At 42.9% G+C, this 51335-nt stretch overlaps 1 protein-coding gene across 2 annotated transcripts; it reads left to right on the forward strand.

Moving 5' to 3' along the window:
- The first annotated feature begins 29480 nt into the window (after positions 1–29480).
- CLDN18 (claudin 18) lies at positions 29481–49068 on the forward strand. Of its 2 annotated transcripts, none has more exons than XM_081864543.1 (5): positions 29481–29758; positions 43906–44070; positions 45152–45263; positions 46815–46925; positions 47822–49068. In XM_081864543.1, the coding sequence occupies exons 1-5, from the start codon at positions 29539–29541 to the stop codon at positions 47961–47963; spliced, it is 750 nt and encodes a 249-aa protein (XP_081720669.1). In that variant the 5' UTR covers positions 29481–29538; the 3' UTR covers positions 47964–49068. The 2 variants fall into 2 exon arrangements, with proteins under 2 accessions (XP_081720669.1, XP_081720670.1); XM_081864544.1 differs by lacking the exon at positions 29481–29758 and adding an exon at positions 40302–40575.
- The last annotated feature ends 2267 nt before the right edge of the window (positions 49069–51335 follow it).

Here is a 51335-nt window from a genome sequence, read left to right on the forward strand (position 1 = left end):
AGCAGGATATGCTGTGGTCACCAATGAGGAAGTTGTGGAAGCTGAGGCTTTGCCTGCTGGCACCTCAGCACAAAAGGCTGAACTTATAGGTTTAACTAGAGCTCTGCAATTGGCAGCCGGATGTAAGGCAAACATCTATACTGATTCTAAATATGCCTTCTTAACCCTGCATGCACATGGAGCTCTATGGAAAGAAAGAGGTCTAATCGGAGCCCACGGGAAGGCTTTGAAATATGGACCTGAAGTAGAAATCCTGTTAGAAGCAGTATGGGCTCCAGAACAGATTGCTGTAATGCACTGCAAAGGTCATGGACGAGGAAGGGATCCAATAACCAGAGGAAATCATGCTGCTGACAAAGCAGCCCGAGAGGCAGCCCAAAAGCCTGTGGGAGGATTTATAGCAGCCCTCATACCAGAGGTAGTTCCAGAAGATGTTAAACCTCACTATACCCCAGAAGAGAGGAAGTGGGCTGAACAGGAAGGAGCAGTTGTGAAGGACGGTTGGATGATCCTGCCGGACAATAGGATTTTATGTACCTCATCATCTGGCAGGCACAATTGTAAGAAATTATCATGAATCTACTCACCTTGGCGGTACTGCAACTAGAGAGAGTCTCAGTCGGAAGTTGTATATTATTAATCTATCACAATTAGCAACTTGCATTTCACAGAAATGTGTTCTTTGTGCTAAAAACAATCCCAGGCAGGGACCGGTACAACCTCCTGGAATTCAGCATGTGGGATACGTCCCCATGGAAAGCCTAATTGTGGACTTCACAGAGCTGGTCCCTTCTAAGGGATTCAAGTATCTCCTTGTGTTTGTAGATACTCTTACCGGATGGGTTGAAGCTTTTCCCACCCGAACTGAAAAGGCACGAGAGGTAACTAAAAGACTCCTCACTGAATTGATCCCAAGGTTTGGATTACCTAGATGCATTGGAAGTGATAATGGGCCAGCGTTCATTGATCAAGTAGTACAAGAAGTATGTCGAGTCCTACAAGTAAAATGGAGACTGCATACAGCATATAGGCCTCAGAGTTCAGGGAAAACTGAAAGAATGAATCGGACTCTGAAAACCCAATTGGCAAAATTAACCCAGGAAACGGGATTGGGATGGGTAGATGTGTTACCCATAACACTGTTTCGTGTTCGGTGTGCACCCACAAAAAGACTTAAGTTGTCACCTTTTGAGCTCCTGTATGGGAGACCGCCCTCCTTTGTTCAGGATATTCCAGCTGACCTTAAACAAATAGGAGATCATGTGACACAGGGACAAGTGCAATCTCTCTCCCGTGTTTTTGTTTCTCTTAACAGGTGGGCCCTCGAGCGCACGCCGTGCAGCATTGCCGAGCCGATTCATCAGTTCCAGGCTGGCGATAGCGTATGGGTGAAAGAGTGGAAACGTGATCCACTTGCACCTAAGTGGCGTGGACCTTACACCGTCTTGCTCTCTACTCCAACAGCGGTGAAGGTAGCTGAGGTGACCCCCTGGATTCATCACTCTCGTTTGAAGAAGTCTGAAGGCAGTTGGACGTGCAAAGGTGACCCCTCTAATCCTTTAAAACTAACTCTCTCCAAAAACCCCTGTATCTAGCCCTACCGGGAACGGGCTAGGTCACGGGCAACATTTGACGACCGGCCTGCTGCAGCCACAACCTGGAAGCTGGCTGACCTGCGCACGCCTGAAGCTTGAGGAGCGTCTGAACCAGCGACTGTGAACGGAAAGATTCTCTAATACAATTGATTGACTGCCCCCCCTTGTGGAACAATTATCAGAGATATTACTCATTGGGGATCCTCGGGATATATGTTTTGGTCTTGGTGGTTCCCCATTTCTGTCACTGGGGGAATTATATTGGGGCTAATAATTATTTGCTATCACAATAAGGTAATCTTTTGTGGAAGGAATGCATATACTAGACATCAACATGATTTTATTATTAATCCTGATCCCTTGGGAAGGGGAAGGGTCCTTGAATCTGACCAAATTGGCTAAATATGGATTCAGCCATGACCACAATATGTGGGTAGGTTTAGCTGAAATGGTAGCTAATGTTGCAAATAGGACCAATTGCCTTGTTTGCTCTCTTGGGCCAGATGATTCAGAGGGAGGTATGCCCTTATTACCGATACCATTAGATGCTATTGGTATGGTAAGCGAAATGCCACACCAAACTGAAATACAGAATTTCCCCGGATGGAACTCAACTAAACCATTACGAGTTATACCTGTACAAGGGGAATTCTGTGTACATAAATCATCAGATGCAGCTGATTCTCCCATGATAGGCTCTTCTCATTGTCACTATACTTGGGATTATAAGAAGAATAGTCATACCTGGGCACACGGTACTACCTATCGAACTCGGAATACCTTGCCCTGTGCACCTCCTTTTATTCATGCATGGAAAGTGGTGTGGAACATAACTGTGACAGAGAAAGGCAATCTAACATACTGCACTGTAAACTCTCTACCCCTTTTGGTATTTCGCCTTCTGTATTCCCCGTACCAAAAACCTCAGACCCGATGGTTGTGGTGGATATGTGGAGAATGGGCGTACAAGAAACTCCCTTCCAAATGGAGTGGGACTTGTTTCTTGGGTTGGGTATTACCACCAATGTGGATTATGCCCACTAGTTCGGCCAGGCGAACACGAAGGAATGCTGATATTTCTCATATAGTAGGAGGAAGTACCCAAAGTTGGAGCGGTACTGATGATTGGCCGCCAGAGCGCATTATAGCCTATTATGATCCTGCCTCCTGGAATCCTGGTGAGCTCATACAAGGGGCACGGGATCCTATTTATAATCTAAACAGAATAATTCGATTGCAAGCAGTAGTGGAACTTGTAACCAATGCAACGGCCCAGAGTTTGAGACTTATTGCACAACAGTTGGATGAAAGTAGAGCCGCCATTTTGCAGCTGAAAATGGGAATGGATTATGTACTTGCCAGGCAGGGAGGCCTATGTGGAGTCTTGAACTTGACAGGGAATGCCTGTTGCTTTAACATTTCTGATAATGGTGAGGCAATCCGTGTGTTGGCCACAAAGATGGAGAATATAGCACATGTCCCAGTACAAACATGGGAAGGATGGGATATGGGATGGCTCACCAATTGGTTACCTAATGTCACAGGACTCAAAGGGATACTATTGTCTTGCTTGTTTTTCTTGACAGTAGTAGTATTGGTTTTATGTATGATGCCATGTATCATTTCATGTTTTAGAAGTACAATTAGCAAGATGGTTTCAAATGAAACTCTACCTCATATCATGGCCCTATACAGAGCTTTACCTCAGGAATATGATGAAGGTCAAGCTATCAAGGACACTTGGGATGAAGGTCCTTGAGCTTGAAAGGGGGGAATGAGGCACCTAACCATAAGCCTGCATTTTTATCAAAGCTTCTATATATTTCAATCAAGGCTTGTATTTAAAAATGAGCTTAAAAAAGGATTTTCAAATGTTTCATGCCAGGCAGAGAAAACCTTGGCCATTCTCCTAAGACAAGAGGGCCCCATTGATTTATAGTAGAAAAACAATTCTCAAAGTCATAAAAAGGGAGAATTACATATGCTGCCCCAAGGCTGAAAAAACACTGGGTAAGATAATACTAATGTGCCTCCCAGTAAAATGAGCCAGATCTTCTTTCTAAGGTTCAAAGGCCAGGAGCAAATGGAAAAAAAAACATTTAGCTAGAAGAAAGAGAGCATTTTTGGGGAAGTCTTTTTCTAAAGCCATTCTTTCTTAAACTGAAGAGGCTTCTTTTAAAAGCTGTTTTACTGAGTTTCTTCCTTTTTACTTTGAAAAGCTTTATTCTTTTAAGAGGCTACCTATGATAAATGTATGAAATATATTAGCTTAAATATATTGGCTTAAATGTAATTATGCAAAGGATTTAAGGAATGCTAGATTCTTATTTCATAGAGTCATATTGCAATAGGAGACCAGAGGGGCAAATGAGCCTAGCCCCCCCCCCTGCCAGACAGAAGACGCCATCCAAGCAGTCTTGATATATAGTTGTCAGGCATTTGTTTAGAAACATTAAATGAAGGAAATCTTTCAATGTTGATGTGAAACTCAAGATCCTTGACATCTGTTGAACATAAAAATGTAAGATTAAACATTTGTTTTAGAAGGCAATAGGGCAAGAAGGGCAAGAGGTGAGCTGGTAATTAAGATTCCATGTAAGATATATTATTACTTATATGTCATATATATAGCTCTTTGTCTCCCTTATAAGGGCAAGGAAATGGGTGTATCTTTTGTGGGTGTATTTTTTGTGATTGGTTCTAGCAAACAGCCAATAGGAATTTCAACCAGGCTGATTGGACAGAGGCAGCCACAGGAGGAGCAAAGGGGGCTGGATTAAGGGAATATAAGTGCTGGCCAGAATGGCAGGAGGCCAGGCCAGAGCTTGGTAACCATGTACCACTGTGCCTCTTATTTATTTGTCTGACAAATAAATTACTATTTTAATTTCTCTATTGCTGCGTTGAATATTTCATTCCAGCTAAGCGTTAACCACAAGCAGGGTGCTACAAAAGTGCTTGGGTTTGCTAGCTGTTTTCCTGCTCTTTCCATGCCATTTTTGCAGTTTTCCTGCTGTTTTGGGGTCATTTTTTTGGCCCCTTTTTGCAGTTTAAAATGATTTAATTATTTCCCAGCACCTTGCATGTACAAGGTCATGCATGAGCCGCATGTCCCTAAGTGGGGAGACGCCTGTATCTTTTCAAGACAAGAGAAAGAGCCTCTTCTTGCCAGACAGTGTAAATATGTCAAATATGTTCTGAAGAATTAGAATCCCAAGCTCATCTTCTCTCAATGAGTGTAAGGCTGGGTTCAAGCATGCAGTGTGCATAGGTGTGATCTGGCTTCAGACAGAAGCATTAATGAGTATGCCTGGATTGATCTGAGGTGATTCAACATTGTCCAAGGTGTGTAATATGTGAAGGCTCCTAACTGCCAAATCATCAGCTGTTGCCGTGATTGAATGATGAACATGCTTTTGTGAATTCACACTCATTTATCCTGTGGAAATATGGGAGGGAGCTTGCACTTTTTACATAAAAATTATCAAAGCTAGTTCTTGTCATGCATTAAGAAGGTATTTACAGGTGACTAGCATGACAAAGTGAAAGGGGAAATGCATTTGAATGCATTGAATGAAATGCACTGTAGACAGAAGGCATCCATGTTTGGGTGTGCGCTTGCCTTTTGAAGGAAGGGCAGGATAGAAATTCAGTAATAATGTGCATTTCATTGCTCATTGATTTAGACCCACTGTACGTCATCCAGCAAGGGATATGTGTACGGAAGCTTGCTTCTATATGCATATCTCATTTGCTGAATTATGTAAAATGTGCCTTCCCATGCTGCCCACGGTCCCACCTGATATGGGTTACTGGCATACCTTTTCCTAAGTACCCAGTTTAAGAGATGTCTTAATTCAGTAATCTGCATTCCTTATTAAGTAACTAGAATTTGCCAGTGTATTACTGGAACATAAGCTAGTAAAATGGAAGCAGTGTTATGCCAAAAGTGAAATGAGGTGATAAGAAGCTTACGAAATACTTCAGTGCTTAGAAGTTAGAACATGTTATGTTAATTTCCCCCCAGTTAAAAAGTGTATGAATAAAGAAACACATTGAAACCATGAAAATCATAGAAGCCATTAGATGCGTAAAGAAGCAAGTGGCAAAATTGCTTGATATATTGTATTTATTAATTGCAGTAAGCTGTTTTGTGAAGGGTTTATCTTAACAAGGTGGACTATAAATACATTTGTTCATTCCATCAATCAATCAATCAATCAATCAATCAGTCAGTCAAAACCAGGCTTTGAGACTCCTCCCATCACTTTCCTCTCAATTGGCCACTTTGGAGCTGAGAATCACAGAAAAAGCAGAGTGTCCAATGGATTGCAGAAGGTGCGAATTGTTATTTCGGTTGGGTCATTATTTTCACTCTGGGGCTACAACCATATTGCCTAGCAGCCTCTGTCTGATTTGAACTGGAAAGCCCTCTGGCGTGCGTTTGCAGACCTGAGCATCTCTGTTCAAATAGCCATGCCATATCTGATTTGGCTCTTAATGGATTTCTTTTCCTACTTCCCTGAGAATCAGACACAAGGGTCAGAAATCAAGGGTCAGGACCACCAAGTCTTTATATTGAAACATTTGCTACTGTCAACCTATCTATTAATTATTAGGCTGTTTGGATTTGGATGGACATTTGTCAAAGATTCTCACCTCCATCAGAGAGCCAGTGTGGTGTAGTGGTTAAGCGTGGTAGTCTCGTAATCTGGGGAACCGGGTTCGCGTCTCCGCTCCTCCACATGCAGCTGCTGGGTGATCTTGGGCCACTCACACTTCTTTGAAATCTCTCAGCCCCACTCACCTCACAGAGTGTTTGTTGTGGGGGAGGAAGGGAAAGGAGAATGTTAGCCGCTTTGAGACTCATTCGGGTAGTGATAAAGCAGGATATCAAATCCAAACTCTTCTTCTTCTTCTTCTTCTTCTCTTCTTCTTTGGCTGGACCCACAGACATGATGGGGCAGCTTGGGTGAAATGATGATGTGCTGCAAAATAGTAGTATCCATTTTGGAATTTCAGTTGTGGATAAGATAAACAAAGAAACTCTTCAGGGAGAAGTAGGCATGTGGTTTTTATTCCTTGTGCAAAGAATTCAAAATTTATGTTAATTCCAAAGGCACCATTTACCTTTCATACTACCTGGAGTATAGCTCATTTATTACTATTTTCTATTTATTTTCTTTCTCTGTATGGACTGCATTGCAATTCTTATCACAGCTACCCTCACTACAATCCAATTAAGTAAGTGTATACACCCACACACCCACACACCAAGTCCAGGCCACTATCCACTGCAGCGCATTGGCTCGGAAGGAAAGTGATGGAGTATGCCACAAGCTTGGAGCAGAAAATTACATTAACAGCATCTACCTAGAATACACTGCAATGGAGAACATCCACCAAGTGATAAATTCAAATCTCACAGTCTTTAAGAGTCTCACTGGCGTCCTTTGTAGATAAGCTCGGCAGGTAGCTCGTTGATCTTCTTTAATCCACAGAACACCAAGTTCATGACACAATGCTCTCCAAAAGGAACAATTTTCTGGGCTTTCTTTGTACAAACTGCAGCAAACAATTAAAATACTTAAAACCTGACACAAAATACTTAACTTTAAAATGGTTAGTTTAACTGACCCCCTTTTCTTTCTCCAAAGTATAGCAATGATCCTTTCACCTACTGAGAGCAATGAAGTGTACACAGATTCTGTTCTTTTGTGCTTGTGCATTTGTCAATTTGCCTGCTTTGTTGATTGGCTCTAGGGTTGGAACTACCGGTAACTAAAGTTGCTCTGTCCTGCAGAATGGCTTGGAATCCCTTTCTGCACAAGCATGTCCGATAGGTAGCAGTCTTCTTAAGAAACTAGTATCCTTCTTCAGCCTGGAAGGTAAAATATTTATTTGGGTTCTAATTCAACACTCCCTTTGTGTGAACAGAACAGACTCCCATTTCTGCAAGGGGATTTTCCCTTTCCCTCATCCTTCCTGCAGTTCCTCTCACACTCTCAAAAACTATCCCAGATGGTTAGGAGACCCTCTGGGAGAAATTTTGGGGCCTCACAGTGGCTTCAGGTGGGAGAAGGGGATGCTGAAGTTGTGATGTACAAGCAGAAGTCCTCCTGTACAGCTTGGGATTCTGGCCTTAAATTCTTCAGTTCCCCTTCAGTTTTTAAATTCTACTTAGTTTGAATTACAGGGAGAAAAGATATGGAAAGAAACAAATCTTGAAAATAATATAATATAATATAATAATATAATAATAATACTGTTTTGTATTCTTAACAGTATATAACTTGTTCCAATAAATAATAAATGGCTGCCTTTGTTCCAAACATGGCAGGTGTCAATTTCTTACATTTTCCAATAATAGATATACTAAATATGTAGTTTTAGGCATTATTATTAGCTTCTCCTTATCTATTCTTCTTCAGACAGAAGCTTTGTCTTTTTCAAGTATTTTGTAGCGAATATCCATGTAGCCGCTAATGCATTTCTAACTAGCTTTTGATGCCACCCCCCTTGCTGTGTTATTAATGTCTTCCAGCCAAAGAAAAGTTTGCTATCTAAAAGAGAGGCCATCACCACATCTTATACCAAATAATTCCATAAGTTTCCAGGAGCTACACATTCAGTATTGTGGATCTAATTTTATGGAACACCCTGTTGAAGTCAGCCAGACCCTCTTCCTATTGATAATCCAGCACCTATTGAATACCATTATTATTACCATTATTATTACCATTATTATTACCATTATTATTATTATTATTATTATTATTATTATTATTATTATAGTAGGCATTTGAACTGAATTTTGCTTTTATTATTTTAACTGGGTTAAAAAATCATTCCATTGAATTCTTTGTATGCTGTTTAGAGACGATTGCAATTAAGCAGTACATTAATTTACAAAACAAAAAACAAATACGTTAATTGTCTGTAGAAGCTCTTTCTTTTATTTTTCTTCCCTAATCAATTTAATTTGATCTTCCTCAGTTCTAACATTCAGAGAGAAAGAGAGAGAGAGAGATAGGACTTCTCTTTATTTTCATTCTTTACAGCATGCAAATTTTTATAAATTCTTTATTATATCCCTTTAGCTATCTCTTTTTTTTCTAAACTAAAATGTCCCAATGTTACCATTTCCTGACAGGGAAGGTGCTCCAATTTCCTAATCATTTTGGGTGCCATTTTCTGCATGTGGTTTAGCTTTATGACAGCTTTTTTGAGATGCAGTTACTGGAACTGTAACCAGTAGTCCACATATAGATTACCATAAATTAAATTCATTTCACATTTAAAATGAATATACCTACTTCACACTTTCTGAAACCATGTTTGAATTGAAGCATAGCCGCCCTCTGAAATTTGAGCTTCCTCTTTTTGCATTGCAAAAGGTGCATTTTAGGAAGAATTACATACAAAGATGTTTATATTAGAAGAAATCTGCACTAAAGTGCTGCTGAATTTTCACCAAGATTTTTGTGTGTGTGTTTTAAACAGCAAACCTGATATAGAAATGTGGAGAACTGAATTTAAGACTGGAAAAACAAGAAACTGCATGGGGGGGGGGAATGACAGATCTCTAGTTCATTACGGATTTATATAGAGGACTTGCAATTGCTGTATTGATCCCTTTCCTAATAAAATCTAGCATGGAATTTGCCTTTTCTCTGCCACTGCTAACTGCATTGGTGTTTGTATTGATCTATCAACTATACTCTCAAGATCTCTTTACTAGTTAATCACTGCCAGTTCAGTATAGCTGAAATTTTTGCTCCAATATTCATTTCAATTGCTGTTAGTCCTTATTTGCCATTTTATTACTTATTCATAGTTTGGAGAGATCCTTCTGGAACTCTTAATAGTTCACTTGGGTTTTCATAATCTTAAATAATTTGGTGTCATCTACAAATATCGTGACCTCACTACTCAACCTAGCCTGCATCTTTGGAAAGCCCCACTTTTGATGTGCCTCCATTGTGAGAACTGTCCACATACTCAATCTCCTTTGATTTTTGTTGTTTAACTGGTTTCTCATCAATAACTTAACCTGCTCCCTTATCCTGATAAGTTTATTCAGGAGCATTTGGCGAGGGTCTCTGGTGAGAGCTTTTTTGAAGTCCAAACATATAACATCTACTGGATCCATTTCTGCCTATATGCTTCTTCACAGAAGAGACCATGTGGATCCTCTCTCAGCAATGCTTTTCTTCTATGTGTGAAATGATTCTGTTGTGTATTGAGTCAAAGGATTTTATATCTGTATTATTATTGTCTGTATTTGCATTAGGGTAAAGTAACTGCCTTTTGGTTCCAGAGGGTACAGCTACTATTGGTTCATTTAAGCTGCTGTATTTGGATCCTCTGTCTTATTGGTTGCCTCCAAAAGGCAGGACTGTGATTGCCTGATATTGTTCCCTCCAAAATGTATCCTTTCTAGCTAGTTCCCTGTCCCTATAAATGTAGCTCTCCCCTCCTCAAGTTTCAGTCTTGTTGCTTAAATAAAGAAGTGTTACTAGAGAACTGTCTCCAGCATATTATGTCAAGAGAGCTGAAATCACAAACCCCACGTCACAACAACTGGCGACGAGGATGGGATCTGGAATGCTGAGGAGCGGTTAAACGCAGCCCTGCCTCAGAGTCCGGATTGTAGCTAAGAACAAGACTCACTGGCCAGCTGAGAAGACGACCCTGCCCACAGGACAATGGAGAGTCCAAGGGTATTGGAGCCCTTCCAGCCATCAGAGCCCCACACGTGGGAAGACTACGTCGAACGCTTCGAGTTCTTTGCAGTGGCTCAAGGGATCACCGATGCCAGCAAAAGAAGGGCCACATTCCTGAGCTACTGTGGGCCTGAGACCTTCAAGCTGGCCAAGGCATTGCTTGCCCCAGCGAAGCTAAGTGAGACATCTCTCAAAGATATTCTTGCCTGCCTAACAAGCCATTTAGCGCCTACTGAGACCAAGATGGCCCGGCGGATGGAGTTTCATAAGAGGCAGCAGCGTGCTGGGGAGTCTGTATCTGCATTTCTAGCTGAACTGCGGAAGCTCGCTCAGCACTGCGACTTCCAAGATCTGGAAGAGACTCTCCTGGATCGGTTTGTCGGTGGTCTGAGCAGCAAGAAAGCCAGAAGACGCATCGTGGCTAAAGAAGAGGTTACCCTTGCTTCAGCCTTGAAGGAGGCCACCGCCACGGAGAATTATGAAAGAGAGGAGCTTGGTGCCAGTGGCAGGGTCCCTAAGCCACAGATAGAAGTTGCGCATGCCATGGACGAGCTAGAGGCTACTCCGAGCCAGAGCCCAGTCCGTGGGGTCGAGTCAGTGCGTCAGGCCTGCACAGTGCACAAAGATCACCGAGGCAGGTGCCCTGGTTGTGGCGGAAACCATGAGCGGAAGAGTTGTCGTTTCCGGGATGCTATGTGCCGGACGTGCGGAAAGACAGGTCACATCGCCAGGGTCTGTAGATCGGCGGCGTTGGGAGCGACAGGAGCACCTAGACTGGAGCATCGCAGATCGGCCACAGCGAACCATGTTCTAAAGGACTGCCACTACGTGATGGAGATCAACGGGAGGGTCGTGCAGTTTCCAGCGCAAGGCAAGGCACACGTCAAGGTGAAGATTGAGGGTCAGTTGTGCGACATGGAGGTGGGCTCCGGATCTGGATTCACTATTGTGTCGGACTAGACCGCGAGGACATTCTTCCCCAGGGGTAAGTTGCCCCCTCTGGAGCCCTTCCCGGCAACTTTGCAGTCATACTCAGCGGGCTGCATCCATGTCATGGGAATGTGTGCCGTGAGAGTACAGTTCCGGGGCAAACAGGCGGTACTCAAACTGGTGATTGCGAAGGGCAGTCGCCCCAGTCTCCTGGGTACTGACTGGTTTCCCGCCCTGGGACTAAGTATATCAGGGCTTAATTCAATCCAAACCTGCCCTGAGATGAGCGAGGCATTATGCAAAGAATTTGCTGGTCTCTTTAATGGAAAACTGGGTTGTTATAAAGGGCCCCCAGTTGACTTCGAATTGGACCCTGGGGTGGCCCCAATCCGACTCAAACCAAGGCGAGTGCCATTTGCACTGCAACCCAAGATCGAAGCAGAGCTGGATAAATTGGTCAAGCAGGGAGTTCTCTCACCCGTGGACTCCGCTAAGTGGGAAACTCCAATCGTCACGCCCCTTAAAGCAAATGGGGAAGTCAGGATCTGTGCTGATTACAAATGTACTATCAATAAGGCACTCAGGGGAAACTCATACCCCATTCCAGTCGTATCACATCTGTTGGCTAAACTGGCTGGGGGCAAGGTGTTCGCCAAACTTGACCTGGCACAAGCTTACCAACAGCTGCCAGTAACCCCACAATCAGTGGAAGCACAGACTATTGTCACACATAAAGGGGCGTTCAGAGTTAACAGATTACAATTTGGAGTTTGTGTGGCCCCAGGGATTTTTCAAGGGTTCATGGAACGCCTGTTAAGAGGTCTGCCAGGGGTCTTGCCATTTTTTAATGACGTTTTGATTGCTGGAAAAGACCCACAGGAACTGGTTGCGCGTGTCCGTGCAGTGTTGCTCAAGCTCAAGGAGGTGGGGTTGCAACTAAAAAAGGAAAAATGCAGTTTTGGGGTGCCAACTGTGGAATTCTTGGGGTTTAAAATTGATGCATCAGGCATCCACCCCACAGATGCTAAGGTTAAGGCCATCATCGAGGCACCACGACCACAGAACAAGACGGAGTTGCAGTCATTCCTGGGACTTATTAACTTTTATCATTCGTTCTTACCCCAGAAAGCTTCGGTAGCTGAACCATTACATAGACTGTTGCAGAAAAGGAATGTGTGGCGATGGGGGCAGGAGCAGCAGAAGGCTTTTGACTCCTTGCGAGGAATGCTGAGTAGCAAGAGCGTCCTTGCTCATTATGATGAATCGAAGCCGCTGGTCCTGGCATGTGATGCCTCTCAATACGGCCTGGGGGCGGTGCTGAGTCATAGGGAACCGGATGGGTCGGAAAAGCCCATCTCTTTCTATTCCTGTACGTTGTCGCCCACGGAGCGCAACTATGCTCAAATTGACAAAGAGGCACTTGCAATTGTGGCAGGAATCAAAAAGTTCCATGATTATGTGTACGGTCGCCATTTCTCCATTGAAACGGACCACAAACCACTGTTGGGGTTGTTCAACCCGAACAAACAAACGCCACAAATTCTCTCCCCCAGAATGTTGCGTTGGTCTATATTCCTGAACGGGTTCCAGTACACCTTGACCCATGTGCCGGGGAAACGGTTGTGCCACGCTGATGTGCTGAGTCGATTGCCTCTTCCTGGCGGGAGCAATGAGGATCCTGCTCCAGCGGAGCACATAATGATGCTGGAAACACTTCCGGGGGCTCCTGTAACGGCTACTGATATTGCTGAGAAAACGAGGAAAGATGCTGTTCTCTCCCGTGTGCTCACTTGGGTGGGGAGGGGGTGGCCAGGTGGTCCGCATGAAGACAAATTCAGGCCTTATGCGACAAGGCAGCACGAGTTATCTATGCATAAGGGTTGTCTCCTGTGGGGAGATAGGGTGATCATCCCAGCACCACTGAGAAACAGGGTTCTTGAGACGCTTCACATGGGACACCCGGGAATGGTCAGGATGAAGTCGCTAGCCCGATGTTATGTGTGGTGGCCTGGAATGGACCAGAACATAGAACAATGGGTACGAACATGCAAGGCATGCCAAGAGGTGCGGCCAGAAGTGGCCAGAGCACCAGTTCACTGGTGGGAGCAGTCCAGATCTCCCTGGAGCCGGCTGCACTTAGATTTTGCTGGGCCATTCCAGGGGAAGGTCTTTTTGGTTATCGTCGATGCATATTCCAAATGGTTAGAAGTGGCGATGGTCCCTAGCATGGCATCAGCTGCCGTAATCAAGGTGTTGAGGCAGCTGTTTGCAACCCACGGGTTACCTGAGACCATTGTATCAGATAATGGGGCAGCTTTTGTATCCCAAGAATTCAGGGCATTCTTGGCTGATAACTTCATAAGAGGGGTCACATCCGCGCCCTTTCACCCATCCTCCAATGGGCAGGCGGAGCGCATGGTAAGAACAGCCAAAGAATCCATTGCACGCTTAATGGAGGGTAACTGGTCAGCTCGCATCACGCGAATGTTATTTTTGCAGCATGCGACGCCGTGTACTGCGACGGGCAAGTCGCCAGCTGAGCTGCTCTTGGGTAGAAGATTGGTAACGGTGTTGGATTATGTCCACCCGGATAAAATGCCAAACCGTAATTCAAGAGCAAACCCCCAGGCTGAGACTGACACAACAAGGTATTTCGCCCCTGAAGATCTGGTCTGGGTGAGGAACTATTCACGAGGACCTGTGTCCTATTATGTGACCTTGGAAAATGGGCAAGTTTGGAAGAGACATATAGATCAGCTGAGGCGCCGGGCGCTCAGCAGGGAGGAGTCTGATAATTCATCCCTGGCTAACGACGCAGAGCTGCAAGACCAGAGTGAAAATGGCCCAGAGGTGCAATCACCAGGGGCTTCAGCAAATGAACCAGGGTCTGCTAGTCCTCAGGATGACGAGGTACAGGTAGGGGACCCTGAGATGTCTGGGACTCCATCTGTTCCTGACGAAACCCCTATAGCAGCCCCCCTACCACAGGTGACACCCAATCCAGAACCGGCAACACCTGTTGTCAGGAGATCAAGTAGAAGTTGTAGGACCCCACAGTACCTGAGAGATTACGTCTGCTGTGCTCACTAGGGGGGGAGGGGTGTTGTGTACAACAGATTCTGCCTTCAATAACGATTTCTCCCAAACTACCCAGAGCAATTATTATAGATCAGGTAATCTAACACCTATCTGAGGTAAATTAATGTGAAGCATTACAAAAATTAGAGTGATAAGAGCCCTGGTTCTCCCCTGGATCCCTTAAAAATGGTATTATGTTAACTGCTTCCCAGTCTATAGTTGCAGACCTAGTTTGGATCACATGGTCAGGCAATTAGCAATTTTGCATACGAGTTCTTTAATAACTCTGGGTAGATGCCCCCTGGATCCAGTGGTGTGCTGATTTGTAACTTTGTCATTTAGCTCTAGAACTTGGTTACCTTTATTTGACTCTGTTCTTCAGTTTCCATGCCTAGAAAAAATGGTTTAGGTGTACCTGTTCTGCTAAGGATACTAATGCAAATAATTAATTCATTTCCCCCCTAAAATCTTCCTATTCTCTTTTAATACTCCATTTGCTTGTTTCACATCTTACCATCCCAGGGCCATTCCAAAACATTTTGCTGCCTGAGGCAGAAAATGAGTTGTGCCTCTGGCAGCTACTTCTAGCTAGACAAATGTTTAGTACTCATGACTGATTTGTACTTAAGCCAGAAAATCCCAGAAGCACCTCTGCCTCTGCTATGATAATAAAAGTGTTAACGTTGTTGTTGTTGTTGTTGTTGTTGTTGTTGTTGTTGTTGTTGTTGTTATAGCAATTAACAATGTCTGATCTTTCAAGACATTAAAAATCTGTTGCCTGTACAGGCTGCCTAATAGTAGGGCCAGGCCACCCAACCGTCTCTGTGATTGGTTTCCTGCCTCTGTTGAGTTTCTAGTAATTTTTTTTATATCAGTCAGTTTCTTTGAAAATAATTTCAGTATGTTTGCATGGTAACCAAAATGCTTAAAATCTGCTTCTGCTTGGTTATACCTCTAACACCCACCTTTTCAGGCTCCTGGGCACACCTGAAAATGAGCGAAACTATGAAGGGCACCACACACTTACTGCAACCAAACACACACAACAAAATACCTGTTTCAAACCTAATTTCAGTGTGGGGAGGGGCTGAGGAGTGAACCCTCTCTGCAGGTACATGCAGTGTGTGTGTGTGTGTGTGTGTGTGTGTGTGTGTGTGTGTAAACCTGCAGAATAGATTATAAACATTATCCTTTGAATTAAAAAATGAAATAATTCTTATAGCACATAGATATACAATAGACTATTGTTCCTTTGAAAATAAAAATCTATTTCTCATTGTTCTTTGTGCTGTTATTTGTAGACTATGAGTCTTATGCAACACCTTCTGATAAATAGGAGATATTTGTCGGGTTTTGTACCCCACTCCCCATCACAAAAAAATGTGCCACTGAGCAGAAGAAATTAGAGAGTTCCCTATCTCTTTGTAACTGGTCCCTAACTCAAGGATAGTGGGGGTGGGGAAATTGCTTTACACTTTTTTTTTTATCGTTCTTGCCTTTGAAAGTAGCAAAACCCTGTGCGGAAGGTCACTTCTATTCTACAAATAGAAAGCAGAGAGGCTTACTCAAGGCCACACAATGAAAAAGCTCAAGAGGATTATTGTAGGGTTCCAATTCAAAACCCATTGGGCGACCTGGATATAAGGATTGGTAGGAATATTTGTAGATTCATAGTCTTTAAGGGCGTGGGGGAAAAGCCCATTGAGACCATCTCATGAAGCACCTGAAAAATCTGTTTGACAAAAGCTAAGATAAATCTCAGGGTTGTTGACTTGAGCTATTGTTGCTTCTCTTTTTGTTCACCTGCAACCATCCAGGTGTCAGTGTTCTAACTATCGGTCATTCTACCTTTTAAGTGGCGGGGGGGGGGGGGGGAATGTATTTTTCTTCAAATATACTGTAGTGTAGTAATAGTTATAGAATTATGGTTCCATTTGTGAGCCTCACAAAAAAATACTTAGAATGGGTTGATATTTGTAAGGTGTGTAGTGTGTGTGCATTGTTGTGTTTGACGTTGTCTCAGGATCATAGCTAGGCTGTGGTGCAGAAAAGAATCCTCTCATTTATTCAGCTGCCTATACAAGTTATAGCTACCGTGTCTCTTTTACATTAATACACAATTCTTCAGTCACATCAACCCAGTGAGGTACATTTTGGGGGGGGGGGTGCATCTGTTCCATTGGTGAGCCAAATAACAAGGTCAATAGGGGTTCTCCAGTGGCCTCCCCTCCCCCAATTCAAAATGCAATGTCAATACATGCCCTCCATCAGATCAAGGCCCCCATAAAACCTCATGCCACTGTGGTTCTGAATTTTTCCATACTGATAACACTGTATTTCCTATGTTATATCTATGTTTATCTAGCTCTGCAAAATGTGAAATTGTCTATAATGTTGCCTGTGGAGCACTGAAGAGCTCTGGATTGTTTTTCGTTAAAGCACAGCAGTGAAAGATATTTTTTAAAAAAACACATTATTTAAGTTGGGTTTTTTTTGAAAGCCATCTGCTTTAACCAAACAAAAAGCAGAAAACAAAATACAGAGGTCTTCAGAACTCAGGCTGTGTTCCAGTCAGCCTCACACTGCAAAGCCTGTTAGACACCATTAAAACCTGTTTGGACTTGGAGACCTGCAAAATATATCAAAGGACACAAACAGCCACTAGAAACAAAGGCTGGTGTGAAGCTACAATGTTTTTAAAAACAACAACAAAAGTACAAGCAAGAAAGCACACTACTCAGCCATCTCTTAATTATTTTAAGTAAGAAAGAGACAAACCCTCACTATTCCCCTCAAGGGATTAGGGGATCCTTTCTATTTATCCCACAAAAAGCCTCTGGACCCATTTGCCTGCAATTTGGCAGACTTTATCCATTCTGTAGGGACTCCTGTAAATTTCATCTGCCTTAGCCAAAAGAGGATAAAGTTACAGTTGTTTTTTAGAATCTGCATTATAGTGTGTGTGTTGGGAAGGGGCAGAGCAGTTCAGAACCTGAATTACAGATCGAAGCAGGGAGTGCAAAGAGCGACTCAGAAACAGTGCGGGAAATTTAAAACATACAGATACAATTCAAGGAAAATCTTGAGGCCTATGCACAGCCCTAGAATGTTATGTTCAAAGACAGTGACTGGCTGAAGATCTTCTGGTGCTTCATAGCTGAGTGGGGATCTGAACTTGGGTCCACACACTGCTAACCCAACACTGTAACATAAATGATATTTTGACTCTTAACTGCTGGGTTAAACATGAGAAATGGTTAAAACAGTCAAGATGCAGACCAGGACATTGACAAGTTAAGCCTTGCCATCTGCTGGTGGCAGGCAGCTGATCCATGGGATGTATTCTGCTTGGCCATTATCAACGGGCAGCATCCACTATGTCAATAAATGGGAGGGAATTCAAGGGAGAGCAACAAAACCTATGAAATGGGCTGGAAAGCTTGAATGCCTTAAGTATGTACAGCTTGACTAACCAGAAGCTAAACCAAGCTACATGTTGATGACTCAGCTATATAGATCCAGATGTTAGTTGCTTGCTGCATTAAAGGGATGAAATACAACATGGGTGTCTGCCTAGGCCCTTCTAATGTCTCCTCAAGCAGAAATTACAGACAGATTTGGGGATTGGCTTTCTTTTCCTAACAAAACTACAGTATATAGCCCTAAAATTGATTCACAGGAAATTGCTAAATCAGCAGTTGGTTCACAGAGTTAATTCTGTGTCATAGGTGGTAGAGCAACGGCAGGTGTTTCTGGATTAAACTGATCTAGATCCTTTATAATCTGGGTTCAAAACAGGCTTCAGCCCTGAACCAGCATGGTTTCAAATCAAGCTTGAGCACTTTCACAAAAGTGGATGAAATTATTAGGTATAGCAGCCCTTCCGGAATAAAGGTAAAGGTAGAGGACCCCTAGACGGTTAAGTCCAGTCAAAGGCGACTATGGCGTATGGCACTCATCTCGCTTTTCAGGCCAAGGGAGCCAGCATTTGTCCACAGACAGCTTTCCAGGTCATGTAGCCAGCAGGACTCAACCGCTTCTGGAACAATCGTGACGGAAGCCAGAGTGCACAGAAATGCTGGAGCAGTACCTATTTATCTACTTGCACTGGTATGCTTCCATACAGCAGCACCCACAGTAGCCCTTCCAGAATAGATTAAGTCTGCAAAACTGTAGGCAGATACATCTAGGGTTGGGTGTCGTATAGGTACCTTTAAAGTTTTATTCTTATAAACAAAGTAAAAAGTCTACAACTTTTTCATTTTCTCCCAGTATTGGATGAAATCTGCAAGCATGGTCCTTTCTGTAAGGGTGCAAGGCCTGCCTAATTTCAAAATGATTGCTGCAGTGGTTCTTCCATAAGCACATGCATTGCTGTTTGGGGGTGGGTACAATTGGAAACATGGGGTGGGCAGTGGTGGACCCCCAGGAAAGACTAGGGTGAGGAAAATGTCATCTGCTTAAGGGTTGTTTACAGAGGTGAGCTACTGCCCTCCACAGATTTTTGGCGATACAATGGAGGTCTTTCCAGTAACTTGCATAGGAGAAGGCATATATTCTCCTTCATTGTTTTAATGGTATTTTATCTCTTTTGCAAATTTTGTTGTACACTGCCCTGATGTTTTGTATGAGGGGCAATTCATTTTAAAGAAATAAATAAATGTGAAAAACAAACAGTTTTTAATCCTTCCCTCAAGTCACTGTGTCTGGAGGGAAAATAATTTACCGTGATTGAAAACTAGACCTGTTCATCTTAATGAAAATTTTCACACCACAACCAATACAGCTGTTCCACACTCTCTGGGTGGCTTCTGGGTCAGCTAGGTTTTGTTTTCTTAGGAAAAAACAAATGGCTACCTGAGATTTTGGACAGCTGAGGTCACAGAGTGACTCAGAAGCTTATGGAGTTCCTCAACCAACTCAAGGAACAGGTCAGAACCCTGTTCTGACCCAGAAATGTGAGAACTTTCCTTGAATCACCCTGATTCACCTCGTTTGGCAAACTCACACAGCATACTCCTAGCAGTTAGGCAATTTTAGACCTTGGTTTTAGTAGCCTTTGGATGATAATGTGTAACATCTGCTATTGGCAGGGTTGGAGTGGATGGATGACTATTCGAGGTCCCTTCGAACTCTGTGAATGTGGCCTGCTGCATTTGAAACACCCCCCCCCCGCGCTCATTTTGCTGAGTGGGACCCTGGACTTCTGCCCCCAAAGTCCTGCCCTGATGGCACCACTGGCAAAACACAATTCATCCTTTGTGAGAGGAACTGTAGGCTAGCGGAGCCACAATGGTCTCCTGCCTTGTGCTGCTGTGAACAATCCTGAATAGAGCAAGCTAGATTCATATAATATGCAGCAACCCAATGAACAAGGTGACCCAGCAGTTCTGCCTTTGCCTTCTGTTTCAGTGCTGCTGCTGGGACATTTCAGTCTCAGCTGAGGGTATTCAACACCTTCCATCAATTAACCCTCCGCCCTTTCACACAGAATCCCAGCGCATACTGCTTCCAAATGATAGGAGAGCAGCACACCACTGGGCACAGGGCAGGATGGTACTATTACACTCCTTTATCTGGGCTTTCTCTCCTTGAAATGTAAGAGATGACTGTTATCGTAAGGCCTCTGCACAGAGAGCTGCAGAAAATACTTCCAGACAATGAAATAGCTCAATTTGATGACTATAATAGAGAAAGTCCTCCCTAGCAGAAGCTGCTGGAAAAAAGGAGAAAGGAAGGATGGAGGCAAACATGGTGATATACTTAAGTTGTTGGTGCCATCTAGTGGGTTCAGTATAAGTTACAGTTCTTTAATCAAGTAAAAGATGCTGGGGGGAGAATCCCTTCACAACACACACACACACACACACACACACACACACACAAATTTAGTTTAAAGTAAAACAATAAGTACTATCATTTCCATAGAACCTTGATGGTAATGTTAATATGCACATCAAATTCCTTTGTTGCCACTTACCTGCTCTATACCCCACCTCAGTGCTTAATCTGTGCCCAGAACCTGTTTTCATGGCCAGGTCACAGCCCTGCAACATATCTTGTGAAGGCACTTCTGACCATATACTTCTCATCACCACCACTTACTGTATTGACCGGGGATGGAGAACCTGTGGTCCTCTAGTTGTTGGACTTCAGCTCCCAACAGCCCCAGCTAGTATTGCTAGTATGGTCAGGGATGATGGTAATCATACTCTTACAAGCCACATGCCCAGTCACTGAGCAAGGGTACCTTCCTCAGTCATAGAATAGTATAATTTTCTTATAGTTATAGAATAGTATAATCTCCTCAACGGAATGCATTTCTGCACAATCAAGCTTTTTTTTTCCTTTTCAAAATGGAAGTCAACAGCAAGGGAGGCTGGTGGCGTTCCTGCCCGGCTTGTGAGCATCTTGAAAGGGTTTGGGTGGCCACAGTAGGAAGCAGAATGTAGGCTAGATGGTTTGGGCTTTTTTTCTTTCAAAAGTGGCAGCTCAAAAAATGTCCTTTTACTTGTTCAGCCTGCAGTCTTTCAACGACAATTCTCCAAAGTTTGAATCATTGGCAGGAACTGATGGATTGCTTTGATCAGGTGTTTCTGACACGCCTTGCAAATAACTGATATCAATATCAAAATGGAATTTTAAGAGATAAGGGAGCGCTGGACAGTTTATGGCCACCAGTGCAAGGCAATACCAAGACACACTTTCTTTTTCAGAGGAGCAGAGGGACCAAAGTAATTGTTCAGTACAAAGGCAACTATTGTAAGATCTCAGGAAAGCTTTGTTATTTGCAAACCCAGTTACTTGGTGCCAAAGCAATGAGTGGAAACAAAAGACTGGTGGCAGTTGAAAGTCTTAAGTAAAATTATGTTTGTGGCAACTGCCTTGACATTTTAGACAAGTTTCTGAGAAATCCTTAAATAGACAATGGTTAAACAGTAGAAATGAAAAATAATCCAAGTTAACACTAACCAGAACAGCACTGCTGTCTTATGGTGGCAATGAATGTGCTTTGACTGAAGCAGTTATAGAAGTGGGAGAAGCTATGGGAAAGGGCTGCAGCTTAGTGGCAGAGCATGTGCCTCACATGCAGAATATCCCAGTTTCAATCCCCAGCATCTCAAGGCAGGGCTGGGAATTCTCTCTGCCTGAAAGCTTGGACAACAGCTGTCAGGTCAGGGTAGATACAGAACAAGATGGACCAATGATCTGTCTCTGCACATGACAGTATCCTATGCTCATATGCCCTACCAGCAGCCTCAAGATACCATCTCTGGAAGCTTTGTGGCATGGAGAAGCCAGCAAAGCTCTCCTGGTTTGGATCTGGAATGGATAAAAGCTTTCCAAATGCTTGCCTCCAATTAAGAGGCAAGCATTACAAGGCCCCTTGATTCTTCTTTGGTTCAGTTTAAAAACTGAGCTGGAGAAGAACTTCTGGCTTAACCACTCACTTGCACCCCTGACCCCAAATGACCACTGTCTGCCAAGACTTCCCTTGATTGTAGACAGCATTTGCATGGAGTTTTCAAAGCCCTCACTGTGCTCAGATATAAATTGTAGCTTCACGTGGATAGAAGCTCCTGTGACCTCTGCTAGCCTCACAAATCTGTCAAAAACTGGCAGGAAACAAAGGAAGACTGCAAGTTTATGTGATCCCTGGCTACTTCTGATAGGCCTCCTTCTGTATTTTGAGCACTGGGCTGCACCTCTCAAACTACCGAAGTCCCAGAACTCAGCTTTGCTCCTTTATTTAGCCCAACATAATGGAAACTCTCTCAAGAGTATGGAGAAGACACAGAGAGGCAAGGTTCTAACACACAGTCCTATGAACATAGAGGGTGGCACAGGTCACAGGACAGAACACATATTCCAGTTTCAGTGAAAGCAAAACAACAAGCCTGTATTGCTTAGAAAACTGCCCCAACTGTGTTTCAACATGATGTTTCTCAACAAGGCAAGCCTTAAGCTCCAATTGGGCAGTGAGCCCTAACATCAATTTCCTGGATTTTGAGTCATGGGAAGTGTTCCTCTGCAATGCTTTATTAGCATATTGCTTGCATCTAATTATTTATTTAAGACATGGGAGGGAATCCAACGAAAGGCAACAAATATGATAAAGGGATTAGGGGGCATGACTCAGAAAGAGAGATTAAGAGATCTTGTCGCATCCAGCCTCAGAGAATAGATAATAAAAGAGTCATATAGAATATTATCCTGTATGGAAACCTTTGAAAGGAAATAGTCCCAAAGTTATCAAGGAATTATATAAAGTGGTACAAGAATAAATAATGACCTGATAATGGAAAAGGGGAAAGCGAACAGTGGGAGATTAAACATGATGTTCTTACAGGTGGATTAGTTGGAGAGCAGTGAATCACAAGGCCAAATCCATTCTGTGAAGCTGTGGCTCATTGAATGGATCAATGGAGTGATGGAATGACAAGACAAACCTTCGACAAGTGATGGGACCCAACTCCAGGCTCTGTTGTACCATGCACTGTGTACTGGGGAGGGGGTGAAGAAAGGGGACAAGCCTAGCAGGCACTCTTTGTCAAACTGTCCATGTCTGTCTTGGTCATGATCTCCAGCTGGTAAAACAGAACCTCTGGTTTCTTATGATCTTGGGAATAGATGCAGTTCAGTGCTAGGGAAACTGTGGCCTTTCAAACCTTGTTGTACTCCAGCTTCTATCACATGCAACCAGCATGGCCAGTGGCAATGGGGGATGGGAGTTGCCAGCCAGGAACATCTGGAGATCTACAGGTCCCTCACCCTTGATGTAGTTATCAACTCAGAATGGGGCTCAAGCTCCTACTCCTATCCCATTCTTTCATGATGCCCTGCCATTTGCTCTGCAAGTCTGCCTCACTTCTTTATTGTCAGTAATGCAGTCTAGAGCAACCCTTTCCACCCCAGTTGAGGGTGTCCAAGAAGTGCTCCTGATCTACTTTAGAACCCTCATATTTAATAATTACTAGAGAGATGGGACCAGTGGCAGAGCACGTGCTCTTCCTGCTGTAGGTCCCATATTCAGTCCTTGACAATCTCCAGTTAAAAGGGCTAAATGGTAGCAGATGATGGGAAAGAGATCCCAGAAAATGGGTACATCCCAGAGTTATGGTTGGCTTTCGTCTGTCTCTGGCAACAATGGAAGAGTGTGCCTAGAGTTGTAGATAATACTGGGCTAGATGGACAAATAACCCCTGTGATGTCACTACTTGTTTTGCACACTGACGCAGTGAATGGATGCACCATTGTCCACAGCTCGTACTTTTTTGAAAATTAGTATCTCAGTCTACATATGGTTGCTTGATTTATTTGCTCTGATTCAAAGCAGGTGGTGAACGAGCCATCGCAGAGCAACATGCAGAAGGGAATAGTGGAGCTATGTGGAACTGCTGTCTGGTCAGTCAATTGACATCTCTGATATTTGTATCTCTGAAGTTCTGCTGCACTGCAAGTACTGCAGCTGCTAGTTAATTCCTATCACTGCCTATCATTTCAAGTGAAGCTGAGGAATATAAACAGAAGTACTATTAGCATCCTATTTGGCTCTTAATGGTTAGAGGGGAATCCAGGACTCTTTTGGCAGAGTGGCCCTCTTTTAAAAAGGAGAAAGAAAGAAAAAGAAAGAAGTTTAATTGAAGCCTGCGATGTTGCAAAATAGAATATCTAAGTTTTAATTGAAAAATAATTATAACCACTTAATCATTTTAAATGAGGGCTGTAATTGCAGTCAGTTCATAATAGCCAAATACAGACACTTAGATTCCCGCAATAAAGCAGGGATGGTACAGCTTGATTTGCTAATAGCACTTCCACTTCTCTTTCCTTTTGTCTCAAAGATTAATTCAGGCAAGGGCTATTAGTGCCGTTAATTGGTTCTGCAATTTAGACCTTGTGTCTGTGAATGAGTGACTGATGCAGCCCTATCAGCCAATAATGTGAACACTCTGTCAAAGTGTTCTCCATTGTCCAGTTGGATATTACTCCTCCAGAAGCTCCCCTGTGCCACCCAGCCACACTTGATCCCAGGAGGGATCAGGAAGAAGGCAGTTTCTCTAGGCTAAGCAATTTGCCCAGCTTTAGATAGGTCACCAAGATGTCTTTGAAGTTACAGTTGGTTTGTGAATAATATTGTTACAAAAGCCCGGCGCCTGCCCCCCCTCTCTGCCAAGCAGTGGCCAGAGCGCATGGGGTCACAGGCACACATACAGGGTCTGTGTCCCTTCAGAGAACAGAAGGCACGGCGGAGGCTGCCGTGCTTTAAGAAACAGGGTTTATTTGTCTATTTATACCTTCCATCTGCATGGAGGGGGTCCAAATCTTATAGCATGGCCCAGAGCATTGCAGGCAGTCCTTCCTTCACCCTCACCAAGATGAATATCCCCTTTCTTCCTCTGTCTTCTTCCCAGAAGCTACTTGCCCTCCCCCAGAGCAGTTACCCTGGCAACCTTCCAAATCTCCAGGCTCTGGCAGCGGCGTAGCGTGGGTTATCAGCACCCGGGGCAAGGCAAGTAATTTGCGCCCCCCAACCCGGGGCAAGGCAAATAATTTGCGCCCCCTAACCCGGGGCAAGGCAAGTACAGTAATTTACTCTCCCAAGCAGCAGCAGCAGCGAGGCTTCTCTCCTTAATTGATTCCCCCTCCACACCGCGTCGTTTCCTGGCTGCTCCCCCCCCTTCCCCTCTCTCTCCTCCTCGCTCTGCTTGCCTTGCCCTGCCCTGCCTGAGGGCACCCTGAGGAGACTCCGCTCTCCTTTTTGACCAGGCGAGGTGGGAAAAAGGGGGGAAAGTCTCTTCCCGCCCCCTCGCCAGACTCCCTGCTCCGCTCGGCTCACTACCCAGGCGGCCAGTGGAAAGAGAGACGCAATTACCTCTCCCTCCGCTTCGCCAAGCTGTCAAAGCCCGGCAGCAGCGGCAACGGCAGCAGCAGGCGCAGCCAGACCCCCGCGAGCCAGCCAGCCCGCCCGCCCGCCCGGCTTCCTCTCCTTTTTTTGCCAGCGGCAGAAGGCTTTGCTCTCCCCCTTCTGCGACCTCCTCGCCAAGCCAAGCGAGCGCGGGCTCCCTAACCAGTGGATTTTAGTAGGGGCAGAGAGCTGCTAGTGCGAGTGCGCCCCTGCCCAAGTTGCGCCCGGTGCGGCCGGCACCCCTGGCACCCCCCACGCTACGCCACTGGGCTCTGGTCACACCTGGGACAAGGAGTTGTTGAGGACCCTGAAGGATCTCTACTGTAATGCTAACAGCCCTGCTCTTCCCTCAGCTAGCCAGGCTGGTTTGCATAAGGCAGCCCTGGAATCCCCTTGCAGCTTATATTCTCCCTTCATATCACAAATAACCCCAAATCCTAGCATTTATTAATTTCTAGGGTTTAGCAGGATCCCCCCCTATTTCTATAACAATAGAGTGGTACCTCAGGTTACAGATGCTTCAGGTTACTGACTCTGCTAACCCAGAAATAGTACCTCAGGTTAAGAACTTTGCTTCAGGATGAGAACAGAAATCGGGTGGCGGCAGTAGGAGGCCCCATTAGCTAAAGTGGTACCTCAGGTTAAGAACAGTTTCAGGTTAAGAATGGACCTCCAGAACGAATTAAGTTCTTAACCCAAGGTACCACTGTATGGCAAATCATTGGCAACAGAGACAAACTCTCAACACAGGAGATTCCCCCTGCCCCCATTGTCGGGGAAGAAGGAGAAGTCATGAAAACTGCGATGAAGAAAGAAAAGCAAGATCAAGTAGCGCAACAAAACGAAACAAAAATATGGCTATTGAACAGGATCCAGATTCAATTAATTCAGCTTTCCCCACTTGAAATCAATGGGCCTAGCATTATGGCTAACTTTTCCTTTTGATTCCAATGTGAACTTAAGTAAAGCTAACTTTGTCTGGATCAAACCCAAACCTGGTTCCAACAAGGTATAACATTTGTGTCATTTGCTTTAGCAAAGTAGAACACAAAGTTCGTGTCTTAATGTTCGAAGATAGTAAATTAGATCTAGACTTGCAGCACAATCTTAATCATCTACTCAGTCCTACTGACTTCAGTGAGGTTTCCAGGTAAATGGAGTTAGGGTTGCAGCCTAAATCGTGCTTAAGAGTTAGCCCATTGAAGTCAATGGAACTTATGTTAGTCATGACTCAACCCAAGTTGGTACATCAAACCCAAGGTGCAGTTATCACAGACTGAAAAGGGAAGCCTTCAAGAGTTGTGTGTTCTCAGAACCAGTCGGCAGACTCAGACAGCATGTTTGTAGCTATGATTAAGGCAATACCAGAAAACTATTCAGAGAGAACTTCATCCTGTGTTGACCGATACCAAGAGTGATTTCATCTAGAATACACATGAGGCGACAGCTGCTGACTTTAGGCTGAGTTGCACCATGTGATGTAGTTCTGATTTCAGACCTAGCCAAGTCAACACTGAACTGCCTATTAACATTACTGAATTTTCCCGCCAGCAATTTCCTGTTATTCCCCCCCCCACAAAAAAAAATCCCTAAGATTCCAGCCAGCAGGACTGATATGTAAGTAAATTCAGAGGCAATTAAAACAAATGTGCACATTTATATTATATTATCAATACATAAATATGACACTTGGATGACAAGGCCTCTTGTAAGACTACACAACAGAAACACACAATATTGTATTACCTGAAAATCCTCAAAGTTTCAACACTTAATTGCTCTTTTTATGTTAGTAATAATACAAAGAAACTTTCTTGCCACTACTGTCTAGCAGGTTTCCGTCCATATATCCCAGGGGTGGGGAAGGTCAGGCTCTGTTGTCAAATGCAGTCCTCCAAGCCTCTCTAGGACTCTGTCACACACACACATCATTGGTCCTGCTCTGCACCCTCCTCTAGTGATTTTACCCAGCTGGGATGGACTGGGATGAACTGTGGTAAGGCCTCTTGCTTGCTGGGATGAAAGATGGAGAGTGGTGTGGAGAGCTGTAGAGACACACTTCTTTCATATTCTTCAAGCAGTGGCACAAGAAGGTAGGACAACCTCCCCTCCTCCACCAATGAACTGCCTTCCAGATATTTTGGATAATAATAATAATAATAATAATAATAATAATAATAATAATAATTTATTATTTGTAGCCCACCCATCTGGCTGGGTTTCCCCAGCCACTCTGGGCGGCTCCCAACAGAATATAAAACAGAATAAAATCTCCTGCTTGCTCTACTCAAACTTCTGCCATTGCTTAAAACTGCCTCTTTCCTCTCCACCCCGGCTTTACTGAAGCTTTTGCTGTTGTTTAAAACAGCTACTTTCCTTTCAGTGTTTCTCCCTTCTTGCTATACTCAAAATTCTCTTTCATTCCTCAGCTGCCTCATTTGAGAGAGATAATGACCGCTCCCCACTTAAAACGGGGGGCGCCTTTTGCGTGGACGCGTGCAGCCCTGGATCTGGAGTGGCCCCATCAGCATAGGCTTTGCCTTCCCCCAGGTGGGATACCTGGAGGTCCCCGCCTACCCCAGCGAGTTGTCCAATCCCACCTGGGGGAAGTGTTGCCAGGGAAACCAGGCCAGGTAAGGGGAGGGATTACCTGCCCACACAATAGAGGGTGGATCTTAATTGTTAATCCTCACTTGGCTCCAGAGCTTCTCCCACCCTACCCACCCTCAGTTAATGTCTTCTTTTGCAGGTTAACTTTTTTTTTTTTTCATAGGTTTTGCAGGTTAACCTGTCTCCACAGGTATGCGGGCGCTGCTACGATAAGGTCGCTGTTAAAGGGCCGGAAAGGAATTTCCCTGCATTGGCAGGTTTCGCCTTTCCCGTAGCAAAACGTCACAACTTTGGCGGTATCAGGCCTTGGGCGGAATCCTTTAGTCCATCTTCCTCTTTGCGGCGGCGATACCAGGGTTCCCCGTTAAAGGGGTTTTTGAAGGGAGGCTTTGGCCGTACGCCGAAAGGTCGTCATTGCTCTCCCCTGCGGCGGCGTAACGGGGGCGGCTATCTCTGCTTGAACATATGTTCTCCAGAGCCGGCCCATCCCCCCCACACACACTGGATAACCCTGATGCTCCCTAGGTCCCCGGCTGGGGACTAGGGAGGGAGAACGCCCAATGCCTGAGCCAAGGTCTACCCACATTTGAAATTTAATAAAGTTGTGGCCAATTTAATCCCATAGCACGTTGTCTAGAGTCGTTATTCCACATGACGGGGGGACCACTCGGGATCTGGGGACTCCGCCTGTCCACGCAAAAGACATGGAGCCCTCCATTAGGACTCAGAATACTCAAACCTCTGCTGTTGTTTAAGACCACTATTTCCCCTTCTGTCCCCTCCATCCCTACTTTCCCCAACCTTCCGCTGTTGTTTTAAATTACCACTTTACCACTCTCAGTGTCTCTCACTTCTTGCTCCTATGTCGTGGCCACTGCTATTGTGCGACCTGCATCATCATCATCATCATCATCATCATCATCATCATCAAGAATTATATTTCCCCAGCCACTCTGGGTGGCTCCCAACAGAATTTTTTTTTCCATTTATTTGGTCTGCTTTAGTTTAAATTTTAGCGATGTTTAGGATTATTGTTTTGTTTTATAGTTCTGCAGTTGACTGCCTTGATATGAATATCTTAATAAAAGAAGGATATAAATAAATATGCTTTTAATAAATAAATGTACACCCAGAATCCACACGCAGATAGACAGATGCAACATGCAGAAGAAAGGAGGTAATTGCTGGAATAATGGGTCGAACCCCATATGTATTGCTGCATTTCCCTGATTTCTAATAGGTAGCGAGAGTAGTAAATTATATTCGAAACCTAAAGGGGAGGACATGTCAATGTTTTTATGCTAAATAACAACATTTTAATGACACGGCCAACTTCGCTCCTTGGTGTGTAAGCCCAACATTTCTGTAACAGAAAGGTGCCTGCAAGGCTTAACTAATGCCAACCCTTTTGAATTAGTCATGAAAACTATTCTCGAAAGGTAAATAGAGAGTGAGGCATTTGCAATATGGATAACAAATGGCTCCTGGTACCGAATGAGGCAAATAATCTAACTGAAACAGATAACAGGAGCAGGGCAAGTCTGTATGGCAGAGGCCAAATTTCCCTTCCTGTTAGTGACGTGTGCCGCCTCCTGTCAGTAAAAGCCCCATTTTGCTTGACAGGTACTCAGATGCGATCACAGAACCATCGGTACACCTTGCAGAGCCCTTTTCAAAGCAAGTCGCCATCATGTCTGTGACAATGTGCCAGTCCGTGGGCTTTGTGGTGTCAATGTTGGGGGTCGGTGGAGTTATTGCCTCTACTGTCATGGACCAATGGAGCACCCAAGACCTTTACAACAATCCGGTGACGGCCGTCTTTAATTACCAGGGTCTATGGCGCACTTGTGTCAGGGAGAGCTCTGGTTTCACCGAGTGCCGCTCCTATTTCACCATCCTTGGACTACCAGGTAGGGAATATGCTGTACTCTCAATAGTGCAATTCAAAAGAGCTGGTGGGATGAAGCGACTCAAGTCTGCTGTAGGCCCCTGAGAGAACTGGATCCTCTCATTTGCTCTTGCTCCCTTCCTCATATTATTTTCATTTCTATAGACTTTGAGAAAGGGATGGGGGAAGAAATTTGGTTTGGTGGGCCTTTTAATGCAAGCCTACTTAATTTGCGCTGCCCAAAGCAATATGAACTGGCACACACCTATCCTTCAAAATGTGCCCTTCTCTTAGTTTTGTGATGAAATAATGTTGATATGTATGTGTGTATTGAAATTCATATTTTGGTGAAAGTAATGTACAAAATTGCATTGTATTGGGGATAATTGCTTGCGTATGTTGGAGGAAATGCATACAAAAATGTGCATATTAGGAGAAATTTGCATAAATACACTGACAAATTGCTGTGAGGACTTTTTTGTTTAAAAAAGTTGCAAACCGATGTGGAACTGTGGAGCACTGAACTTAAAGATTGGGAAAAATGAGAAATGAAGAGAAGCCAAAATTGACAGATGCGTCTATTCCCTACCTAGAAGATAGCATTTTATATAGTGAAATGTTCTGCTGGAGATAGTCATATTTCCCCCCTCACACTGATGCCCATATCATCACCAACATTTGCCAGGCTGGCTGAGGTGGGGGCAGAAGTGCAGAAACATGGATGCAGAACTATCCAAAGGGACCAGGAGGTAGAAGGCAAATGACAAAAACCCCATATGACCTCAGTATTATTTCTAATGATGTGGGAAGAGGATGGCAGATTATATACCTGTGTGTGTGTGTGTTTGAAATGGATAATTCAAAAGTACAATATTGCTTTTGTTCAAATTTCCCCCCACCATCCCAAGTCCACATGACCAATGTCATGTTGATTTTGGGAAGGAGGTATTGTCCTCCTTTCTAAAGATACCTCTAAAGCTGCTCTTTGTAGGTCTCTAGACTGGGGTGACCACTCATAGGAACATAGGAAGCAGCCTTATATTGAGACAGACCTATGGTCAGTCTAGCTCAATATTGTCTACAGTGATTGGCAGTGGATCTTCAGGGTTTCAGATCCTTTCCTAGCAGTACCTAGAGATGGCAGGGACTGAACCTGCGTGCTCTTCCACAGAGCTATGGCCTTACCCTAAGAGTCTTCCTTCCTAGCATGTAGGTATAGGAAAGAGAATGTTGGACAGAGCCTTTCGGGCATCTGCCTTAGATATTAGTGGTGGGGAAGATCCAGAAGCGGAAGACTGGCAGCTCTGCGTTTATGCTTTACTGTTATTTTTATTACAATATTTGTAATTCCAACATATGTCTTTTTGCACAAGCAAGTAAACATATCGATATTTGATGGGGAGAGTCAAACAATAAAAAGTGACAAGCAAACCCGACATTCCAATTTCCCTGTATTGAGTTTAGGAAGGGATGCATTTATCAGTGTGTGCAAAGAGCAACGGCAATGAGTTTTCTGCCAAAAGTGTGCTGTGTGGCGACAACCTAATCTGTGTGCTTGGGGTGTCAAAGGCATCTATGATACACTTACACATCATGGTCAGCTCATGTTTTCCTCTACAGCAATTATATCCATGGAGGAAAATAGCAATGTCTGAAGTGGCCCAAACGATTTCTTTGAAAACAACTGCCGGCAGTGCCTCCTACAATTTGTTTTGCAGGTAGTAGTGTGCTCGCATTGCTATTTTAAAACAGTAACACTACATTGTTAAGTAATGTAAGTTAACAGTAAGACTTACATTGGGTCCCAGTACGTTTCCGAGCACACTTCAAAGTGTTGGTGTTGACCTTTAAAGCCCTAAACGGCCTCGGCCCAGTATACCTGAAGGAGCGTCTCCACCCCCATCGTTCTGCCTGGATACTGAGGTCCAGCGCCAAGGGCCTTCTGGTGGTTCCCTCATTACGAGAAGCAAAGCTACAGGGAACCAGACAGAGGGCCTTCTCGGTAGTGGCGCCCGCCCTGTGGAATGCCCTCCCATCAGATGTCAAAGCGATAAACAACTACCTGACATTCAGAAGACATCTTAAGGCAGCCCTGTTCAGAGAAGTTTTTAATGGGTGACATTTTAGTGTATTTTTGGTCTCTGTGGAAGCCGCCCAGAGTGGCTGGGGAAACCCAGCCAGATGGACGGGGTACAAATAATAAATTGTTGTTGTTGTTGTTGTTGTTGTTGTTGTTGTTGTTGTTGTATTCATTATACAATATAGTTAGATCTGACTAAAGAGTAAAGTTTGTTCTTGCTTTCACCATGTTAAAAACTGCATGTTATCATCCTACGAGGCAAAGTAGGTAATGTGAAGCATTGATAAAATAAATATCGGCAAAGTAAATGTAAGACTAGCTGTTAGCAGTAGGAATGAAGGAGCTTCCAAACCTTATAAAGCTTGCTTCCTGTCTTGGCCAAAAACTTATCCAAGGTACCCTTTCCTTCAGTCTCTTTCTCTCTAATCCAGAGAATTAGCCCAGGAAAAATTAATCTCACAGGCTGCCAGGCTTTGAGACATATGGAAGTAAGAATCCCCCCCCCCAATTGTACCTTAAAGCTTTTGGTTTATCTTGGTCTCCACAGATCTTTCTGTGCCATGTGGTGCCCTATAGTTGAGGACTTTTTGAACAGGAAGTACCAACAAATGACTTATTTGATTTATTCTTTAATATATGTCTAGACAGCCCTTCACCGCAAAGAAAAAACTCCACAGCAGATTACAAAGTGTTAAGTTAAAAACATTTACAATAAATCATAATTAGCCTGGAGCTAAACAAGCCAAAAGCAGATCAAAAATGCTAAGATTTGTTTTACGCACATATTTTTAAAGCAATCATGAGCTCAGTAACTTCATCTCTGGCCAACACAAGGCATTGGAGCCAATTACTAGGGACTGAGGGGTCTTTGTCACCCCAATAAAATATTTGAGCCCCCTCCCAAATATGACGGACATTGCCATTCAAACGGTGTGATGCTATATAATGAATTATGTGGGGTGGGGTTCTCCTGCCCCCCAAATATTTTATTCCAGTTGGCACCCCTTACACAAGGGTTAATGCTTGACAAAGCATGACTCCTGGTAGCATGACTCCAGTGTGCAAAAGGCAGGGGCGCATTATGGTGGGTGATGAAAATGGGTGCGTAATATTCTGCATGTAGTACCACTAGAAACTACCCTTCGTTGCTTAATAATGAAAAACATGGCTGGAAAAGTAGGAAGTGAATCATATCTGATGGGGCAGAGTTGGGCAAGTCACACATCTCAGCCTCAGCCATTCCACTTTATAAGCAAAGAAAAATGATGGGTTGTAACAGTGCTGTTAAGATGGCAGCTTATGAGTCGCCCCCCCCCCCAAGAAGACATAGGTTCACATAAGCTTTGCACGTGCTAATATATAAGTATATATGGGAATTTAGAAATAAATGCTGAAATAGAAATGTAATATAGTACATCTCACCTCAGGGGGGAAACTGTGGTCAAGTGACCCATATGCCTGCTCAGTCTGCCTCCCCACATGGTCAAGGGACAACTGCTTGGCCCCTCCACTTCCTTCTTAGGGTTATTTATCTTTAAAGAAGGCTTGGCCAGGAACAGCCTTCAAACAGAGGACAGGTCCTCTATAAGGTAAGACGCACATAGGATAAGTGCTGCTGTGAACAAAATGAAATAGCTCTTATACACCACCTTCCACAGCCATGAGCCATTGTCCTTGAATGTGGGGGGGGGGTTTGTTTTGTTATTTTGGTAGCTGTTCAGTGGAGGTGGAGGTGGTGTGATTATTATTATTATTTTAATGGCTCTGGGCACAATTGATCACTTGTCACACGGCGGGAGAAGAAGTCTATTTTCACCTCATGTTAAAAACAAAGCCGGCTGCAAGGCAAAATATGAAATATTCTACCTCACTTCCCCAGGCACTCGAAAGCAGAAAAAGAACCACTTGGGAATAGACCTTGTGCTGAGAGACAGAGGAGACAAAGCTATCGCAGCTCTGCTTGGCCAAAATAATATCAATCTGCAAGCGTGGAGTGGTTTTGTGTGTGATTCAGCACTGTGTACATGTTTTTAATTAACTTGTCATCCTAAAGTGCTAACAGACCAAATCAATTAGCATGTAAATTCCTCAGCCGCGGAGGAGGATTCTGACACCCCCCACCAGTATTTATTCTGTGAGTAAATGTAATATAAATGTACATACAAATATGTTTTACTCCAAAGTAGCTGGTAGTTGGTAATCATTATCAGCATAGTCTAATGAAGAAAGAAATGGCATACACCCACCCACCCCAACATAAAACTAAAGCAGTGTGTTTTGTTAAGAAGAATAAAAGTAGAAACACTTTTCTCACTTATTGTATATTTTATGATTGTAATTGCTGGGGATATCCATACAAGAAGAGCCTTGACAGTAAGGCAGGTCCATGTTTTACTGGGGTGTTCTGGGTGTGTGATAGAGCTGTCTTTACACCATTTGCAATGAGCAATGGAGAACAATGTTTCGGGGAAAACAAGTAAATATAAATAATCAAATTGTAGCAATATGTCTTTCTCTAGGATGGAAAACTACGAGATTGAGGGATGAGTTTACTCTAAGCCCGCCCCACCCATTTTTACATTACAGCCACCTCACCCGCTTGGACATAGTTAATGGGGCTGCCAGTATTTCCATTATAAAGCCCTATTTATTATTCTGACAATAGCAATTTATATTATGAACAATAGTGTCATAGTGAATAAAAACAGTAAGATTGGTGTGGAGCAGCCAGGCAACCCAAATGTATCACTGACATTTTGGTTTCAGTGTTTCTCCCCAACCCCCAACCCCACCCTGCCTTAATGCTCTCAAGTGCACCAAAAACAAAGAGTCCTTGGGATTTATTTTAGTTAAAGTTATTCTGTCCTTAGAAGTTTACTAAAATGGGAGAGTCTAGTACAAGATATTGCAAAAGGGAAGGTGTAATGACAATGAATTGGGTCAGTCTTCAAGCCATTGGTACTAGAGTAGGCATAATGTCTTACCTAGCACTACTCCAGAGTAGCATCTGTGGCTGGAGAACTATATCCTCAATTTCTGTTCCAACTGATCTCTTATAAAAATGTAATCAAGGTTTGATATACCATCAACAATTAGCCCGGCTAGGTCCTATTCAGTCTTCCATTACCTACCCCATTTTACCATCCTGGTCCAGATAGCATAATTTATCAAATTAGAGATGCCACAAAACCATCATATGACCATTTCCTTCCAGATTTGTGATATTTTCATGACTTCCACAATATTTTCCATGAATATATCTCGTATCCATGCTCATAACAGTCACAACTTTCAAAAGTTCTCTTCCCTAGTCTGGTACTTCCCAGAGCTGGTGCTGCTTTGAAAGATAGCTAGAAAATGGTGTGGTACCTGCTTTATTTGTAAACCAAATGAAATATCACTGTATCTTGAACTCCAGCTTAGTTCATGCCATTTGTATTGATTGTAAGAAGATGCCAATTGGGTGCTGGACAAGAATGGTGAATCATTTCATTTTTTATGGAGTCTACAGCTCACCAACACCTCTAGATCCTTTTCTGTAGTGTGTTGGCTGCATTTTTTAAACTGAATACACCAGTGGAGATAAAGGACCAATGCAGACTGCACTCCCTGCCTTTATAACTCTGAGGATCAGATGTTTTACATGAACATATCCGATATGCAAATTAATCACTGCGTGGGCCCTGAAAAAGGTGGATTGGCACTTGACATGGTAAATGAACAAAAGCGGCCCCAAGGCCTTCAGACTAAGGGTCTTTGTGTTTGGAGAGAAAACTCTAATTCATCCTGCAAAGCCATTCAGAGACTCCAATTACTGAAGTTTCACTCTTTGGGTTCAAGACCACAGCATAAGAAGTATTGTACAGAAAAGGGTGGAGTTGCCTTAATTTCCCCCCAGTTTTTCCAACTGGATGTCATCCTGTGGGAGTATGCTATATTTACCGAAAAAGAAAGTCAACATGAGTTTCGGGTAGTTTTGTAGGAGCAGCAATGATAACATTGAAATGTTCCAGTGGGTGCAGTGATCAAATACACATTTGTCTGAGGAAAGGGCAGATAAAAGGGGTGGGTGCTGCTGAAACTAGGAGTTAGGGTGTGACTCAGTGGCAAAGAACAAGTTGCATTAATCTGGTTGCCTGTACTATAACACAGCATGAGCCAAACAAGTGCAATACAATTCATGTCTGGGATGAGTAGTCCATAATGGGGACTCCTTGCCCCATCTTCCTGGAATAATCTCTTCACTGGATCATGGGATGAATAGGAACCAGAAGATTGATGCTCACTGGACAATCAAACAAATATTTTAATAGGCTAACCTTGTCGTTAGCATGAGAGTAACCTGCAGCCCTCTTCATGCTGCTGGACTCCAGTTCCCATCAGATACAGACAGAATGGTCAGTGGTCAGGGAAGATGTGAGATGTAGTCTAGCAGTGGTGGACCTTGGCATCTCAGATTTCAGTGGCACCCTGTGCAATGCCAAAATCCGCCACCCCCCATATCCAACATTCTCTGTCTGCTAGCTTGCACAACAACAACAAAAATCCAGTGCTTGTTGTTTAGTCGTTTAGTCGTGTCCTACTCTTCATGACCCCATGGACCAGAGCACGCCAGGCACTCCTGTCTTCCATTGCCTCCTGCAGTTTGGTCAAACTCATGTTGGTAGCTTCGAGAACACTGTCCAACCATCTTGTCCTCTGCCGTCCCCTTCTCCTTGGGCCTTCCATCTTTCCCAACATCAGGGTCTTTTCCAGGGACTCTTCTCTTCTCATGAGATGGCCAAAGTATTGCATTCTCAGCTTCAGGATCTGTCCTTCCAGTGAGCACTCAGGGCTGATTTCCTTAAGAATGGATAGGTTTGATCTTCTTGCAGTCCATGGGAGTAGTGCACTAGTGGAAGCTAGTTCAGCAACAGCTGGTTCTTGTTGCACAACAGTAGATTCTTAGGCAATCTGCTGCACAACAATCTTTGGTAACGTACTTTGGTATTGTACTTGTGTTTTCCCTTGTGAAATAACGTTCCCCAGCACAATTCGTACACTGGATGCAACCCAATGTTTATCTGCTCTTCTAGATGGTGTGGTTCTTTATCATGCAGCCTCTTAAACATCCAGCCTCTTAATTTTTATATATTACCGGGATGCCCGGCCCACCTAGGCAGTTATTACCGACATGTTTATATAATAGCCTATACATACTAAGCTCCCTGTAAATTATCCCTCCTAATGATAGTTTTCATTCAATTTACAATGAGAATATTGTATTGATTGTGTCTGTCGAAAATAAGAGTAGCATGACTGGGTAAAAGCTGGATTTGTTTCTAGGTCAGAGTTGAAGTAAATCAGTTGCAAGAGTGTATTAGATCAGAATTGATGAGCCCGGAGTCCAGAAGGCCTCTGTAACTCACTGCTATGCATCTGGCAGAGCAGCTTGGCAAATTTATATCGCTCCCCAGAGCCATTTACCACAGTGGAGAAACGAAATTAATTTCCTAATTCTTACAGCCATTCTGCCTTTCTCAACAACCACCTATAAAACGGCTGTTCTCCCTTAGCTTGTATGAGGGCATTTCTAACCGAAGCCACCACTGGTACGTTCATCCACAACTTAATAAACTATCATTCATAAAGCTCTAGACAAGAGCCATGGCCATTCACTCCTTCCTTGTTTCTTCTCTTTCCTTCGCTCCTCCCTATACTCACAGACTTTGGCACAGAGATTCCAGCTTACATTATGCCAGTGTTCTTTGTGATGTCTGAACCAGAGAACTCTGGATTGATGTTGGTTAACAAAACAGGATAATAAACCAGGGAGAAGAGAGGGGAGGGGCAATGAAGAAACACATGGCCACAGGACTCATCTATGGCTTTTTGTTCTGTGAACTGCCCTGAAATCTCTGGGTATAGGGCGGTATAATAATAATAATAATAATAATAATAATAATAATAATAATAATAATAGAGCCATGGGCAAGTGTTCAAACACAGCCACAGTGCGCTTGATTAGGGCAGAGGTTCTGCTGTTATGGTCATCTGGGAAATAATGGAAGCAGAATTATGTATTGGTGACCTCTTTGTGTACGTCACTATTCCACTTGAACCAATAATTAAGTTGTGCCATCAAGTGTCACTTTAGGCTGGTTTCTCAGTGAGCATAAGGATGCTAAAGTCTCCTCTCCTGTGTATTTATATGTTCCCTGCCTGTTAAGGTCATCCCTAGACATTTTTCAAACCCCAAACAGCTTTACCACATGTTCTGAGTGCAGGCCCTGGGTTCTACTGAAATACTGCAAGGTATCCTGGGACATGCTTTTGGATTGCCATCTGCTTCACAATGGCTTCTAAAAATGTTGCTGTCCAAAACAGTCACTTGGGTTGTTTGTACAGTCAGGCCAGCCTTGTGTCTCCTGTGCACAGAGGTTTATTGTATTTTCAGTTGTAACTTGTAGTAGTACATTTATGGCAAAAGGCTTCATGCCCATATTACTTATTTCAAGAAACTTTGTGGCTCTTTGGCAGCACTGTGATTCACAAATAAACCCACTCAGGTCCAGTTCACATGTAATGGTGACCCGTGGTTTAAAACAAACCATGGGTTACTGCTGGTGCGTTCTGCTCAATCATATCTGCCCATCCCTTCAGGGAAACAAACCAGAGCACAGGCATAACCAGAACAAACCTAAGATTCTCTTAATGGTTCTTTAGAGAGAAACAAACCTTGAGTGCTGGTTTGCATGTAAATGTAAGCTAGTTTATTTCTTCTCGGCTTGGCACAGGGTAGGAAAGGTGGTTGTAATCGAGAAGCATGCACTAGCATGTTGCTTGTTTGCAGCAAAGCATGGTTTATGGCTTACTATCATATGCAAATCAGGGCACACACTGAATGAGTCCCAAAATGAGCTGGGATGAGAGATAAATGTTTTGCGATTAGATTGCACCCGTCTTAGTTTTACCCTGGATTTTCCAGACACTTTGTAACAATAAATTGTTCCTAGTTAAGTACTGTAGTATCTCAGATTGTTCTGCCATTCTGAAATACAATAGTTATTCCTGGGACTAGACAGGCATAGTGACTAAGCTATTCACCATTTGATACGCTTTAGACTGGAATGGAAATGGCACCAGCCAAACTATTTACTCCGTTTAGGGCTATGGTTCGGAGACATTTATGCTCTATCCTTGCTATGGGCATGTTGGTGCTCACCATTGTACATTTATTTAAATGTTTCATATTTTGTTGGTGTTCTTTCAGTCCTCCTCCCAACTCTTCTAAACCTGAAAGACTCAAAATCAAACATGGCGTCCAGACCTCCACTGCATTTCCTCTTGTGTCAACACAGTACTAGATGAATGTAACAGATAAAGGGGTTGCACATTGGTAACGATTAGGTTAAGGAAGCAATTTATTATTCTAGGGTTGCAGCCCGAGACACCTTCCTCATTGTTAATTCAGTAGAATGAGTCACGGTATCGGGTTGTGTAACAGCTTTTTTGAAATGTGCAAGGCTTACCACCCCACCCCCAATTAACTTTTGGTGTTAATCAGCACCAGTAGAACCTCTCATCTACTAAAATAGAGCAAAAGAACTATTTTACCTTAGTCCAGCAGCCCTGTCTTCATCCCTGTTTCGTAATGGATGAACTCAACAGCAAGAGTACAAGAACAACACATAAATCATCAGAGCCATTTTATTCCGACCCTACCATTAGGTAGCAGATGATGGGGGAAGAGATCAGAGACAAGGAATTAGAGGACAGATCTGTGTGAGCCATTGAGTTTGCCTGATACGTTCTCAGCTAGCCTGCTATGTTCAAGCAAAGTAGACGGTCCTTTGAATAGCTTTCCCAAAGAGGGAGCGTTATCGCTTCTCCTATTCTGAAAATGAGCAGTTTTAGAGTGTTTGCAAGGAATGAGTTTTATACCTTTCCTGGTTCAAGAGAGAGATCTAATTCCAAGTAAGCAAGAAGCAAACAGTCACAAAATGCAATGTGATTTTTAAATATATATATTTTTAAAGTCCCACTTCACATAACAATCGCTAAAAGTCTACAATGGAGTACACTTTGATGATGCTGATGAGAGCAGGTCATTTTGGAAAGCATTGAAAATATAGCTTGTAATGCTGGTGTTGCCCTCAGTTCCTTTTGTCTCATTGGAATCAGCAACATGTCAGGTACATGGAATAAGCAAAGCTGAATAACAGGGGTAAGAATGAGGGGGGCTGATCATGTGCATTATGAACAAATTGTTCAATGCAGCTTGCGGGTTGACCTCCATTAGTCCAACAATGACTCTTTGGCCAACAAGGGCTTCTAAGGGACAAAGGCACCAGTCTTCACTCCCGCCAACCCCAAAGCACACACCAACCAACAGAACTGAAACTGCGCTATCTTGCAAAAACACATTGAGTCAACAAAGCCTGTTAATGGAAACCATCTGATAAGGGCAGCCACTGTTGGCTGGTACAGTGAATGGGACTGCACTGCTTCCTTAAGCTTTGCCAGTGGTGTAGTGGCTTCTGATTGCAAAGGAGGTTTCATGTCCACTACAATTTGCCAAGTGTTGGGCTTTGTGGTCTCAACCCTGGGCTTTGCTGGCTGTATTGCAGCCACGGCGATGGATGCATGGAGTACGCAGGACTTATATGATAACCCGGTGACAGCTGTATTCCAGTACCAAGGCCTCTGGAGGAGCTGCGTCAGTCAGAGTTCGGGTCTTACAGAGTGCCGGCCTTATTTCACAATCCTTGGGCTTCCAGGTATGGACCAGGGGCTAGCCAAGTGAGGCTACCCCAGAGATGTGATGAAAGCCAATGATTTTTAATAGGCTAGCAAGAAACAATATTTTAAACAGCTTGCTAATGTAAATGGAGACTAATATTGACTGCAGTGATGTAGTTTTAAATGTAGAATCAATTGCTGTGAATAAAACTGTCACACAGAGGATATTAAAGTGCACACATCATTTTAAAAGATCATATTTTATGGTTATGGGGAAAGGTGCCAGAAACCCAGAGTGAAAACTAACCAAACTCCTTTTTGGAGGAGAAGCAGCAGTTTCTACCCGCCAGACCAAGACTAACTCAGTGTGTATTTGGGCACTGTGTATTTATTTGAATGAACTGATTTGATATCATATCTTGGATATTGGTGTGCACACCCACCAATGAAAGAAACAATTTCCCCACATGACAGTAAATAGGTTTAATCCCTCCTTCCACTGCCCGCTGGTAAGTAATATAGATACTTGGCCTGAACATGTTGGGAGGAGAAAATGTTGTTTCTTGTTTTTGTGAAGAACTATGCAGAAATTCTGGTTTAAGTATGCTGTTCGGACACAATAATAATAAACATTCAGGTATCATTCTGGCCTTGTTCTGTTTCTGAAATTTGAGTGGAACTTTCTGTGGTCAAAGCAATGAGTGTATTTAGCAGGGTGTGTACCTGTTGAAAAGTAGATAGGGGCAAAGTTCTGTTATCAAGAAAGGACGTGATTTTAACATCTGGGTCAGTGGAAATAGGCCGCAAATACAGTAAGTACAACCATAAAATGACTTTGGAATAGACAGACATTCAAAAATATTTAATGAAACATATCTGGTATGTCATGAATTATATATACTTCACATTTTGAAAATCACATTTCTAACTTTTGAAATCAAGTTTGCAAGTGAGCAGGCTTTACATGTCTAGGGTGAAACTATGGTAGTATGATTTTAAGTTGATATAATTTTATATTTTTAAATTGCTACAACCCGCCCTGGGACCTTATGGTGAAGGTGGTCAAAATATTTATTTATTTATTTATTTTACCACCTAATTATTCACATCACAAAGCAGTGTACATAAAACAAGGCCCAGGATTTCTTTTTATCATAAAGCCAAACAATACCTTTAAATCCCTACTGGAGCAAAAAAGTCTTAGCCATATACTTGAAGTTCCACAAAAAGTGTGCATGTCTAATGTCAGTTGCGAGGGAGTTCCATAGGCTTGGGCCCGTGACACTGAATGCACATCAGCTAATAGTTATGTGCTATACATCTGAGACACAGGGGACCACCAACAGGGACTCCCCCTAAGATAGCAGTGATGTGGCTGGGTTATAAGGTGATTTAAGAATACAAAGTGGTCCTAGATATGCATAGGTCTTTGGGGTTTTTTGTTTTTTTAAGGAAAATTAAATGTAGTTACGGCCAAAATAATACGTTAGAACACCAGTCATTTTATTTTAAAAATAGCATTCAAACTTTCAAAATATGCCAATCTATTCTCATTATGTTTTTGGTTTTCATCTATGGTTCAGATGTGCTTTTAAGTTTCTGATCTTGGTAAAACAGGAGCCACTGAAAGGAATTTTGAGGAACTGAAAGTGGAACATAATACATAGCCAGATCATGCATTGCCTTTCTTTTTGCCTCCTTCTGTTCTGTACACAAAACATGTAGTGATCACCCTTTGGTACTTATAGCACTTGCCCAGGAACTCTTGTTTCCCTATGTGAAGATCCCTAGTGAAGATCAGGCCTGAGCTGATGAATGGGGGTCTGAAAATGCCTGGATTGTTAATATTTGTGTTCATGCGTTGACTAATTAGACCACACCTCATGACTCATTTACCAGCTGCAGCAGATAGTATGGCAGTCGGTAACAGTTTGCAAAACGGACTTCTCATAACACAGGGTAATAGGGTCTTTAGATGGTATGGCAAATATCTTGTTAATTGCTTCCTGTTCAGAAACCTTTCGCCATGAAATTACTAAAATAGATTAAAAAAACAAAAAACAACAACAACAACAAAGTAAGTATCAGGTTTAAGGTGCTTGTTTTAACCTTTAAAGCCCTATATGGCCTAGGACCCTCGTACTTATGGGACCGCCTCTCCTGGTCTGTCCCATGGAGGACCTTATGGTCTTCAAATAAAAACATCTTGGAGATCGCGGGCCACAGGGAGATTAGGCTGGCCTCAACCAGAGCCAGGGCTTTTTCGGCCGTGGCCTCGATCTGGTGGAACGCTCTGTCACAAGAGACTAGGGCCCTGCGGGACTTGGCATCTTTCCGCAGGGCCTGCAAGACAGAGCTATTCCACCAGGCCTTTGGCCAAGGCACAGCCTGACCCGCTCCTTCTGTAATCCTCATAGAACTCTAGCCCAATGGTTGCCATTAATTTGACTCTGAATTGATTTTAGAATGAATTGATTTTAGAATGTATTTCAATTAATTGATTGTGATTTTATGTAAACTGTGTTATTTTTACTGTTGTTAGCCGCTCTGAGCCTGGCTTTGGCTGGGGAGGGCGGGATATAAATAAATTATTATTATTATTATTATTATTATTATTATTATTATTATTATTATTATCCATATGCTGCCCATCTGACTGGGTTGCCTCAGCCACTAATGATTAAAACACAGTAAGACATCAAACATTAAAAGCGTCCCTAGATGTCTTCTAGAAGACAGATAGTTATTTATTTTCTTGACATCTGATGGGAGGTTGTTCCACAGGGCTGTCTCGACTACCGAGAGGGCCCTCTGCCTGGTTTCCTGTAACCTTCCTTCTCGCAGTATATATGTTTGTTGGAGGAAAAGGGTTTGAAAGGTTGACTCGAGTCAGAATGGGCCAGCTTTCTACAAGGCAGGGGGAAAAAACGACAAAACACATGAGAGAGTAGATGTCACAGGCACATTATCTAAATGTCAAGGGCCATAACCACAGGGAACAAACTGAAGTCCTGTTCTGCTCAGAAAGAACATGTGTGCTTCTTGATGTTTGCTCAACAGACATTAAGCATGGAGAGCAGCTTTGGATGTGGACGTTTCTGAAAGGGACTTCCAATATTTACTTCACAAATCATCAGGCATTTCCCTTCTTTCTTATGAACAGCCTACATTAGCTCGAGCTCAAGAGGTTATGTTTAGTTCTGCATTTAGTAACATGTTTCCCCCCTACCATGAACATTTTGCCATTGGTTCCTTTGTACCACACACCCCTTTGATAAGAGTTGATTTTGGTTGTATTAAGAATTGTGAATATGATCCCTTTGCTACTCATTTAAATGATTCCTCTCCTCCCCCCATGTGTTTTGCAGCGATGTTCCAGGCTGTGAGAGCTCTGATGATTGTGGGCATCGTGCTGGGTGCTTTTAGCCTCCTGGTGGCTATTTTTTCCCTGAAGTGTTTACGGATCGGCAATATGGAGGACTCTGCCAAAGCAAACATGACTCTGACTGCTGGAATCATGTGCATTGTAGCTGGTGAGTGATGGTTCTTACTGGGGCTCCACAGTGCTATCTGTTCTGAAAGAGACAATTGAAATAAAGGAGTTGAAAGCATTTAATAAACTTACAACAAGGGACTAATAAAGTTTATAAGCAGGCATTGGAGTGCATTCAGATGGCACTTCATTCCATTTTCCAGACATTTCCTTACCTGTAATTTTTCACATTTTATGTAATATTTCACACAATGTAAAAGCCACTTCTGGAACTCGAGTGGAATCTAGTGGAAATTAAGCACTCATTTCTATGTTAATTGTTTCCAGAAAAAAAAATCAATGTGCAAACCCATTAACACAGACAACCACACAAGTTTTGCATTGTAATTTTCCACAGTTTTCACATGACAATATCTGGGGTTGTATCCCAGCATACAGCTCTTTCCTGCTGTTTAAAATTTAGTCTGATGTGGTATATCAATTATAAAACCCCTATTTCAATAATGAAATGGGAAGTTGGGGAGGGGTAGTACCTCTGGTGGGGGACATATCATGCCCGCTTTGGGGCAGCTTGTCCACCTTTGGTCCCACCCAGCGCTCAGCTCTATCTGTGGCTCCTAGAAGCTGTCAGGATGTAACAGCAGCCACACCCAAGGAATGGTTTTGACTGGCCTGCTAAACCAGACGAGGGTAACCAATGGGTCCTGAACCTTCTGTGAGGTGCAGTATGCAGTATAAAGAGAATGTTAGAAACTGGAACAGAAGCACTAGCATCACAACCAGCAAAATAAACGCTATCCCTTTGACTCTCCTGAACTATACTAGTGCAATAAACTGGGTGTTCTGTTGCTTAGGTGCAACACCAGCTTAATATTACCACTTTAATTCGAGGACACTTGCACCTGACCCTACTTTTTACATTTCTGGGTAACATAGTTTAAGATATCTAACTTGGTATAAATACACACCTGCAGTGAAAGGTAGCAGCATTCACACACCTGGGCATTGATGATATTATTCTATGGATTCCTGTTTCGTAAGTAAAATTAAGTTTAAAAATCTGGCCTTGACCACCTTGAATTCCATTCTGGCAGCAAGTAATGATCCCTTCTCTCTGACAGGTCTCTGTGCTATCTGTGGGGTATCTGTTTTTGCCAACATGCTTGTTACAAACTTTTGGATGTCAACAGCTAATATGTATCAACCAGGAATGATGCAGACACTCCAGACAAGGTAATTCTGGGTCATGCACAGCATTCACAGTTGTGTGTGTGTGTGTGTGTGTGTGTGTGTGTGTGTGTGTGTGCAGCCACTTGTGTGCTTCATTCATGACATGCCTAGCCATAATGATGAGACTTAAGGCATAACTACACAAGAGGAATGAACTCTTCACTCCTGGAAATTGTATTCTGTGGGAGGGGCTATTTTCAACACCTTCACCAAGCTACAATTTTCAGGATTCTATGGTTCAACCGTATTAAACTGATACAAAACTGATGTGCTCTGTAGTCTAGACTGGCTTTATAAGTTAGTGTCATCTTCTTTGCCAAGCATTAACTAGATTCATTGGTAATACCATATATTCAATGTATGCATGCCAAGTCAAGTGTATAAAAGAATGTCATGGATCACACAGTAACAGAGGGAACTACTTTATCCTGGGTCTATAGCCCAGTTTTGTCCATATAGCCCAATATTATACATTCTGATTGGCCACAGTTTTATGAGGTGCTAGACAGAGGTGTTTTTCATCACCTGTTACCTTATCTTTTTTTAAAATTTTTTAAATATAATCTGGAGATACCAAAAACTGAAGGCAGATCTGCACCATACATTCAAAGCATACTAAATCCACATTTAAAGCATATGACACCCCCCCCCAATAATAATCATGAGAAGTGTAGTTTCCCCTTTACAGGGCTACAATCCACAGCTTCATCAACAAACAGCATTTCCCAGGATTCTCTGGAGGACATCATGAGCTTTAAATCAGAACTGGATGTGTTTAAAAAGTCTGGTGTGAATATGCACTGAATTAGGGACCTCCACCATGTGCTGTATCACAGAGTGATGGTTCCTCTTCCCAGTAATGTGGGCTAGCTAGGTCCACATCGTGTGGGTGGAAGGCACGGAATGAGTAGGTTGGGATTACAAAACATGGTGCAAAAGAAGTCAGTACATTGGTCGGTTAGATCAGGAAAACAAACAAGGGGGATAGAGGCAGGGTGATGCCAGAGACATACTCTACTATAGGCCATGGCTGCAATAATATGCCCCTCCAACTCCTTTTGAACAAATGTCTTTGCCAACCCCCGCACAAAACCCTTGTTTCAATTTAAATACCAGAGGTGATGCATTCCTTAATTGGAGGGATACAGGTTTCCCATACCTGGCTTACCCCTTAACAAAGCTTCATTTTAAATACCCTTTCTAAGAAGAAGAAGAAGAAGAAGAAGAAGAAGAAGAAGAAGAGGAGTTTGGATTTGATATCCCGCTTTATCACTACCCTAAGGAGTCTCAAAGTGGCTAACAATCTCCTTTTCCCTTCCTCCCCCACAACAAACACTCTGTGAGGTGAGTGAGGCTGAGAGACTTCAGAGAAGTGTGACTAGCCCAAGGTCACCCAGCAGCTGTAAGTGGAGGAGCAGGGAATCAAACCCGGTTCACCAGATTATGAGTCCACTGCTCTTAACCACTACACCATGCTGGCTAAGCAACATATTGACTTGAGTAAGACACGTGGACTTGAGTAAACTAAGTACCATCACTCACTTTGTTTTCCAGATACACATTTGGGGCTGCCCTGTTTGTGGGATGGGTTGCTGGAGGCTTGGCCTTGGTTGGAGGCATTATGATGTGCATCGCCTGCAGAGGACTGGTACCCGAAGAGACCCAGTGAGTGCCTATACATATTCATGGAACTGTTGTAATGTGGAAGAGCAAGACAGATCCTTTTCTTCATTCTCCAACTTAAAAGGTGGCAGAGTGGCCACACTAAATCATAGGGATGGAGGAGAAAATTGACTCAGTTTGCTTTTGAAGGTGAACTTTCCTAAACTGACCTTTCCAAAGCAATACATGAACTGGAACACAGTTCTCCAGCCAAGTAATGTATAGAAGAAACATGTGTATATTAGGAAAATGCACATAAATAACATAAAAATGCATTAATTTGGTAAAATTGCATTGAAAAATGTGTATACCAGGAGAACTTTGTACTAAAATGCTGGTAATTTTTCATGAGAACTTTTTATTTCCCCCCCCAAACGAATGTGGACAACTGAACATTAGACTGGAGAAATGAGAAAATAATAGAATAATAGAACTGTAGAACTGGAAGGGACCCCGAGGGTCATCTTGTCCAATCCCCTGCAATACAGGAATTTCAACTAAAGCATCCAAGACAGATGGCCATTCAACCTCTGCTTAAAAACTTCCAATGAAGGAGAGCAGACCACCTTCTGAGAGAGTCTGTTCCACTGTTGAACAGCTCTTACCATCATACTTCCTGAGAGAACCTGAGAGAAACCAAAATTGTCCGATTCACCCATCCCTACCTACTTGCATGATGAGAAAACCACTAAGCATTTCATAAAATGGTTTCTTTCATAATGATTGAGTCTGTTCTACATGTTACTGTAGTGAAATAGAAAATGGATATTTATGGAGCTTACCTAATTGTATTATATTCTTCACTAAGTAACAAGGAATAGAACAGATGATTCTGAGTAGTCAGTTATCTTAGACAGTTCCACAAAGTGACACCACTTTGTGTTTTATTTGTGTTTCAGTTACAAGGCCGTGTCCTACAAGAGCGCTGGATATAAGTCTGGAACTGGGTATGAAGCCAAGAAGGTCCCAGTAGTTGAAACCAATACTATCAAAAGTGATGACGGGAGACGTTCCTATCCTTCAAAATATGACTATGTATAATCTCTACCTAAACCTATGGTTTTAGACCAAAGCAACAGCAAATTCCTAACTTGAAGCCTTTCTCAAGTCTGTTTTCTTATTTTCTTTGGTTTGGCTTGCTGTTTATAAATGTTCTTTTAATATGACTGTGTATAGTTCCTGACATTATAAAGACTTCCATAAGAACTGTTCCCTTCCGCTACATTTGTTATAATAGCAGTTAAAGACAGCTGAAGAATTGGCTTACTAATGTACCTTTTGTTGTTTCTTTTAATAGATGTAAGTAGATGTTTAAGACCAGAACATTACTGCAACGTACAGTGTTGAGTTCATGTAAAGTTCATGCATTGAGACTTCATTCAGTATTTGGTTGCCCTTGATGAAACAAAATGAAATACGAGGCTAAAACAACACCAATACACAGAGGCCAATTAAAAAATTTAAAATGTTAAAAACTTAATTTCATACAGTACGTAAAACTGATCTAATATAAATTTCTGAAATAACCACACCTGCTTACTGAATTCCAGAGGAAACAAAGTTTCCTCTGGATTTGCTTTCTTCCCCTTTCATTAAATTCATCCTCTCTTGAACAGCCATATGAGCTTATACAGAAAATCCTCATATATAATAGAAATATGTCAAATATTTCTTAGAGCAAACACTTCTTTTATATATTTGAATACACTATCTGTCATAAGAAAACCAGCGATATCCTTCTGACTTTGTGGCAAAGCACAGAATTTACTGCCACTCTTACATTTCAGTCCTGATAATTTGTGCTGGCAAAACCGCCTTGTTACAATGGCACCATACCATATTTTTCATGAGATCACACTGCTACACAATGCCTTAAGATAGTAACCAACAACCAGAGGAATCTGGGCCACATGACCTCAGGCAGAATCATGTCATGTCAGGAGGCTCTTCTCACCCAGAGATGAGGAACCTCTTGCTGTTGTTGGACTCCCAACTCCCATCAGCCTCAGCCAGCATGACCAGTGATCAGGGATGATGGCCCACAGTACAGAGTCTTACTGAAGGGTCACATTGCACCCTGCTGTCATTCATTACTGCCAGGGTTAAAGAAAAGAAAACTGGCCTAAGAAATTTTTGTTTTTGTATTCTAATACATATAATACTGTTGCCCAACTCTCATTCTGTCATTGTTATTTCTAACAACATCCAAAGATGCAAATGCCTTATTGGGGCAACTTTATAAGACGGAGACATTCACAGTGCAATCATATAAATGACTGTTCAGAAGGAAGATCCACAGTGTTCCCAGGTAATTCTGGGTAGGATTGCAGCCACACTGATTTCATGCTTTAATAATTGAAGTTATTCTGATAGCTGTTAAGGTTGTTATTTTGCTTTCCGTTACTTGTAAGAGTCACAGGCAACTTTATTCACGCCAGCTGTTCATGTCATCAACTTCCCCCGTTGCAATTTTGAGTTAAATTAAAGCAGATAAATTTGTGAATTGGATCCTTTCACTTGTCTCCTCAATATCTTTCACTGATATTCCAGTTAGAGCTGAGTGGAAAGTTTTCATTCTATGTTCCTCCTCCCATGAGAAAAATTGATGATTATTTTCTCTCTGTCCTACCCCTACTTTGCAGAATTCTCTACAAAAATTATCCCCTATTTTTTTATGGCAGCCGCTTCCCCCCTGCCCCACAAATGCCCCATAACAACACCAAGTGTGGGGCATGGTGTAGAATGCAAAATTGTCCTGTTTTGTTTTGTAAAGGTTTTGCAGCTTTCCACATCATCAGCTGCCCCCTGCTGTCACTTTCAGTGGAAGGAACGAGAGAGGGAGAAGCTATGCTCCTGCTGGAGACTCTTTCCTCCATTGAAAGAAATTTGGTGAAATCATTTCTTCAGTTTCTCAGTCCAAAAACAGGGTAGAGAATTCTAAGCAGCCATTTGCTCACTGCTCTAATTCCAATATAATGGTTTCTTAATCCATAGAATAGCCATTACAAGTGATACAGAACCCCAGTAGCATTACTGTGCAGGTGACACTTGCCAGCCAGGTGAGTTTTCACCTTGGCATCCATTTAGCAGGTCAAGGTGCAAGAATTGAGAAAGTTTGATCACCACAGAAGTGGTACATAAATGACAGAATGGCAGCTACTACCAGCATCTGTGTTAAAATACTTGATTGCATGGAAGAAGCTATCTTTCACCTCTCATGGGTAACCAAAATACAAGTTATGTTATAGCAGAAGTCTCATTAAGCATAGAAACATGTAATGTATACTGATCATCATTTAATATTCTTTTAGCCCAGCAGTGCTAATAAATACTGGAAGGATTTATGTTAGTAACATTTGACATTTAGTTTTTAGGCATTTATGGCTTGTTGCATAGTCCTTAAGACCTTTTCATGTATTTTTTCTTTTTTTAAAAAAAACCCTGACGTGTGTATTTTTAATTTAATTAACTAGCTTTTCACAAAGCCCACCTATTGGTTGTATGCCTGTTTCACTTGTTTATAACACTGATTTATTTCTCATTAAAATAAAATACTTTAAGGTTTGCCATTCTTTTTCTTGTTGTTTGCTTGTCACTTGGGTTTTCAGTAATCTCTAGACTCGGTACAGTGGTGCTACCAAGGCAAGACATTGGGGCAGAGGTCCAGGTCTGTACTCAGCAAAATGAGCCTGAGCTTCTCCCCCCCCCCCAAATGCAGGGCTGGTTTATCACATTTTGAAGTAGAATCAAAGAACGAGAGGGCACCTTTTTTGAGGAAGGGGTCATAGCTAAGTAGTAGAGCATCTGCTTTGCATGCAGATGCTCACATTTCCTTGGCATGTCCAAGAAGGGCTGGGAGAGAACCCTGCCTAAAACTCTGGATAACTACCACCAGTCAGTATGGACAATACTGACATAGATGGACCAGTGGGCTGACTTTCTATAAAGTAAGGCCCACTGTAAGACCATTAAGTCCAGAATCTAAGATTATCCAACTGAGCTGCTGCTGCTGCAGTACTGCACTGTAAGAGTTTCACAGTCATTTCAGTTTTATTCCAGGACAAAAGAAAGAAAATGGGGTTTTGCTCTTCACGTCGTTTGTGAAAGCACATTATTTTCCTCTTGGGAAAGTTCTTTACAGGTGCAGAGAATGGCACTCCAAATATTGGCACCCATTGCTTATACAAAAAACACCCCTGAAAATATCAATCAACAAACCAAGTGACCTTGATCCTACACAATACTAAGACAAATGTGATGATCCCAGCGGAAATGTAATTTTTGGAGTCCTTTGTTATCCCTTAGTGTATTTGAAGAGGCTGGCACATGTTTGGGCTGAGCTTATATTGACATCTAAGAAAATAGAATGAGCTGGTTGGGTCAGAACAGTGGCCCATGTAGGCCAGCACACGG

Source organism: Podarcis erhardii (genome assembly GCF_964252035.2).
Source record: "Podarcis erhardii genome assembly, chromosome: 5".
Lineage (NCBI taxonomy): Eukaryota > Metazoa > Chordata > Lepidosauria > Squamata > Lacertidae > Podarcis > Podarcis erhardii.

What these genes read in the sequence shown, in the direction of transcription:
- CLDN18 (XM_081864543.1), top strand. Translation starts at nt 29,539, where the DNA reads ATGTCTGTGACAATGTGCCAGTCCGTGGGCTTTGTGGTGTCAATGTTG. An exon ending in ATGCAGACACTCCAGACAAG is followed by an intron (nt 45,264 to 46,814) that starts GTAATTCTGGGT and finishes TTTGTTTTCCAG; the next exon opens with ATACACATTTGGGGCTGCCC. An exon ending in CTGGTACCCGAAGAGACCCA is followed by an intron (nt 46,926 to 47,821) that starts GTGAGTGCCTAT and finishes TTTGTGTTTCAG; the next exon opens with TTACAAGGCCGTGTCCTACA.